General features: G+C 28.4%; 1 protein-coding gene and 1 long non-coding RNA gene across 2 annotated transcripts; both read right to left on the reverse strand.

The window, feature by feature from the left end:
- Positions 1–7,814: 7,814 nt before the first annotated feature.
- On the reverse strand, positions 7,815–8,172 carry LOC136086654 (uncharacterized). The gene is made up of 2 exons (XR_010641499.1): positions 8,018–8,172; positions 7,815–7,871 (listed from the first exon to the last, which is right to left on the reverse strand). It is a non-coding gene; the product is annotated as an uncharacterized LOC136086654 (long non-coding RNA).
- Positions 8,173–14,927: 6,755 nt separating this feature from the next.
- On the reverse strand, positions 14,928–57,416 carry LOC100203673 (general transcriptional corepressor trfA). The gene is made up of 7 exons (XM_065808311.1): positions 57,108–57,416; positions 34,932–35,094; positions 31,971–33,963; positions 27,464–27,563; positions 25,834–25,930; positions 25,596–25,750; positions 14,928–15,366 (listed from the first exon to the last, which is right to left on the reverse strand). The coding sequence occupies exons 1-7, from the start codon at positions 57,113–57,115 to the stop codon at positions 15,228–15,230; spliced, it is 2,655 nt and encodes an 884-aa protein (XP_065664383.1). The 5' UTR covers positions 57,116–57,416; the 3' UTR covers positions 14,928–15,227.
- Positions 57,417–63,465: the final 6,049 nt, after the last annotated feature.

Below are 63,465 nucleotides of genomic sequence, written 5' to 3' on the forward strand. Positions count from 1 at the left end.
CGGCAATGAAGTTTCAGATTGAATTTCTCTTTGATCAACGACCAATCTCAAAGCAAATTTTTGCGTATTTTGGCAAACAGAATTTCGCTGCATGTTTTAATGAAAATCTAATATGCACATGCGCTAATGTCTTAATAGAAAATCATGGTTTTAATTATCATCATGCATGTTTTAATTGAACGTCATGGTTGCCAACATAGTAAGTGTATAAAGAAAATGAACCGTGTTTTGCATCTATTTAAAACAAGCATGACATCCATAAAAAATTTAAAATAAATTCCATGAAATTAAAATAAATTAATATAGTATTAATAAAAAATAAATTTAAATAAATAAATATATAAATAAAACCATTGAATAACATAGAATGTTGAGATTGCGCATGCGTTAAATCTTTTAGATGAAAATCAGGATTGTTTTAATTGAAAATCGCGATTGTTTTAATTGATTCGCACGATGTTTTAAATAAATGTCATGGTTGTTTTATATGGATGCCATGTTGTTTTAAATGAATGCAAAAACCGGTAAATCTTTATGGATACCTCCTAATGCGTCAAATGTTTATTTTTTTGGTGATCGAGATATATTTTCACATGTTTAAACACGAAAAATGATCACTTTGTTACGGTTTTTGGTTATAACAATTACCATTCCTGTAGCGTTCGCTTTTGTACATAACCCAAAAACATACTATTAATACAAATTGAGACTCGTTTACAAGATAACATTCTTTTAAGTACCACAAAGTAGAATTATGGTCTGGAATTGAAAACTTTGAAAAATTAAGTTATCTATGTGTCTATCCATATCTAATTTGCGAATAGACAACATTTATTTATACTACTCTTCATAACCTCACCTCTTTATGAAAATTAGAAGACTTATCGGCTTTTTTTTATTATTAAAAAATTAAAATAGGGTGTGCTTGAACCTCCTGCCAACCCAATTGCTACTGTCTTTGACACTTAAACTTGTATTTTTTATTTTCAATTAGTTTTTTATTAACTAAAATATTTAAGAACTTAAAATAAAGGAATGGAAAGGCTTAAAGAATGCAAAATTTATTAAAAGTAAAATGCTTGATTAGAAATAAAAAAAATGTCAAGGCTGTGTACCTGAGGGTTTTACTCAAGTATCTTTACTTAAAAAGGCACCAAGAAAATTTGAGGACATCTTTTACAAACTTATACATTATAAAATTTTTGTTAAAAGGAAAAACATGATTATAATAACTATAATATTCATTATTATAATTTACAAATTATTTAATTAAATAATTTAAAATTTAATTTAACCAGTTTTAAAATTCATGATATCTGTTCAGTTTTTCAAATTGGATTTTTAAATTCTAAATATTGGAAATTTGGAAATGTTGGAATATTTAAAATGTTTTCATATTTTATCATATTTTAAATCTGTTTAATTTTTAAATTGAATTTTAAAATTTTAAATGTTAGAAATAAGAAATTTTTAAATTTTAAATGTTACTTGTTGAACAAGTTGATTGAACAAGTTGTTTGAACAAGTTGTTGAACAAGTTGTTTGAACAACTTGTTCTTAAAAATATTTTATGAACAAGAAACACAAATTGTTCAACAACTTGTTCAGCAACTTGTTTAAACAAGTTGTTCGACAAGTTGTTTGAACAAGTTGTTGAACAAGTTGTTTGAACAACTTGTTCCTAAAAATATTTTATGAACAAGTAACACAAATAAACAATTTTTTAACAAAATAATTTATAATTTGTTTAAGATATAAACAAAGTTTATTATGTATTTTATAACACACTACAGTATATACAGTTATAAACCAGACAGTATGAGCATATCCGTTCAGTATTGTTCTCATTTTCAATATCAGTTATACCTTCACATTTAATATGGAACCAACCTTCACAAAGATTACACTGTATACCTTTTAAATACAATTCCTTGTTTGTGTCAATTTCACACTTTTCTAGAAAAACATTATCACACTTATATCAAAATTTTAATGGTTTAAAAGAGCTGGACAAACATTCATAAAATATATCAAGATTTGTAGAAACTTTATTCCAATAAACTTTATTGAATTTAACTTTTTGAACAAAAGTTTCCTTGGTACAATATACAACAAAAAAACATTCTTTAATTTCTGTTATTGCCATTTGTGAATCAACTTATGTGTAATATATACAATTTTCTTTTAAAGTAATTACACCATTGTTAACTGTTAAGAAATCACATTCATTGACTGATTCTGATATTTTTTATCACGAAGACTATATGGACACTTGATTTCTAAAATACTTTTACCATAACTAGTTAGTTTAAAATTTTTTTTTATTTTGCTGTAGTGTGTTATAAATATTTACAAAATATATTGCTGTCAAGTGACGCAGCTAAATAGCATTTAAATTTTGAAAGAAAAATTCCACATTTTTCTGCTCTAAAATCCTGATGTTTTGATATTTCTTGAGCATAAAAACTTTTAAACGCATGTTGGGTACCCCATTTCATGCAATACTAGATTGACTATCATTGAAAATTACTTTAGAAACAAGAGGTGTAGTTTTAGGTTGTATTGTCCCTTGTGCTTTTAAATAGTTTTTTTAGTATAAATATCATGTTTAGAGGCTGTTAACCTTCCACTCCTTATTTCAAACCACAATAAAATATCAGATTGTCCTCTAGTCGCTTTTTCAATATTTTAAATGGTCTTTAAAGACATATTTAGTTTTTCTATAAATATTTGAACTAATTCTGTTTCAGATGCTTGAAAATAATCTTTTATAATATTAAATGCAATGTTTTTCACAATAGCATACTTATAATGTTTTTCACTTGTTGTGCTAAGTGATTCAAATTTTTCATTCTATTTTCTTTGCAATCAATACCTAAAGATGATTTAGTTACAAGTTTTTTACAAATAACTAAATCTGAAATTCTTTTAGGTTCCAATTCTTTCTGGCTTCCATGGTTCCATTGACATGCTGTTTCAGTACATGCAGGATTGCACCAGCCTTTTGTTTGCATATTTAAATTTATATAAACATGCAATTACATGATTACAGGTTTCATATGATCCTGCCATACATGAATACCACCCAGTTAAAATATCACTTCCTTTTTCATCACCTTGTTTTATAACTATCCATAAAGTTTCAGATTCACGTAAACTTTTAGAGAGCTTGTGATGCTGTCACTGTTCTTGGGGGTACAAGTTGAACTTAAAACTGGAAAGTTTTAAGTTCAACTTGTACCCCCAAGAATATTTTTCCAAGATGGCTACGCTACCTCCGAAATCGTCTATGGAACTTATACTCTAATGCAAATAATTATATGCACCACACTTCTAAAAAAAAGATTAAAAAAAAAAAGGGTAAAAAATACTTTTGGCCTACCGTTAAGTATTTTAGTAGGCTGGTTTAAAAATAAAGAAATTGGGGCATAAAGAAAAAAAGTGCGTTTTGTATACATCCTGGATTCTGGTTTTAACAGAAACTGAACCCATAAAACTACATTGGTTATTAGTAACAATCCATTATGTCGTTTTAGTATGAATATAAGTTTGAAATTAAATATTTTAAACATTAAAAGAGATTTTTTCTTCAATTTTTTTATTGAAATAAATCAAATGATCACAATATAAATTTATTATAAAATAATAAAAAAGAAACTAAAAACCAAAATATTGAAATAAAAACAAGTGATCATATGTATCAACAAAGATTTTTGCAAACATAAACAACCACAACAACAAAGTTAAGAAAACCATTACTAAAAAAAATTTACAAAACATAAAAAAAAAGAAAGAAATATTTTGTTTACAATCCTTCAGCTTTAATCCATTCAGTGATCTGTTTTAGCATGGAATTCAATAAATTCTTAACAATATCTTTTGAAACTATTTAGGGATTTTGTTACTTCTTCTTTTAGAAGAACAAAATCAGAACAAGATTATTCTCATGTTTTTTCGGAAAATGTCAATAAAAAGGCATTAAATAATTATCCAATATGTCTAAATATCTTTGAAAATCACGCCTTCCATCAATTAGTTTGAAGCAACCGACACCTTCATAATTTATGCAGGTCAAGATGCCTTTTCAGTCACTACCTTGTTTTGTTCTATGCATAAAACAATCTGCGTCTATTTTGTCATGTGAATTTTCTTTTCATCATCACTTGGTTTTTTTTTACCAAACCAACCTCAACGTTTACTTCATCGTTGAAAAGTAAGTTGTGCTCCATGCTCATAGACTAAGTTTTATGAACTAAACACCAATTTTTTGTACTTTCTGATGTTTTTTTTGATAAACTAAGTTTTGCGCAAGCAGCTCACCACCTGTAATTGTGTTTTTGGGGTGCTCTTCTAATTGTTCGAGCACTTGTAACAACACCAGAGTCTTTTTTCCATTTTTGACTGAGATTATTAGATGACAACTTTTTTTTTAACTGTGCAAATAATTGAGCGTTCATTTCCTTCATTTGAAATGCTGGGCTTCCAGGATGTGAAAGATTTTTAATTATATCGTATTGGTGATATCGGTAGAAACTCTGCTAACAGTTAAACTTGTTGTGTTTAAATGTTTCGCAAATTCTCCCATCGAAATGATTTGTTCATTCATTGCTTTGCTTTTACATTTTGTCATATCAATAGTTTTTCCCGGTATTTTGATTGTTTTATTGTAAAAACCTGTAGTTAATTAGAAATAACTTTTATACTTCCTTTAACACAAACTTTTCTAATATTTACAACAATTTAAATATAATTTTTTAAATAATTATTAAGAATTTGCAAACAAGTTTAAAGTTTTACTCAAGGAAATTTGAAATAATAGAGTGGATTTTTAATTTTGGCTCAAATTTGGCAAACCTAATTATTCTAAACAAAAAGTCAATGAAAACGCTGACTTGGACTTATTAAATTGGATAGGAAGGCAGCGAAAAGTAAAGCTTTCCCAATATCCTTTTTTTTTAAACAATTTTTGTGAAAAACGCCACATAAAAAATGCTTTAGTAATTTTGATTTTAATAATTTATTAATAATTTAATAAAAAGAGTTATTTAAAAAGAATCTATGTATTGAAAAAAGCAAAAAATAAATATCACTTTGTTAAATCACATTAATAAACCAATCTGTTAACCAATTCAACTTGTTTCTCTGCGCAGCGACTTTGTCCGTCAAGGTTTGTGTTTTGGAGTTATAGAGTTGAGAGAGGGTTATAACCAGAATTAAGTAGCCTCCTCATCTGTAGTGGCCTTCTCGGCCTTGGGGATCTGAATTAACAAACAAAACAAAAGAACAAAAAACTTCGAAAAGATTATCAAATTTAAAACTTAAAAGTAATGTTATTGTAGCTCATACTTTTTCAAGTTCGTTTAAGTTTTTGGTTATTTTAATTTAAAGATTTAACTTAAATTAAGTTAACTTAAATCGAAGAATCAAAGAAAAATGATGTGGATTACATTCTCGTGATTCCATAGAAATATTTATTAAGTAAACAGTTTTCAAAACTGCAGCCATTTTTACTACTGAGTAAAAATAATTTGTTACAGTTACCTAGAAAATAAAGGATAAGCTTTCAAGGTAAAAGTTGGGGCTAGGATGAGGGTGAGGGGTTGGACTTGCAATAAGCTTTAGCAATATAATGATAACTAATTTTTTTGTCTTATTTTTTCTTTTGTATTTTTGATTAACTGCATTATATTAACATAAATAACTGCATCATATTAACAAAATTTTGACTAGAAGTGCCAACGTTATAATGGATTGAAGTGACAACATTGGAATGGATCGAAGAGCAAACATTGGATTGGATTGAAGTGCCAACGTTGGAATGGATTGAAGTGCCAACGTTGGAATGAACTAAATTGCCAACGTCGGGTTGGATTGTGTAATGGTTCCCATGAAAAGTCTGTTATAAATTCAAAAAGACTTAACGTAGAGGACTCCGTAAGAGCGTTGTCATAGTGTATAGGATTGGGTAAGAGTGTTGTCATTTGTTGTCATGTTATCAATGTGTGGCCGTGGCGCAGTGGTTAGAACGCATGGATTTTAAGCAGGAGATCCAGGCTCGAAACGAGCTTAGGACATATTTTCGCGTCACGGTAAGGAAGGAGGCGTGAACTTCCGGGTTGAATGGACTTCCGTGGTGCTCTGTGACAAGACCGTCAGGTCTTCTTGGGACACCTAAACTAAAAAAAAAATAAAGATTTATCAATATTAGAATATCGGCAACATTGCAGCAATTGTTTGCAGTAAAAATAACTGAGTTTTATTGTAGTCAAAATTCAACAGCTAATGTGAGCCTAAATCTATTACAGGATAAAGATTAGATTTATGATCGGCTGATTTTTCTATGAAAAGAGACTTTAGGGGTAAACAGATTCTATCTGTTGACTAGCCTCACACCCCTTCTTCATCTATCAGGCTAGCTTAGATGTATTTATAATACATTGTTTCCAGCTTAGGATGTTGAATGCTGGATCTTCTTGACTCATTGCATGGTTTGTGCTTGTGTCTGTTTTTACGACTAGGTAACTCATTCTATTATCTCCCAATTAGGATGCAACTTTAAAACTCAGTTTTATGGTTCTGATGCCGGTATTGCGAAACAAATTTTCCCCCCATATTTTTTTCCCCCCTAATTGTTCTAAATGTGAATAGTTTGCATCGCTTTATTTTTTCCACGTTTACGTAAGACTGTTATCGGAAAAGGTTTGATGATTGATGTTTCCAAACAGCTAATGAGATGTGAACGCATCATTTTGTTTTTAAACGTCTGCGTCGTACCATCTTTTCCATAAATGACCAACTGAAATGCAAAGACAGCTGCATAAACACCACAGTCTGATGCATTCGGTTGTAGTGCGCATGGTACCACAGTTACTGGAAGAAAACCCTTGGTATTAACAAAATTAAAATACAGTTGTCTCATTTGAGTTTTAACATAGTTTGAAACAGAACCAGGAAGGCTATCTAAATGCAAAACCTCTCTGTCAATACATGCAGTTGTCACCCAATGGTTGACGTCGTGAAGAATGATGATGGACTCACAGGTAACTGCTTTGAACCCAGATCGTGTCTGAACTAGAAGAGTTAATTGAATGTTTTTGTTACCAAGATGTGTTGAAACCATTTTATTGACTGCATCAATAATTTTGTCGTTCAACCATGCGTTTGAAAATAGGATCTGTTTATCTCCAATGGTCAGATTGTACTTTGAAATCCAGTATTCAGATTTTGAAACCATTTGTTGATTATCGATTGTTTCTGTTGCTATAACTTCATCATTATTCTGATCGGAGGCATCAGACTGATTTGACATAGCTGTATCCCGTTGTTCACTCCATCTTTTTAAGTTGATACCGTTAACAGTTTGTTTCAATATTCTTATTTTATCTTGCAACCGATAAACTCCTTTGTCCAAAACCTCTATTATCGTGTAAGGGCCGTGAAATCTCTGGGCCAACTTATCGTCCATTCGTGTGTCTTTACGTCTGTTGCATTTCAAAACTTTGTCACCAACTGCAAATTTTTGACTTGAATGTTTAATGTCGTAACGTTTCTTCTGAATATTTTGTGCCATTGCGATGTTCTCTTTAGCTGCGTTTCTTTTCGCATCAATTTTTTCAGCGAAATCTTTCATTCGTAATCCTTGTTTGGCTTCATCGATTTTGGTATCCCATTGAAAAACTTCTCTTGTCTGGTTTTCTAAATCAATTGGAATCTGAGCTTTAACTCCATACATAATCTCAAAGGGAGAGTATTTCGTAGAAGCTTGTTTATTTATTCAATATGCAAAAGCCACCGGGTCCAGTAGTTCATCCCAGTCGTTTGCTTCGTTGTTTACGAGCTTCATTAAATGGGTAATCAATGTTTGGTTAAACCTATTGTGCAGATTAAATAAATAAATTATAGTTAGTAACTGTTGTATTTAAAGCAAATAATTAATGCTCCTTTTTTAAACAAAAAACTAATTTTAAATTTACTATTAAAACTGTACAAAGATAAAAAAAGTATAACCATTTATCACCTTTCTGTCAGTCCATTAGTCTGAGGATGATATGCTGATGTTTTGGCGGATTCCATATTTAATATCAATAAAAGATCTTCCACGAGCTTGTTACAAAACTCGCGTCCTTGGTCATGAAGTAGAATGTAGCAAGCTCCAAATCTGAATACCAGACGGAGAATAAAACGATGAACAGATTCCGCGTCTTTTGCTGCTATGGAATCAACTTCAGCCTATCTAGTAAGGTATTCTGTTGCTACTACAATATATTTCTTTCCGCTCTTAGTTTCTTTCAACGGACCAATTAGATCTATTCCCCAACGGTGAAAAAGGTCATGTACTGGGATTGGATGAAGCGTCGCATGTGATGGTTTGTTGTTAGGATTCGCACGTTGACATTCAGGGCAGGATGCTACAAATTTTCGTATGTCTTTTGAAATCGACTTCCACCAATACCTATCAGTTGCTTTTTTGATAGTGGCGTTTTGCCCAAAGTGACATCATCCAACTATGTTGCTGTGGAGAGTTTGTATTATATGGTTTCGTTCATTTTCTCCAGTTACCACACGTTGTAGTTTTTTTTCATTTCCGATATGAAATAAATCTCCATGTACCAACCGGAAGGATTCTGCTTTCTTTCGAAGTTTTCTTTTATCGTCTTTCGTATAATTAGAAGAATATTCATTTTTCCCGAGATACATTTGCAGAGCTTTACTTTCTTCATTTTCCATATTCTTGTTTAAAATAACTAAATCATTATATCGAATAAAAACAACTTATTTTTGCAAGTAATTTGTAATTTTATTTAACTAGTTGAATTATAAACGTTAGCAAGTATTCGTATTCGTTACAGAAAGCAAATAACTATAATAAATATGAAATGAAAGTTATATCATAAAAATTATTTGCAATTTATAGTATTATTTTACTAAACATAACAAAAAAACTTATATAGATTTGAATAACATAATCATAAATATACAAACAAAAATTCCAAACAACCTTTTCAAAACATTTAAAAACGTTCTAAACTTGCACGAAGTTATTTTTTTAACAATAAAACGTATAATTTGTTAGCAACTTATTAGAGATTTGCATGAAAAAACTTTATATAACAAAAAAAATTATGAAAGATGCGTTCGATTCAAGCGAAACTTTGTTTTTTTATGTAGATTTTGTTAATTTAGCATTTGAACCAAAAGTAGCATTTAGCATTTAGATCTATCTATATGCGCATTTAATTGCGCAAGTTATGTCAATTTGTATATTATTAAGTATTAAGGGGGAACTAATATCACGGAGGAAACTTTATTTCGCAGATAGGGGAACAGATATTACAAAGGGGGAAATTTTATTTCGAAATAAATTTTCCCCCCGGAAAGAATATTTCGGCCGGGGGGAAATTCTGTAATTGGGAACATTTATTTCGTGACACCGGCTGGTGTAAGGCATCCGAACTCTGAGCTCTCAGAGAGGCTGATTCCATCAACAGCTATAAAATATCAGATCAATAATAGTGCCATGTTGCGTGATGATGGCGTGAACGGCGTCCATGTTTGTACTTTTGATTTGAGTTGTCGAGGCCACGTATGGAGTCCTTTGTTACGGTTTATTAATAGTATTGAGGCAATTTCTTGGACTATTAGTTTATATACTGAGTACTATCTGTGTTATAAGTTAAGTTCTTTAACCATTTTAAAAAATGACTAAAGTACCAAAAATTATATAAATCAAAAAACCATCACCATCACCAAGTTCTCTAAATCAATCATTCACTAACATCTGTGGCCTTCGAAGTAACTTTTCTTCTATTGAGTCTAATCTTTTTCATAGTTTACCAAACCTACTTACTCTTTTTGGGACTAATTTGAATTCAGCTTTCTCATCCTGTAATCTTAGTGGTAATGGTTATCTTCCTTTACTTCGTAAAGACTCTAATAGTCACAGTCTTTTATTGAGCATTGACATTTAAAAGAATTCACCCATTTGTCGGGAAACTAGGCTTGAATCCACAGACTGTTTTTTTATGTGCTTTACTGTATCACTTATCTCTTTGATCTAAATCGCTCTTCTTTATCTTAAGACTGCACTACTTTAGATGTTATTTTTCATCAAATTGATCGAGCCTTTCTCTTTATGCTTCAGTCAACATCACTGTTGTAGGTGACTTTAATGCTCATCACACTGAATGACTTAGTTCTAGTATCAGTAACTCTGTAAGTGTTAAGGCTCACAACTTTAGCTTTTCTCAATCTCCAACACAAATAGCCAACTCTCTGACCCACTTTCCAGACAAATTGAATCATTTATCTTCTCTACTCGACTTATGTCTTGCTTCTGACCCTTGTCAGTGCTCAATTTCTCCACATTTACCCTTAGGTGCTTCTAACCACGGTTTGGTCTCTCTAAAACTACTAATTTATTCTTCTTTATCATCAGAATCCCCCTATTTTTGCATGTCTTACAACTACTATAAAGCTGACTGGAACTCTTTCCGTAATTTTCTTCGTGATAGCTCTTGGGAAGAAATCTTTCTTCTTCTTCCCGACAAATTTGTTTGTTATAAAGCTTCTTGGATTCACACTGGTATTTTTTTATTCCCTTTCAACATTTCCAAGTTAAGCCTCACTCTTTTCAATGGTTTTCTTTTTATTGTGCTGCTGCGATTTCTAATCGTAACAGTTACTTTCATATGTATTGCCAGAACAATTCTCCAAAAAGTAGACGTCTGTTTACTATTGCTAGATCTTTGTATAAAGAATTTGTCTAACGTCAAAGTCCGCTATTCTGATGTCACAAAATCTAACATTTTAGCTCAAAAAATAAGGTCCAAAGTCTTCTGGAGAATCTTTAACAGTGTCAATAATAAGGGTAAATCTGTTATTCTTCTTCTCTTGTATAGTTCAGATTTTGTTACCTTAAATAAAAACAAAGCTGAATTGTTTACTAAGAACTTCTCATCAATCTTGTCTTTTGATTCCACTAATCATATCCTACTTCATTTAGTCAAAAAATAGATTGTTTTATTGCTTGACATTTGAATCACTCCAGCTTCTGTATCTAAAGTGGTTTCTTTCATAGACTTTTCCACAGCTTGTGATCTGGACAACATACCTTGCAGAAGTGTTCTCCGGAGCTGTCGTTTATACCTTCAAAACTATTTAACAAGTGTTTCTCAGAATCTTGTTTTCCATCCTGCTGAAAAGCGGCATCTGTTATCCCTATTTTCAAGTATTCTGGAAAGCAACCTGACTCGTCTAACTATCTTCCCATTAGTCCTCTTCATTTCATGAGCAATTTGTTTGAGTAGAACAACTTGAAAACAAGAACACTTAATCTGTCACCTTGAATATGATAATTTACTTTCTGATTATCAATATAGATTTCGATCTCCTTGTTCTACTGCTGATTTGTTAAAAGTAACAACCAATAGATTTTATCGTGTATTAGATGGATACGGTGAGGTAAAGGCAATAGCTCTCAAAATTTCTAAAGCCTTTGATAAGGTTAGGCATGCTCGTCTTCTCCATAAGTTCTTTTCTTATGGTGTATCTGGTAACATCTTTAAGGTTATTGAATCTTTCCTTACCAATCATAGTATAAATGTTGTCCTCGATGGACGGTACTCTTCTTCATATCCTGTAACATCAGGGGCCCCTCAAGGTTCTATCATTGGCCCTATACTATTTTAATTTTACATTAACAATCTTCCAGAATTCCTTACATCTAAGGTTGCATTGTTTGTTGATGATACTACCATTTATTCATGTCTTAAAAAGAAGCCAACACTCTCTGATTGCTTGGAGAAAGAATTTGAGCTTGAAAAGGATCTCACTTCTGCTAGAGTATGGGGCTCTAAGTAGCTGGTGAACTTTAAGTCAGATAAGACTCAATTTTTGTAGCTACTTGTTATTGCAATAATCTAGATCTTTCTATATTTATAAATGGTAATGTACTTGATGATTCATTTACCCTTCGTCTTCTAGGATTAACTCTTACTTTTGATCTTTCTTGGAAATCATTAATCAAATTGATTTCAAAACTAGCATTTGCTAAAGATGTATCTCTTTATCGTGCTTGCCGCTTTCTTACTCTGGATTCAATTCTTAATAACTACAAACCTCAAATTTGTATAAAATATTGTTGCCATATCTGGAGCGGATCTTTGAATGATGTCTTTTAGACAAGGTGCAAAAACGCATTATAATTTTAGTTAGATCTTCTCTTGCATCTATTGCATCCGATCTTGCATCCAACCATTGTCACATCTTTATTTATATCTATAAATGCTATAATCGGCGTTGTTCTAAAGACCTTGCGTCTCTTGTGCCATCTACTAAACTTCATTTTCGTGTTACTTGTTATTAAGTCTTATTCTTTTACTATGACTGTTCCTAAGCGCTTCAAAAATTCTTACTTGTTTAGTTTTTTCCCTCGAGCATCAGTTTTTGGAGTTCGCTTCCTTCGTCCTTTCAAGTTGTCTGTTAATAGTTTTCTTTCTTTATAAACTTTGTCTATTTTCTTGCAGTAACTTTAAACTCTAATAGTAGCTGACTGGAACCTTGTTGGAAGTGAAGATACTTAAAAACAAAAAAGCATTTAATTAACTATGAATTTTTGTCAAGACAGGAGGCTATAGTTTTGTCATTAGCAAATTGAGTCACTTAGATGTAAGATTGTCAGGAAGATCATTTATATTGACGAAAAACAATGCAGGAAATAAGAATACAATAGAACCTAGCAGTCATTACTGACAACTTTATTACTGCAGACTAAAACAGAATGATTTAGTTTAATAACTTTAGAAGTTTTCAAGATACACAATTTAAAATAAGCTAATGGAAAAAACCAATATGTCAAATTTTATTCAATGCCTTTGATATGTCAAAAGCGACAGTTTTTCTCTCGAGCCTACAGCTAATGCACAGTGAAATTTTCCTGTTATAACAGTTAACATGTCACCAGTAAAACGAGAGGATCGGAATTCGCATTGATTGCCGCATTGTAAGTAATTAATTTAAAAAGAAGAAATTTGTTGATTAAAGACTTAACCCTTAAAGACCTTGCTAATAATAAAATCGAAGTTTTTTACATATTTTTTATCTTTGCGAACAAAATAGCGCTTGTACGAAAACTGATATAAATAGTTTTTAGCACTATCGTGTTGAAACTGAATTTTAATTCTGATAGCATAACTTTTATGCAGCTAGAACAAAAGCCTAATAAAAATCAAAAGAGTAAAACAAACTCTTTTTTCTGATAAAACCGCACACTCGATCAATTACTTAGTTTAGTTTTTCACAAGTGACTAAGCGCCTATCTTTATCTAATTACTTAGTATTAATTCCGGTTTAATTAAAAATGAACTATAATGATATTTGTTAATATAACCATCTCTTACTTATTAAAAACCAATTGTTTTATTTCTCAATATAATCATCACTCACTCAATTCAATTTAACTCATTCACTTTAACAAGTCAACTAAAAAAACAAAAGCATACAAGGAAGACGATATACTAGCCGCATTAACTGATATGAAAAAAATAAAACATCACTGAAAAATGCTGCATTCAAACATGGCGTTCCAGTCTCAACGCTCAAAGATCGCAAAAATAACAACAACAAAGGCTTTCACGACTCAGATACAACAACGGTACTCTCAAATTAAACAGAAAATTGATGGTGCTTAAAAATTCATTATACTATAAACAATTGCCGCAACGCTGATGGGCATTTTGCACCACTATTTGTGATATACAAAGCCAATGTAGTATTGCTGGGCAAAAAACACAATATAACCTTGATTTGACTACCAGAGCATTCTTCACGTATTCTACAACCATTGAATAGAGGTGACTATTATAATGTCAAACAAGCATGGAAAGAAACTCTTACAAAGTATTATAAAGACTCAAAATGTAAGAATTTAGATAAAAAAAATTTTGCTGTACGAGAGCGGTAAATGTTTTACACGCTTGCACGCAATGACTGGCTTATTTTCACTTAATAAAAACAACATAAATCATAAGGCATTAGCAATCACACAAACGTTTAATCCACCTTTCATAAACTTTAGCAGCCTGCGCAGCACCTACACCATCTTGCTCAGACACAGTTTTATCATCTTCAACAGCGGCCGCAGCACATACTCCAACTACACACCGATTACCACCTTTCTCAATTACGCCAGCTTTGAGTTTTGATAGGCATCAAGCATGTGTTAAGCGTTGCAAAAAAAAGTATCGAGATTGAGTTGAAGCAGTTTTTTAAAACCAAGAATCAATCGCATGTTAAGAAATCGAAGCAGTGCAACATGTCAAAACTTGGCGGAAAATGTATTACTAAAAAAAATGTAATCGAGTTCCTCAAACAAAAAGATGAAGAAATAACAACAAAAAAACCTGTGAAAGTTGCTAAACTTAACGCAAAGCGAAGACTCTCTTTGCCGAGCACTCAAATGCCTGAACATAGCAATGCTGAGCAACCTCAGCAAAACAATAATGAAGAACAAGTACCAGCAGCCAAACGATTAAAAGTTGCAAATGTAAAAAGTGTAGTGTAAAAAGTTACAAACAGAAATGTTATAATGCGAGAATTCAATGTGTCGGGAAGGGTTGCAAAGAAATATGTAGTTGAAACTAAATTTTTTTGTTGCAAAAAATGTAAAAACTTTAATATAGTTTCTTAAATATAAGTTGCGTTTAAAAAAAAAAAATAACAAAAACGTTAAAATTTAAAAAATTCATTGTTTTATAAAGTGTGCGGTTTTATCAGAATGTCGCCTAAAACCGCACAAATTTTTTTATTTCATTTTTATTGATAAGTGTGCAGTTTGACCCGGTGTTACTCTATAACTTTTTTAAAGAGTAATGGTCTCGGCTTAATTTATATTATAAGTAAGTAGAGTTAAAATACAAAAATAAGATGCATTAAAAACTCAGAGAGCTATATTTATAAAAACATTTGTAATATTTACTACAAGTGCAAACATATTTAAATTTGCATTTGTAAAAATTTACGATAAATTTTGACAATGGATTAATAGTTAAAAATACGATAAACATAAAAAAAAAAAAACGGAAGCGGAAAAGAAAATCTTTGCGCACATCCGGACTTACAGCCGATATAATAAATAAAAGCAAATAATTATTTTAACTAATGCTTCAAACCCCTTATAACTTTTTATTAATATTTGTTTTGAGCCAATGATGTTGTATCGAACTTTTTTATTATACACCGCTTTGTACTGGTTGCTTGTCGTAGTGAAGAACTTTATAGACTGTGTGCAGATATGTGATCATTGAAAGTTTGTCAATGTTACCTTTTGACATATCATCAGCATCGATAAGTGCGGGTACACCTGCATTCCTAAATTAACAATCTAACTTGTGAAAACATTACCTTATGAAAAACAAACCATAAATTTTCTTAAAAGACTCTAGATAAAAAATAAAAAATACAGTTTTAAAAAACACTGATTCAATGTAATGATTAGCTAATAAATAAATAAATTTAATTGTGATAAAGTAATGCTATATTAGTGAGTAATGTTCTATTAAAGGACTACACGACCAGAAACTATAATTACACGGCCGGATTTTGCTTTCAGAGCAAAAATTAAAAGGGTAACTTCCGTTCTCAAAAGCCTACTAAGTAAATAAAGTTTATTATGTTTAAAACTTGCTTACTGTAAAACTGAGTTTAAAAAGCGAGAAAAGCAAATTGAGTATAAAAAGCGAGAGAACTTTTAAAGCGAGTACGCGAAATAAATGTGAAAGTAGAAAAACAAATTAAAAAAAGTACTCCTCAATTTTTATTTCGAACCAAGTAATAACTTTAATACAATAATATAAGAAGAACGAACATTAAAAAAAAATTAATTATTTCTGTGGGAATCTAATAAAATTTCGAGCTTTTGCTTTAGTGGTCCCCGTAAGCTTGCGCACAGAATAAGAATCAAAACTATTTGATGCTTTTTTAAATAATATTTTAATATCTTTAATGTTTCTGCAAAGTTTTTTTTTCATTTTTCTTTTAATAATAGCCCAGTACTTTTCATTAACTCTTAATTATGGGCAGTTAGGAGGATTTTCTGTTTTAGGCACAAATTTCACATTATTCTTTTTATACCATTCTATAGCTAGTTTACAATAATGAATTGAAGCTAAATCAGGCCAGAACACAGGTCTGTTATTGTGTGATTTAATGAGAGGTAAAAGGCGTTTTTGTAAACATTCTTTAACATATATTTGACCAGAAAGTGTGGACTGAGAAATATAAGGTGCTGATTTTTTGCCACAACTGCAAATAGCTTGCCAAATCAAAGCTTTTTTGCGAACTTGTCATGTTTTGTGTATTTAAATTTCGTATCTGCATTTCCTCTATATTTGGCAATATAATAAACAACACCAGGAATTTGTTGATGATCGTACTTAATATAAGTTTCATCGTCTTCAAAAATACAGAAATTTTTAGAAATAAAATTGTCATACAACTCTCTGCCGCGAGTTCTTGCACTTTTTTGAAGAGTTTCAGAACGGTTGGGCACTATTTGTGCTTTGAAAGAATGAAAACCATGATTGTTTCTAACTTTTGCAACAAAACTATGAGAAAATCCATATTTTTACGCGTTCCCTTAGTGAAAGGCTTGGGTTATTCTTAAAACTGTTAACCAGTTTTCTAACTAGTTTTATATCTTTAAAACCTTTCTTTCTTACACCACCAGATTTGCGTTTGATCGATTTTGTTTGAGAAAAACGTTAAATAACACGACTAACGGTGTATGGATGTATTTGCAACGATTTTACTACCGAATTGTAGCTATTATTAGGATTTTGTAAATATTTGTGCATAATTTTTTCTCTTAAGTCTCCTTCTCTTGTCATTTTTAAAACTAATTTCAAGTTAAATCCAAAAACTAACATTTTTTGAAACCACAACATGTTGTAAACAAAATACAAAACAATTAAAAAGATTTTAATACAACCACAGAAAAAAAAAGACGTGCTTTCACATTTGTTTCGTGTACACGCTTCAGTGCTGAAAAAAGCAACTACTTTTTGGGTTTCCAAAAATAATTCTAACTTATTCAAGTAAAAAGAGGTATTTATCAAAAGTCATGGAAACCAGTGAAAATTCGATTATTTGTGGAAACCCAGTAAAAATTCGATTATTTATGCTCAAATTTTAAAAAAAAAATGTTTAAAAATTTTAAATATTTAAAAATTGGTAAGAGAATAATAATAAATTGGTAAAAGAATAACTAAGTTAAAAAAGATTTGAAAACCTCTTTTTTTTAAAAAGCCACCGATTTTTTGTTCGTTATACATTAAACAATCAGAATGAATACATTATATTTATAGAAAAAGATGAAACTCATTGTTTAAGTGATTGATATTTATTTATTGGAAAAGAACAGAAGGACCCGAAGGCCACTAATACTGGAGTATACATTAACAAATTTTTTACTGAAATGTTATATTGTATCAAGTTTGAGCAAAATTGTGTCAAGTTGAACAAATCAGTACAGCGAGATGATTCTTAAACATCGAGACAGACGATGCAGAAACCACATTCTCCAATAAACTATTCGATACATTAACAATTCGATTAGAAAAGAAACACTTGGTGCTGTTTAAATTACATTGATATTTGTACAGTTTAAAAATATGAAAACGATTACCCAAGTAAGAATTGAGAATAAAAACATTTGATAGGTTTTTAGATAGGTATTTGATAGGTCCAGCTTATCATTAAGAATTATGTAGCATAAAACTAAATTTTTAAACACTCGTTGATATTCTAACGTATTGAGCTTTAGTATGGCTGGACGCTTGTCATAGAAAACTGATCACAGATCAGCAACTCTTTTAAAAAAGAAATGCTGCACTTTCTCAATTTTATTAATCAGGCATATAGTGTAAGGTGACCATACTAAAGAGCAATAGTCAAGCATAGGTCATACATAAGTACAGAAGGCTTTAAACATCAGCGATCTATCTAGTGAATAAAAAGATCTTAGAATAAGAAAGGCTCTTGATATAGCTTGATGTACAATAAGATTGATATGTTGATTAAATTTAAAATTCCTATCAATGGTAACTCCAAGATCTCTTATACAGTTAACATGAGCAAGCCCATGGTTATTTATGGTATAAACACGATGGGTTATGTTTTGACTCAGGTTAGCAATTGTACAGATAAAGGATTTTTCAGTTGCTATTAGGAGTTGCCAAGTACAACTCCATTCGTACAAAATATTAAGAGCTGTGTTAAGATCTGACTGAGGGCCACGTACATCATAGACAGAATACAATTTAATATCATCAGCAAAAAATTTAGATTTGACATCAAGGTCGTTATTAATGTGACTCACATCATTGATAAACAATAAGAATAGAGTAGGTCCTAGAACGCTCCCCTGTGGAACACTGCTTGTTACAGATATAGCGTGGGAAGTAACATTGTTTAAATTTACCACCTGTGATCTCATGAGCAGAAAATTAGTTAGTTAATTAAGAAGATTGCCAACTATTCAGTTAGCGGGTAATTTCATTAGTAACTTTGGATGTGAAACTGAATCTAAAGTTTTTTAAAATCAAAAAAAGTAATATGTGTAGGAATACAGCGCTGAAGATTTAAAGTCCAGTCATGAAGACTTCCTAGAATATTAGTAAAGGTACTACGTTTACAAATAAAACCATGCTGCTCTTTTGTGATTCAGTTATTGAGTAAGAAATAATTTATCAGTTTGCTATTAATGATTCTTACCGATACACAATAACAAGTAGATGTCAAGGAAATGGGTCTATAACTACTTGGGTCAACTGTTGGTTCCTTTTTGTGAATTGGTACAACGCTTGCTACTTTCCAGTCTAACGGTAAAGCATCATCTTTAAATGAGGTATCAAATAAATGGTTTAAGGGAATCGATAAACTATTGGCATAAGTCTTTAGGAAAACATTGGGAATGTTTAAACATGTTTGAAAGATAATAATCAAATCTACCAATTTCAGATATTTATTGAAAGCTGCATTTTTCCAACAGTAGAACTGTTGGAAAAATGCAGATTACCACTTGTACCAATAGGTGATTCAATACAGAGATCATAATAAATGAAGAGGACAAACTCAAAATAAGATCTAAGATGCTATTTTTGCAAGTTGGTTGATCAACATGTTGAGTGAGACTATATCTGTTTTTAAAATGTAACAAAGAGTTATGTATAACACTATCTGGACCATGATAGTAGTGCCAATCTAAATCAGGTAAGAGAAAATCTCCTAGTATGACCACATTTTTTTCGATGGAACACAATATACAGAAACATTTTCGACTACTTTCCATATAGTCAATAGCTTCTTTACTCAAACCCCCACTGTGATAATAACCAATAATTCTGAACGACTGACCATTAAGGTTTAAATCAGCGCAGACAATTCTAACTCATGAAACTCTGGTGGTATATCAACTTTTGTAAATTGTATAAAACTATGAAAAAATATTGCTGCTCCATCATCTTTACTACTTCTGTCACAGTGAAGAACAGTGTAAAACCTTGAACATAATGGATTTTCAGGTAAATTTTTATTTAATCAAGTTTCGATAACACAACAAATATTATGATTGTTTAAATGGACAAAGTGTTGGAAATCAGCAATTTTATTACTTAGACTGCAAATGTTGGTAAGTGCCCATTTCTCACAGTAATTGGTTTTTGGATGGTCTTGGTTATTTAAATTTATTAGTTGCCTGTCATTACTCTTTTCAATCAACTTGTTCAAATTTTTAAAGAGTAAATTTTTTGGAAATATCAGCTGATCTGGTTGACTTGATATGAATTGCTATCTTTTTATGAGTTTTACATTGCATTCATTTCTAATTCCGTAATAGTATTGTGAGTCCTTATTAGCTTTATTCAATTTAGCACATTCTTCTTTTAAAGCTTTTATTGTAAGTCTTTCAGCCTTTGTAATGTCTGCATTAATAAATATGTTATTAGTTTCTGGTGAATTTCTTTCTTCTTTGTTGGTTAAAACAATAATTAGTGGTGGTGGCTTGTCTGATTTTGTATTTAGTTTGGAAATACGTTGTATAATTTCTTTAGCATTAATTTGATTAAATACAGTAGGCAAAAAAATAAATGGAACAAGCATCTTTTTTAAGTTTTTTTTTAACTTATCCGTTTTCTCATGTTTTTTTAAAACTGTAAAAAATGTAAAAGTACATCAAAGAGTACTACTATTATGAAGATTTTTGTATGTATTTGTGCATGATTTTACCAAAGGATTATTGTTTTTAAAAACATTAAAAGCACACAGGTGTTATATTGGAAGCAAAAAAATAAATGGCACAAAAACTTTATCTAGTACTTTTTTGAATTTTTGTTATGAAAAAAAAAAAAATTTTGGTAAGTTCAAGTCTAAAATTATATTTACATATGTAACACATAAGATGCGTTCATATGTAACATAAAATATATTTGTAACACACAAGTTATGATTAATTGAATAAAATTGATTAATTTATAGCAACATGCGCATTATAAAACGACATTGGACGATTTCTCAAAGAAACTTAATTGTGAACTTGAGACCTACAGAGAAGTTGATAAATAGACTGGAATCCCTTTTGCAACTGTCGGTAACATTATAAAAAGGCATAATCTGAATGGGACTACAACTGATATATCAGGAAGACGCCATAAAAAAAAAACATCTGCTGCTATTAATAGAAACATTATTTTACAAGTGAAGAAAAACAGATTTGAAGCTGCTCAAAAGATTGCAGGCAAACTTAAAATGACCACAAAATCACGATTTCAGCTCAAACTATCTGAAATAGAATTAGAGAGCAAGGATTTCATGGTAGAGTATGTCGCAAAAAACCTTATTTGACTCGAAGACATATGAAACAAAGATTATTATTGGCAAAAAAGTATGCAGACAAGACTATCGAGTACTGGAAGAAAGTAATTTGGAGTGATGTATCCAAATTTAATCTGATCTCTTTGGATGGACAGCAAAAAGTCTGGCGAAAAAAAGGTGAGGCATACAAATTGAGTTGCATGAGAGGAACAGTAAAACACGGTGGTAGAAATGTCCTGGTGTGGGGATCAATGGCTAGGCGAGGAGCAGGCAAATTGACTTTCATTGAATCAACTATGAACGCTAGTTTGTATATAGACATTTTAAAGCAAAATTTGAAACCCATTGCTCATAAATTTAGATTTGGAAACAACTTCGTCTTTCAACAGGACAATAACCCAAAACATACTGCCATAGAAACAAAGGAATTTTTTCGAAAAAATAATATTAATGTGATGGAATGGCCTGCACAGTCCCCCGACCTTAATCCAATTGAGCATTTGTGGTACATTCTAGAACGGAAAATTGGAGATCGAGCTTACAGAAGACAAAATTATCTAAAGGTATCACTCCAGAAGAAACCAAATCTCTTGTAGAATCTATGCCTCGACGTCTGCAAGCAGTTATTCTGGCAAAGGTGGCCCTACTAAATATTGATATACTAAATTTTTTGTCTAAATACTAACTTTTTTGTCTAGTTTTGGAATTTTTCTTATTTGTGGCATAATTTTTTTTGTGAGAAAATATGACGTATAAAATAAATATAAGTTCATATGACGTATAAAAATCAACTGTACAACAAGTACAGTTGATTTTTATACGTCATATGAACTTATATTTAACAATTTTTGAATAGGATGCTTTAATATAATGCTATTTTCAAATAATTCAGTTTTTTTCAGTTTCCCTTAAAATCAAAAATCAACAATTTTTTTTTAATCATTTTAAAATTTTTTCAAAAAAAGTTTGTGCTATTTATTTTTTTGCTTACTGTATATATTGTATCCCTAATGTATCTTCTTCTCTGGCTACATTATCATTTTTGTTTTTAGAGGTATTGAATCAAAAGACTATTAAGTTCTTTTGTCTTACGTCTCTTCTTTGAGATTCTTTAACAACAACATTGACTAAATTCAGTTGAGTTGTTTTGTTACTCTTTTTACCTTTTACTACAACGGACCATGCACAATCATTTGAATTTAGTATGTTGCTTGGTTGGTTCTTTAGATCATTCACAAATACTTTGAGTTGACTAATTTCTTTATCCTTTGTTAAAAGTTCTGCTTCCAATTTTAATACTCTGCTCACTTTTCAAAGTCTTCAACTACTGTCAAGCCATGTTTCAAAGCCTTCTACTACTGTTAGCTTTGAGTACTCACTACTATTAGCTTTGAGCTTTAAAGTCTTCTTTTCTTACAATTTTTTAACACTACTTTTAGTTAATTGAATATTTATTTTCACTTTGGACAAAAAGTTAAAGTTATAATATTTTTCACAAAACTTAGGCTGTCATCTTTAACGGCAAAAATTTATAATCATACAACGATAAATATAAATTTTTAGAAATTAATCAACATTAGGAGTTTTAGAAGTTACAGAAACAATTTGAGCTGATGAATTTATGTATGTTACATGAATTCGCTCATTTAAGTTGCATTCTCTAAATCATCTTTTGTTCGACTTCGTAATTATTGTATATATTAAGTATTGAAAAAACTGTGTATTAGGAGAAAAAAATTTATTGGAGATTTAACGTATATAAAAAGTTTTATAAAAGAAGAAGCTTTGTCGAACAACTTAATTACTGAACTTTATGAAATAGAGTACATTAAACCAGTTGATCAGCCGGTATTTTTAGAGTCTTATATGGTCAGCACAAGCACATAGATCATCAGATGCACATATATCAGAACAATTCTTTTGAAAAAGCTGAAAAGTATAGTTGAAAAACAATAGTAAAATTTTTAAAAATAATTTTAGTCTTGTTATAAAAGCTGTACCAGCAGTAAAGATTTATCGTTAATGGCTTGATGATAGTTTTTCATGTGTTGTACAATTTTTGATAATCATTTAAATATTATTCATTTAATTTATAAATAAAATAAGAAAAACAACTTCATGGTCAAATAACATCAGTCAAGTTTGAATAAAAGTTTTCAAACTACTTAACATGTCTTCTTCAGAAGATAAAAAATAAACTGTACCACCTGCTTTTGCAATATTTGATTCATCTATTTCTGCAGCTATTATTATTAAAGTTATTTTTCAGAGAGCTTGATGTTAAACTTTCTAAAATTAATAAATCTATAAAAATAAAAAACAGTAAACAAAAAACCTTTATTTTTTAAGACTAGAATGTTCTTAAACAATAAAACTTCACTATTATCCAACATTATTAGATCAGCATTTAGAATAATTTAAAGAATATAAACTACAACCTGTTATAAACATTTGTTACTTAAATTTATAACTACTTCTTATATTCTGGTCATTTAAAAAACTAATGGATTCTTCAATAAATAAAAAAAACATCAGATAACTATTACAAGGTCGTAGACAACTTTTTTTGATGTTTGAGCTAAGCAACTTTGAAACATGAAGAAAACTCCATATTTAAGTATGTTCATATATATGAGGAATGATGATGCTATGCAAAAAATTGCAGTGATTGGAGACTGGGAGCAACAAAAACCCTAAAACGTTAGCCCCCCCAGCCCCAAATAGGAGGCTTTCATGACCTTATAAAGTTTACACCCCCTCAATTTAAGGGGGGTGTAACCCTAACTCTAACCCTCAATTTGAGGGGGTTGTAAACTTCATAAGGTCATAAAAGCCGAACAACAAAAGATTATTGAATCAAATTTGAAATTTATTGATGAATATAAATAAAGTTTAAAATTATATAAAAAAAAAATAACAAATTTGTCTCATTGCCCTCCTATTTAGGGCTTTGCTAACATTTTGAGGGTTTTTGTTGTTCCCAGTCTCCAATCACCGCAATTTTTTGCATAGCATCAACATTCCTCATATATATGAACATACTTAAATATGGAGTTTTCTTCATGTTTCAAAGTTGCTTAGCTCAAACATCAAAAAAAGTTGTCTACAGCCTTGTATTATCATGGTTTTAGTCAAGTTTTTTTGTTATTATACATTATTTTTGCATATCCACTGTAATAATCAAAATACTAAACTAAATATATAACAACCAATAAAAAAATATTCCTATTTGATACATTTCTAATGGATGCCCAAACTAATCTCCTTAAACTCCAAACTGATCTCCTTAAACTCCAGTTTACTATATTGTTTTCAAATAAATAAATTGCAATAGCTTGCATATTTCTTTGAGTTCTAAGAATTATCTGGTAAGTTTTTTAGTTGATTTGTTTTACAAATTTCATAGTTCTTTAAAAAACTATTTTGTTACAAAAACATCAGCAAAAATGTGAATAAATGCAAGTGGAAGTTGCAAAAAATATTAGCCCTCAAACACATTCTATTTATCTACAATAAAAAAAAACAGAAACACTTTAATGTTACTCATTAAAACTATTCTTAATATTTGAAAAGTATGTATGCACAAATATATTGAAACCATACCTATCTAATACTAAAACAAGCAGTTTTAGCATTAAATAATTAAGTTGGGGTGATAGTTTCACCACTAAATATATTGAGAACACAAGTGTATATAAATTCTGTAATGTCATTAATGTATATACTTATAAGATGGCATACAATATATATCCTGTAATAAAAAAATTAAAAAAAAAATTAAAAAAGACTTACTATTAAAAAGTCAAAATATAAAAAAATCTTTTTCTTAATAAAAAAAGAATACACATTTAAATTAAATAAAATTCTTTTTAAACCATTCTTTGTTCAAATTTTTATTAAAAAAATCTCTTTTAATTAGAGGTTATGCCATGTTATCTAAATGATATGCCATGCTAGCCATTATACTACGTTAGACACTATGCCATGCTAGCAAGTCAATTGGACAACAACAACAGTAGTGAAAATATGAGTTTTTTTCTTTTTTAACAAGACTAATGTCAATGTTTCTGCACTTATGTGGTTTGGACAGGTTCCCATAATACTATTTTCTAATTTAATATAAGTTTACGAAGAGTTAAAAGATTTTTTTTGGAACCAGAAGTTTTACTGCCACAAGAAAGCTTTGTTTTACTATCACTAGGAAGCCTTATTCTACTACCACTTATAGAATTGCCTTAAAAGGTTCACAAACCCTTTCCTACAACTGTTTGGGGGCTTTATATGAAAGTTTTTATCATCATGGCAAAGAAGTTTGCTGGTCTCAATATAAGATTAGTTCAACACTATGATTAGGACAAAAAAGAATTGTATTTTATACATAGTCCTAACATTCAAATGTGCTAATGTTTAATTGCTATGTATAATTTACACACCTTTTTTATCTTGATCATGCAATCCTCATGTTTGATAATCTTGAAAATTGAGATAAATAAATTTCTATCTAATTTAAAATATTACATATTTTTTCAAAATCTAAGACACTTGCACTTGAAAAAATTGAAAAAAAATTTTTTAAAGCAAATTTTTTTTTCTTTCGACTTTAATAAAATTTTAACTCCAAATAATTTGAGACAGTACCTACATTTTTGTACCTGCTTTTTTTTTTTTTTAAACTAATAATTATGGCACAACAGAACAACTATAATAACAAACTAAAATATGCAACTTACTTTGCTGCTTTTATTGCCATGTCAAAATTATGTCTGCGGTCAGTGGGGCTGACATCAAGTGGATTAACAGCTTCATCACCAAGTAAATAATTCATAAGTGCACATAGAGCTATTCCATCTTCCCAACTTGAAGTATAGTTGGTCACATTCACTGCCTTTTAATGTGAAAAATAATTTTTATATGAAACCAACAAATATTAAAACAACAAATTTTGACATACTGGATATTTTAACATACCGGATATTGGTTGACTCTTCTTGTTATCCATTGTAAGAGTTTATCGATATTACTACTTGCTCTGTTCAATGCTTTATTTCCTTCTGGTTTTTTCGCACTATAAAAAAGAGTTTCATCAATTTTACTACTTGTTCTGTTTAATGCTTAATTTCCTGATAATTTTTTCACATAAGAAAAAATAGTTTTATCAGGTCAGTTTTAATAAGTTTGATGTTCTGTATGTATAGTACCATGTGCTTCACTAAACATTTACTAAACTCTAAAAATATTATTTATGCTCAATAACTTTTCCACCATTCCAGTAATTTTAAAGTCAAAAAGTTTTTTAAATAACCTCAAACTCAAGCCTTTAATTTTTGTTACTTTTGATTTTTTGTTTTACGTTTTTGTCTTTAATTTTTGTTACTTTTGTTAACATTTTAAATAGATAAAGGTCTGCTGATGCTACACCATATATCAAAAAATTTTATTAGATCTTACTGTTAGTTTAGATTAAAATTTTTTTATAGAAAACTTATTCTTAGTAGAAAGTTAGTTGTACAAGACTTCAATTTTTGACCTCTCCTTATAATTAAAAATTTGCTTAAAAAATTATTTTCTATGTTTTGTTTAAATGAATTTATCTCCAACAAGTTAGAAAATTACCAGAAAGTGAAGAAAAAATTTTTGAGCAATAAAAAAGTTATTGAGCATGAAAGAAATTGATAACAACTTAAAAACTATAAATTGAGTAAGGAAAACAAGAAAATAGGAGAGAACTCTTAAGGATTGTAAATACTTTTTAGAACAAAAGAACAAGTTATGAATGACAAGTCATGGAAAATAGTGTCTTGGATGGTAGAAACAAAAGCTTGTTTGAGAAGCAACCATAGTGCTATTTGTAGAAAATTAAAAAAATATGGATACTTATAGCAATTTTTTATAAAAGAGGCTCAACCTAGGCAGCTAGGGGAGGTCATATGTTTCCTTTTTAGAACTTGTCTTATAGAGGAAGAGTATCATTTAAAAACCAGCCTAAATTTGACAGCAGTATTTCATAAAGGATAAGAGATTTATAGAGGTTGAGAATGGAATCAGATGGAGTCGTGAAAATGGCATGCTCAATAAAAAGAAACAACCTCAGCAGAACTGAAAAATAATTCAGAAAGACTGAATGTCTTTTTTAACAACAGAGAGGAAAAACAATGTAGAGGAATCATTGTTTACATTCATCAAAACAAAAACACTGCAATAACCAATAATAATACAAAATGCATAATTAACAATTTTAGAAATGCTTTAGAAGTCAACCTTTTACTCTCATCATTCTACAAATGCTATTATAACCTAGCTAACTATCACGATCTTGGTCTAACTCTCTTGGTCTAATAAGCTTCCCTTTTTTAATTCTAGTATTATAAAAACATAGATGAAGACAGGTGAATATGTGATCTTCAATTTAAAGTCAAATAATATACAATTAACAAAAATAACACAACAGCAAAATAAATAACATAATAAAAAAATTGCAAGATGTAATTAAAATTCAAATAAAAATTGATACAAAAATGAAACCCAATATCAATTGATTAACAATTAGTCAATTAATTATTTAAACACTAATTTATTATTATATTAACAACTATAATACTTGTCTTGTGATTTAAAAAAGTTAGTCTTGCTATGCTTTGTATTTGTGTTATTGTTTTTAGCATCACCCTGTTTTTGTTGAAGAAGCATTGAGCGAAAGTCTGAAAATAAACAAAAGAAATAACATAACAAGCAGACATTTACCACTAAAATAAAATGGCTGAATGAAGTTAAATTAAATAAATTCCATAAAATATATTAACAATACAATTTCAAAAATTTTTCCGAATTAAACATAAAAAATTTAACCGTCAAAAGTAGAATTATCAACATTAATATAGAGAAATATACATAATATACATAATATAGAGAAATATTTATAAAATTATGGTTAAATGAAGAAATTTGAATAAATCACAAAAACAAAAGTACTTTTAAAATAAATAACCCCCTCTTACCTCCTTATTCCTTACCCGTCTCACCACACAAAAAAGTGTCACAACCAAACAAAAGATTATTATATATTATATTAATGTTATATGTTTATACTATTGCTTATTATATGGTATATATTAATGTTTTGAAAAATAAATAACAAAAAAATTGGAAAATTTTTCAAAGACTAAATTTTTGTGGAAATTCATTTTAGATTGGTTTGAAAACAAATTTAATTACAATGTGTTACTTTAAAATTTACCAATGATACAATTCATCTTTTAACAATATTGAAACTGAGTTAGTTTATAACATAGTATTAAGCTTTTCTGTTACACAGCAAAAAATTTATGTTATGATGCAAACCTAATCTTCTACTTTTCCATACAAAAAATATTGAGAATTTTTATGGCTGAGGACTGAAGGTATCACCCAACATTAACCACTTGTGTAGGTCAAGTTTGGAGTCATAGGTTTTGCATGATTTTTTTTTTTTTAATTATTTTTGTTACTATATATAATTTATAATAATATATAATTAATAAGTTATGCAAGATTTTTTTTTTATTTTAATGAAGCTTAAGTTTAGTTGAAAAATAATGCAGAGAAAAAATATTTTTAAATATATCTAGATTAATAAATCAAAGAAAATGTAAAGTAGTAATCAAAACTTCTAAAAAACTTTTTCTATATCGATTTTTGCTCTTGCAATCTGAACAGTTCTCTAAATATTTAAAATTTCAAGTGTAAACAAAATATTATATCTGATGCTCATAATATATGCACATGCAGCACACAAAAAAAGCCACTCAAATTCTATGCACAGTTAACCCATATATTTATAGTCTATGTACACCTAGCCCATATATTTATATTCTATGTACACCAAGTCCTATATAGCTATTGTAGCGTTTATAAATATATATATGATGGCTTTTTAGAAAAAATAAAGAAAAAAATTAAGTATAATGAAAAAAAAGATTGCAGCCTCAACCCAAACCCTTAGTAGATGTAGCTGCACTCTTTGAATATGATCCCTATTCAATCCTTTTTAACTGATTTTTTTTTTTTAACCTTTTAATTTTTAATTTACTGCTACAGGATCACACTAATAGTAAATTTTAACTAAAGTGTATAAGTTTATGATATATTTCCTGTATATATATATATATATATATATATATATATATATATATATATTTTATATTAACAATAATATATTTATATTATGATAATAGTATTAATAATTTACTAAAAAAATATTAAAATTTTCTAAAAAAAAAATTTAATGCCTAACTTATATATATATATAAATATAGTTTGATAACAAGCACACTTTTTTTCTTTCCAATTGTAAGAATCTTTTTGCCATTTACTTAATTTTAATTAACTAACCTACTTAAAATATCATTTTAAATATAGCCTAACATTATTTTGATGTATATGCACTAGAGTTATAACTTTTAGGTAATTGGTTGGTTTTATAGGTTAACCCGATCAAACATGACTTTTGTTGTGAAAATAATTAAAAAGTCATTAGTTTTATTTATTTTTTTAATTAGGTCACTCGACATAGGGCCAACTTATAATACCAAAATTGAAAAAAGTGATAGTTCTAATGTACACTCACTGCATCTATTCCTAAATAATTAGTATATATACACACACTTACTTTGGAGATATTAAACCCAGACAGTTTTTTCAGAAAACTGTCTGAATTTTAACTCCATTTTAACTCCAAGTAAGTCTCTCAAAATAAAAAGAACTCTAAAAGTAAAGCAAGTCTATCAAAATAAAAAGAACTCTAAAACTAGAGTTTGTTTAAAACATAACAATGCATTTGAGCTTAATGATCAACAATTGATGTCAACATCTTTCAAACAAAAGCTTGAATCTAAGATGCATGTTGTACCAAAATTAGAGCTTGCTTTGTTTTCTTTACCAGAAGTTATTTTTTGGATTTTTTTATGAGCATCTATATCGAAATCTTGTCTAGTTTAATTCATCTTCCTCGCCATCATCATCATCATCATCATCATCATCATCATCATCATCATCATCATCATCATCATCATCATCATCATCATCATCATCATCATCATCATCATCATCATCATCATCATCATCATCATCATCATCATCATCATCATCATCATCATCATCATCATCATCATCATCATCATCATCATCATCATCATCATCATCATCATCATCATCATCATCGTTTTATTTTATCTAATTAATTCCAATCTTTTCATGTTACCCATTTTACCTTTATTAGGCTTTTCCGCATCTGCTCCTACACTTTTTTCCAGAAAATTCTTAAATGTTAATTTATGCTTGAAATAGAGTCATAAACTCTATTTCAAGCATAAATAAACATTTAAGAACTCTTCAATCGTTTCACAAATATTCTACTTCTTTTACTTTTTTCAATTATTTTGATTTTATTTTAAAAAAATTCTTTGTAATCAGTTCTGTTAAATTAAAAAAAAAAACAACCCAATTGTAAATCCAATCAACCTATGAATAATAACTCTAAAAACATTGCCTGCAATAACTCTGCAAACACTTCTTTTTGTAAGACAAGGTCATCATTGTATTTATAACTTAAAACAAAAAGTTATTTAGTTTCAAGTTTAAAAATTCAGACCCAACTTTTAATAGATTCATTGTCATTAAATAATAAGTTTCAGTTTCATGAAAACTCATCTTAAAACTCTGATAAAATGTTTGAGCTACTTTGCTGGTGCTGTTGAAATTTAACTTTAACAAATAACATGAAATTTCATTAGAGATATGTTCTATCATCTTACCCTTAACCATTATCAAATAGAACTTTTCAGCCTCATGTTGAAAGCACACCACAGTTTTTTTTTTTAAACAAAAAATTTTTTCCCTTAACTTCTAAGAGATATATCCATTTAAACAATCATTTTTACTTTTTTGGTAAATGATAAACTGATACTTAATTCTCATTATTTTTTGTCACAGTTGACAACCCTGACAACAAATGGACAATAATGAAGGGAACACTTTTGGGGTATTGTGTAGTTATAATAAATGAGAAAGGTAGAGATAAAGATGAGCAGAAATGTACCACACTTGTTTTCTACATTAAAAAAAAATAAAACAAATTTGTTGTTAAATATTAATTTGGTATAAAAATGAAAAAATTTGCGAATAAAATTTTAAAAACATTTGTCAAATCTTGTTGACCTTCTTTTTAACTATAGAACTTAATGTCTTTAGTTTTAGTGTTCATTTGTGTTTTTTAGTGTTCCTTCATGTTTTTTTGAGATTTCTCAATACAACTAAAAAATGATAGCTTAGTTAATTTTGAAAATATCACCAGTGTTCCTTCTTTTGAGAATTCTCACTAAGAGAAGAAAATGGTGAATTGATGATAGCTATAACAATAGCTGAATAAAATTTGAATCAGCGATAGTAGCAAAATACCTGCTGGTAATATCCAACAATTACTATCAAGCTAACAAAAGAACAGAGACCATCCCTGATAGAATTATAGAAGGTTTTTTAACAATAAAAGCAGCAACAAATCATCTACAGGGATCAATGATTATAAAAAGAATATATTTCATTTCTTGTAAAAGTGCACATGCTTGAAAGTAAGAGTTAACCACATAAAAAATCTTTTAAATACAATGGAAAATTACTAAAATGTTTAAGTTAAATTCAAGCTGCAGAGCTGATCTAGAAAACAACATTCAAACTCATATAAAATATAAAATCAATCGGACAATTTTATTAGTTAAAACTTTTTAAAATATTAGAAAAAAGGTTAAAATATTAGTTAAAATATTAAAAAAAAGGTTACAAAACTTTAAAAATGAAAAAACAAAAAACAAATGTTATAAAACGTAAACAAACTAAAAACAAATAAAAAATGTTATTGGATGTTTACTCAATAACTTGTGTTAATCAAAAAAATGTTTTTTTATAGTTTTTATGTCTTTTCTATACTTTTTATGTTTTTTCTATACTTTTTATGTCTTACCTATACTTTTTAATGATGTAATGGAGGGCTCTTAATGGAAATAAAAGCTTGTTTTCTGTAAAATATAAACAATATTATTTAAAAAGTAAAATATAATATAGAAAAATATACTAACCTTTCATTGCATTAGGTGCAAGAACAGCTGCTTGATCATTGCTGTTAGCTGTCAGAGAAATTGTGGAACCAGTTGACGTTTTTAAACAAATGCTTACATCATTTGTAAGCGAAAAAGAACTTTTACTTTCTGCTGAGGTTTTGCTTTTATTGTCCATGTTATTAGTGTTTGTGTGATTGTTGCTGCTCTTTGATTGAAAAGCATCTGATGGATTTTTTTTGTCTTGATTAACATTTGATGAATTCCTTGTAAGATCTCCAAAAGCTTTGTTATTCACATTGCTTTGTAATTTGTTTTGCTGAAGATCCCCTATTTTGTTACCTGTTAATTTTTTTTCCACCTTCTCTTTTTCATGAGAGATTTTTGACTTTAAACAGTCAAATTTGTTGGGCTCTTTCTTCTCTAACTCTATTTTATTTTTAGAACCAGTTTCTTCACCCTTTTTAAAAATGTTTGCTTTCGAGATTGTTTTAAGTACTACTCCAGGTATTTTCTTGTCGTCTTTAAGTTTTTCATTTTTTTCTTTTAAATATTTTGATTCTTCATTTTTTCCATTATTTTTAGAATTTAAATTGGAATTGTTGTATGTAATAATATTATTGTTACTATCTGGTTCATCTAAACTTTGCTCATCTGTGCTATTGGAAGTTATTGCATCAATATTTGGTTCAATTGTTTTAGTAACAGAAAAATCAATATGCTTTGTTATATTTTCAACTTCTTGACCAGCAGCGTTACGGGATTTAATGACTTCAACAGATTCAGTGACTTCATAAGACTCAGTGACTTCTTGAGATTTTGTGAGATCAGTGGAACTAGACATTTCTATGGTTTTAGTGACTTCTTGAGATTTAGTGACTTCAATAGATTTAGTAATTTCAAGAGAATTAGTAATCTCAACAGATTTTGTGATCTCATGCGATTTCATGACTTCATGTGATTTAGATATTTCGCAGGGTTTAACGTCTTCAACAGTACTATTTGCTTTATTTGCTATTGTCAAATTTTTATTAATATTTAAACTTTGTGACTTTTGCACTGTGTGCTTAGTACTGAAATCAAGCTTGCTATTTTCAAGTTTGTTGAAAAACTTCCCAGGTTGAGGATTTTCAAATTTTGCTACTTGATTTAATTTTCCATCAGCAAAAGGTTGTGATTTTTTAATATCTGCTGACCATCTATTTTTTGAATCACTAAGTGGCTTACGTTCAATGTTATTTTGCACAACAGAGATCGGTCTTTTTGGTTCTACTCGTCCAAAATCATTTTTTATTAGTTCACTTTTTGGTCGTGCCCAGGATTCTATACCAGATTCTTTTTTGGTTTGAAAGACATTTTTATTTTTTAATGTTTCACTTACCTTTTTCTCAATTGTTACCTTATGGTCACTAACTACTGTTTCTTTACAATCACTACTTAAGATTTCTTTAACATCTTCAGATACCTTTATTTTATTTGCATGTTTATGATCTTTACAATCTTTATTTGATTCAACAACAAAATTCTCTTCTTTAATTATGTTATTTACTTCCTCAATTTTACTAATTTTAGCTTCATTGCTATTTATTACATCACCTTTTATTACGTCGTCTTTTATTACAATTCCTTCCTTGTTTTCACATAATTCTTCCGCTTGTTTCTCTCCTCTTATTTTCCCTTTGTTTGCTCTTTCTTTAATATTTAATTCTTTTTCATTTTCTCTTGGTTTCCTTCCTTTCTCATTTTCATTAAGCTTTATGATTTGCTCATTATTTTGTTTGGTTTTTAAAAAAATATCTTCATTATTGTTTGAACTATTTAAAGAATTTTCTAATTGTTTATCTTTAAAAAGAGTTTCATTAATGTTTTTTGAATTTCTATTTGATTTGGTTTTTAAAATTTGAGGTTCTGACTCCTTTGAATCTATAGATAAACTTTTACCTTCTATATTTTCATCATTTTTTGGGTTTTGTGCATTTTGTGTTTTGTTGTCATAATTTCTGTCATTAACACTCTAAAAGTGAATATATTCAAATAAAAATATGTTTTTGTTTTTTTATTTAAAACATGTAAAATATATAATAAAACATACAATATTTAGAGAATCATTTTTATCCAAATCTAATAACCTTAAAAATGTTATTTAATAACTTTATTGAAAAGCACACTGCTTTAATCTAATTGAATTAGATAATTAAAAAATCATCAAATTGTTTGTTTAAATTCTCAAAGATCAAAAAGTTATTTTAGATTTTAAAAAATATGTGAATAAAAAGCAAGTTAATCCAAGCAAAAAGGTAAACAAATTAAGTTACGCTTAACTCTTGAGCTTTTTGATAAAGATAAACAAGCATTAATTCTAAATTCGTTAAAGTTAAACTTGTTATGACAATAAAATATAATTTAGTTTAATAAAAAACTATCAAACAATTTTTATAGTTCTATGGTAAATATAAGGGAATTTTTGAACTACATTTTTATTAAGCTTCTTTTTGAGGGTTTAGATGCAATGATCAATGAGTATTCAGTTTTGAAAAATGTGCTTAAGACACGGCTTTTGATAAAATCAAGTCATTAATGCTACTGTTGCAATTTAACTAAACTCAGAAAAAATTTTATAATAGAAATTCAGAAGAAAAAAAAAGGAAACCCTGTTATTACCATAAAATTTTATTTTAGTCATTTAGTTGAACTTATTTTGTTCTCATAAAATTGTTTTTTGCTTATCAAACCTAATAACCAGTAAAGATCCATTAAAATTGGGATTACATGTGGCACCAAGAAAACAATTTCTTATCAAAATAACATAGAAACTCTCTAAATTACTCATCAATATTCCTCAAAATTACTCTGAAGACAAGAGTAACTGTAGAAAATATTTTTAAAATCCTTAATAAATAGTAGCAAATGCAACATAAAGAGAGTTTCAGAAGTCAAACAAAGAGTTAAGGTAAAAAAATATATAACATTTCAGCAGTTTACCTTGTCATTGTGATAATCTTTTTCAGAATTACCAATATCATTAGTATTGTTTGATGCTAGACTCTTTCTTTCTTTTTGTGTATCTATTATTTCAAGTTCTACAGTTTTTGCTTTTAATGCCAGACGCTCACGGAGAGTAAGTCTTACTGGTTGATAATCTTGGCTAAAAAGATATATATTATTATAAGTACAAAATGTAAGAAAGAAATAACTCCCTCTCCCTTGTCAATCTTTCAGAGACCCCCTTCCTTTCTCCTCCTATATAAGTAATATTTAACAACACCCTCTTCCCCCAAATAGCATTAAAATGGAAAAAAATCCATTTCTATTGTTTAAGTAATTAAATTTATTTAAAATTTAACATTGTTGATATCAACATTTTTTGACCTCAAACCTCCCCCTTGTCAACAATTGTAAAAATTTGTCAGGCCACCCCCCTCACCACAATTTTCTCAACAATTAATAAACCATCCCTTAATTTAAATTAAAGCCTAAATTTATATAACATCATTTTGAGGAAAATGTAAACTTTCTATTGTTATATCTTCTAAAAGCCAAATAATTTTTTGAAAAAGTTTCAAATATATTTTGAAATTTTAATTTAAGGAAATTTCTTTTTTTGCAAAACTTAATTTAAAAAAAATATTAATTTTTAATTATGACACAACTCCACATGAAATTGGTTATAATTTTAATTCACTTCACTGGAAATTGGTTTTTCTGAAGAATAAAAATGTCTCAAATTCTAAGCACCACAACTTTAGGCAAAGTATCACAATTTGACATTAGTATGAACATTTAAAAGTTAAGAACTTGCTATATACCTGGAAGTTACTTTATTGAATTTCAAAAAAATCCTGGATCATGATCCATGAGTTTTAAAATTCAACTTTTTGTCAATAGTATATATATATATATATATATATATATATATATATATATATATATATATATATATATATATATATATATATATACATATATATATATACATATATATATAATATATGTATATATATATATATATATATAATATATATATAAATATATATATGATGTACATGATATATATATGACATACATAACATATATATGTATATATATATATATATATATATAATGACGTACATAATATATATAATGTATAATAATGTAAAAAGTCAGAAAACAGAGGCACTAATACACTTTCGCACCACCTCTAAATTTATAGATTTTAATTGCAGATTCTGATAGATCGCCATTTTAAACGAAAGAAAATGGTATTAAATAACAAATTTCATCAAAGTAAAGGACTCTAACTCTATCTCGAAGTTTTGAAAAAATACACAAAAAACGTTAATATTCCCCATCTTTTTTTCGATAAAATTCACTGTCATAAGTCTTTGTTGTTTTTAAAATTTTAGTCTAGATTTTGGGTTCATGGATTCTTAATATGGACTACGCTCAGCAATAAACAGCCTGTGAACTAATAATGGTATGATCATGATATTTTCACAGCTTTTTAATATCAGATGATTACACTCACCCTGCCAAAATCAAATAATTTAACAAAATATTTAAGCTTTTGTAAGAAAACCAGTTTATGACCTAAAAAATAGCTCTGAAAAGGCTTAGAACCTAGGCCTTATTTTTGGAACCAGTTAACTAACATGAATAAATTTGGTAAGGTGTATGTACATATATATATATATATATATATATATATATATATATATATATATATATATATATATTATATATATATATATATATATATATATATATAAATTATACAATTCCTGAAAATTTCAACACAAACAGACAATCCAATCACAAGATATTTATTGCAGCGTGCCAGAAACTTATATTTTGAGATAAAAAATAGTTTAGATTTTTAATGAAAAAAATTAAAAAAATACATATATAAAGGTCAGAAAATTATTGCAAAACAATACGTCTTTAGCATTATTGAAAATACAGAAAAAAAAGAAAAGTGTGAAAACTTTAATATTTGAAAAACATTTAATTAATTTAGGATTATTTAATTAATCATAAAAAGTTTAACTTTAAAATACAATATACAATAACTATGTTACAAAATACAATAACTGCGTTAACATAAACTTAATTAAAAAATAACAAAAAACTAAAATCTAAAGCACTCCTGCTTCATATGATCTTCACTTTTATTTACTATATCAGTAAAACCATATTGCACGAAACTGTTTTCTTCTTTGTTTTATGAAGTGGAGCGACTTCTTTTTCATTAACTTTATTCATTCTTGGTATGTCTTGGTACAGTACTGAGTAGCAAATATACCTGGTGTAACATTTAAACATTCAAATATGTCTAATATAGCAGAAACACTATAATTATTTGAAATTACTGCTGATGCAACACTTATTTCTAAATTGGTACCACCAACAAATACTTCTTTAGCACAACACTTCATATTTTTATAAACATTTCCTTGAGTCACTTGTATAAAAATGACAACACAATTAAGTAAGGAATGATCTTTTTTTTGCCAAGTTCACAGGAAACAACAACACCATTACTGCATTAATATCAAAATCATTTTGTTGATGTTAAAATATCAAAATTTATTTTCTACATTTTTTATTTTCACATCTGCTACTTTTTTATATATGATATAAAATTTATCTTGAATACCATTAAATGTTTTTATGTTTATTGTAGGAGGTGAGTTTATTAGACCACAAAACTTTTCTAAACCAAATGACTTCTTATCTCTCTATTGGCAACGACAGATCTATGACTAACTTCAACAGGCGACATTCCAGGACCTTGCTAAAAAGACAACTTTCAATTGAACGAAGATTTTTTTAAAAGAAAATTTTTAAAAACACAGCCAATTTTTCTTTTTTAATAAATCAATTAAGATTTTAATTGAATTATCATGACATCGTCAACAATGTCCAATCAAAGTAACAACTGATTTTAAAATGTCTGTGCCAATAAAAATATATCATGAAGCCAAAAAAAATATATCATGCCAATAAAAATATATCATATCATAAAAATATATCATTCCTTCGAATTATCAACTTTTACTATTACTATTATTACAGCTGTGTGATAACTTTTTTGAAGAAGTTGATGTCAGCATTTTTAATTGAGTTAAATTAGTGATTTTCGATTAAGAATTCAAACCATTTGGTTTTCAGACTGTTGATGCTGCGAATAATTAATTTCCTCAAAAATTCTTAAAATTAAATCATATTTTTTTTAAGCAATATATTTAAACATAATAACTGTTTTTTATTTTAAGTAATATATTTAAACATAATAACAGTTCTTAAAAACATGGCTAATTCAGGAAAATAAACATGAAAAGTTACTGGCAGCAGTGTCAAAAACTAAATCCAAATTAAGAATATATGGCGCAACAATTTAAAACACCTATTTTCTAATATAAACAACCTGTTGCTATGGGCGTTGCTAAGGAAAATTTTTGACTTTATTACAAAACTTGCTATTTTAAAGCATTTTTAAAATCATTTGCTGTAATAATCTATATATATATTTAAAATGAAGAATGTTATGGTTTCAAGAATATGTAACTTTTGAAAAATCAATTTTTTTAATTTTATTGAGTATAGGATCACCTTAACAATGATAGATAGAAAAGTTGCTCAGGTATTAAGGGATACGCGTCTACATGTACAATATGTTGAGCTACTCCTACGACAAATGAACGATTTGACAAAAGTGTCTGCTAGGACTGAAAATGAAAGTTCGTATCGATACGGACTGTCGATATTAAATGTCTGGGTTCGGTGTACGGAAATGATACTACATATTTCCTACAACCTGTCTTTCCAAAGATGGTCAGCTGAAAGTGAAGAAAAAAAATGGCAAAAGAAAGAGAAGAAGACCTCGACATAGAAACGTTTTCGTGAGCAACTAGATTTAATCGTCGACAAACCGAAACAAGTAAGTGGTAGTACCAATGATGGTACTACCATGGTGATCTCAGTATTAGAAAACCGTACAGCAAAAAGGTTCACGAACTTGATGAAGATTCTTTGCAGCTTTTGAAAGTCGACTTATAATTTATTCCCTAAAAACTCACTGCATAAAAATTGTTATTAGTAAACCGTTCTGAATATTTCTATAATAAGCATTTTGATAGTTATGTGCAACAATTAATAAATCAAATTAATAAAGCCATTAAGCCTAAGAAAAGAAAAACGTTTGTTAAAAAGTTTAAAAAGTATGTGTTTGTTTTTTAGCTAGAGTTTGGCCGAAAGCTCGTATAATTATATTTTATGTAAGAATAAATTTAATATGAATATGTCTTTCCAATTAAATAAACATTTAATGTATTTTTTGCTGTTTAGAAAACTTTTAAAGTTTTTTCCTATAATTAAAAAGAACATGTTTAGTTAAAAATAAAATAAAAAATGACAATTGTGAATTTTTTTATTTTTTATTTACAAGTTTTGTATTAAAAAAATTTTTTATAAAAAACATTTCCTTACAAACGTAATATACTCCTTTACATTTGTGCGAAATTTCAACACTTAATCTTTAGTAACAAAAAAGTTTTTGATTTTTGATCCAAAACAGACCTTTATTTTCAACAGTACAATGACCAGCTCTTAGAACTCTTCACTTACGACCAGCTCTTAGAACTCTCCACTTATGAGCAGCTCTTAAAACTCTTCACTTATGATCAGCTTTTAGAACTCTTTACTAATGACCAGCTCTTAGAACTCTTCACCCTTCACCAGTCTTCTTCTTCACTTAAAGGATTAGACGGCTTAAAAAAATTTTTTTTGAAAAAAAAACCTGCATTTTAACCGCCTCATCAGATAAAAGAAATGTTTCCAGACATAGGTAACAATAACTTAAAACAAAGCTTCTGATATTGAAGAAATACTCATAAGAACTGCCGTTGAAAGAGAAAAAAAGTATATTTTTTAAATCCTTTTGTTTTTATTAAGATTGCAAAGAAGCTTGAAAAAAAAGAGCAAATTGAAAGACAAAAGAAAGGGAAAAAAAGGAGGACAGAATTCAGAAAAAAATGTACTCTTTTACAGAAAAAGCTGAGGTCATTTAGAAGGTGAAGATATTGAAGTTTTTAGTTTATGAATATTATTTAGATGATTGTGAAATATATTTCTCAAAGATGAAATATGTTTCTTGGAGTTAAAATGTATTTCTTGGAGATAATACATGTTTCTTGGAAAATAAATATGTTTCTTGGAGATAAAAACAAGCAGATACTCATAGAGATTATTACTGAAAAACTTAATGAAACATTATCTGCTTGTGTTACAAGCTACAGTATAAGTCGTAGAGGTCTTTTAGTATATTAATTAGAATTCTCCATGATGCTAATGATAATAGTGAAAATGATTATATCTCTCTATTAATTCTTTATAGACACCAATATGTAAACATTAAGAAATAAGAGTGATTTTATTAGAAATGAAATCAAAAAAAAGTTAAAAGGCAAAAGATTAATGTTGCAAGTAGACACTAAACTGATAAACAGAAAAGCATTCTTACAAATGATAGGCTGCCATCAGGCTAGAATTAAATGTATCCAGATGCTCCAGATTTTAAAGACATTTCTTTAGATGTTCGTATACTTGAAGACTCAAAGAGAGAAGTTCAGGCAAGAGAGATTTTTAACATTCTTCAATACTGTTATTATGTAGATAAGGTTTGAAGTTAATTGAGATATAACAAGTAGCCTGGTAAATACTACAGAGTAATAGCAACTCTAACTAATATTTTTTACTCCAATATACTTCATATTATGTGTAGGCATCATGTATATAAAATCTACATTTCACTTTTTTTTTAAAGTTTTGTTCGGAGGTACTCTTAGGTGCTTAAAAAATCAGAAAAAGTATCGGTCGTAAATAAGAACAAAAACTTTTAGTGAAATTAGGCTATAAAAACCAGCGATCTTTAAAAATCTTGTTATTTGTCAAAATTTAGGGTTAGGGTTAGGTTGAAACAGGTTCAAATTGAATATAGTTTGGTTTTGAAAATGTTTTGCCTCGGAATGATCTTTTACTGCATGTAAATTTTAAAACGTTATGGCAACACGAGCATTCTTTAAGCTTAGTTGTAGCACAAATATTCTTGCCACATGTACATTCTTTCTTACATTTATAGAGTGTTGTTGCTTAGATTTTCTTTCTTTACTAGCTTGCACCTTTTTGGTTTTGCCTTTCTTGATTGATGAAATCAAGGAGATATTAATGGATGGACGTTTAACTCATTGTTTAAAAGCCAAGATATGCGCGCCTGCAATTGTTATAAATAACATTAGCCAAACAATAGGAAACATTTGCATCACGTGGAAATATTTTTATATGATTATACATCAAAAACAGCAACTTCTCTTCTACCCAAATAAATAAAAAAATTTCATTATGTAAAGTATTGAGATTAATATATTTTACTATTTTGTTAAAAACTATTTTATCAATTACCCTGGTATAACTTCTGTATAACTATATAAAAAAAAGTTTTTAAATTATACGACGGTTCTAGAGCTCCTCTAGTAAAAAAAAAGTTCAAAGAATGAAAAATATATCAAAATAAAGTTGTTAGACAAAAACGATTTGATCAATCATCAAAAATGAGAAGTTAAAATCTTTATGAAAATAGTAAAGTCAAAGTATCGGTTTATATTTAGTAAAAAGTATAGTAATGATAGCTAACAATCTTTAGTTCAATCTAAAAATGATCTATGATACAACCAACAACACGTAGAAAATTATTTTTACTTTACAATATTCATATTAGTATATCGTCGGCTTACTATTAAAACCGATTAAGTCTATTAAGTCCGATTTTTCATCATTGAGGTTTTGACTTAAATTGGTTAGTTTTCTTAAAGCACAGCTCTATGCAAAACCACATAAATCAATTGCTTCGAAATATATATTAAACTGCTATCTATTGCTTATGGTCAAAACCTTTTAACCCACAGACACATAATTATTTTACTCATAACCTCCTATGTCTAAAATATATGTCAAAATCATAGGTTAGAAATTTAGCTCATTCAAATTTATTGTATTTTGAGTGTGTTGGCTATGATTTGAAAGTGAAATGGATAACTCTACCAAAATGGAGGTAAGTAATGTATTTTTCATGAATTTTTAAACTAGTTATAGTTATTAATTGCAATATTATTCTTAATATAACTTAAACGAGACATAGAAGTTTTTGAGTATTAATATGTTTATTTTAAAAGAGACAGAAGTTTTGATCAGAATTATTTTTTGAATTACTTGAAGAACTAAATTAGTTTGATAATTCATTTTCTATTAAAAAATTGCTTACACATTCCATTTTTATTTTCAGTTTATCTATCCCAACTCCAGATCTCGTCGTATTTTGTGGATGATCGATATTAATTGCAACAATATCGTAACTGATAGACTGAATAATGAGACTGACTGTATAGAAAACCTTAATAACGTAATAGAATTAGCTGTTATTACTTTGGCAAGTTCAGATATAAATGACGATGATAATTATTTCCGTTCCGCAACAATACACTGTGCACAAAATATTTTTCGAACACTGAAGATTTTAGTGTAAATGAATCTCTATCACAGTACTTTCAAGACAAGGAAAATTTGGATAAGGACAGTAGTTCCTTTGTACCACTGAAATTTGTTTAAGTAAAACAAATATTGTAGGTAAAGAAAATTTTGTTGATTACGGTTATTATGGACCAGATAATGAAAATGACTTGCCCAGTAGTTGTGTAATTCCTAGTGATACTAACAAGGAGTGTACTGAAGTAAAAGAAGAAGGACAATTTGAGAAAGAAAGACTAAATAACGCAAGGAAAAGAAAACGAAGGGTAGATAAGAAGGATTGAGAAAGAGAAAAAAAATAAAAGTAAAAGAGAAAAGGGACAGAAATATTATGGACTAAAAAAAACGCAGAAGGAAATCGGGTAATTGATCAGAAAAGAGAAGCTAGAAAGTTAAAACCCTTTTGCAACTGTAAGCTAAGTGCAAAAACTACAAAAATGCAGTGTAGAAAATTTACAGAAGACGATAGATTAAAAATTTTCAACCATATCTGAAAAGAATTTAACTGGTCTCAGAGAAGTACTTACGTAGCTAATTTAGTCGATAGTTTTGCCCCAAAAAACAAAAAGAATCAAGTTAATAAAACAAATACGTTCTTTCGTTTCCTTAAAAGAGACGACGTTCGAGTTCGAGTGTGTACAAAAATGTTTATAAATACGCTATGTATAGGTAAATGGACTTTACATAACTGGGCTATGAATAAAGCAAACGTAAGACCAACAAAACCAGGCAAAAGTATTAATAAGAAAGATGCAATATAAAAAAAAGGTTCACAACAATTTTATTCCCTTCTTCCAAAAAAGGAGTCCCACTATTGTCGAGCATCTTCAAGTATACTATATGTCACTATATGTCGAGCATCTTCAAGTAAATTATATCTAGAGCCTATCTGGCAATCTATATTGGCATTATACAAAGAATATGCCAAGCATTGCAAAGACAGTGACCTACAAATTTCATCTTTCAAAGTGTTTTATGAAGAATTAGGTAACAATAATTTGAGTCTTTTTCACCCTAAGAAAGATCAGTGTGATTTGTGTATACGATATAAGTGTAGCAATACTTCTGAGGAAGCGTATACTTCACACATTCAAAGCAAAATAAGAGCACGAGAAGAAAAACAGGTTAACAAGGATCACGCTGAACATGTATATACCCTAGTTCTGGAAGCGATATTGCTTAGTCCAATACTGAAAGCATCGACCCTTTATTATAAGAACAAGCTAATAGTTCACAATTACACTATCTTCAATTTAAAAACCACGATGCACTATGGAGATGGAGAAGGTGGAGTTACATCCAATAAATTTGCTTCTATTTTGTATTGTTTCCTTGAAACCAAAGCAAACGTGTTTCCTGGTGAAGAAGCATTTTATATAGTAATGGGTGAACTATCAAAATCGCAATTCACTGATTACAAATTCTCTATTACATCTATCCCAGATAAAAACATTACTATCGCCGAAAAATTTGGGGGGGGGGGGGGGGTTGGTGCGGCGCGGGGCCCCCTGCGATAGCCGCAGCAGGGGGTGCGCCAGTGCTGCGCCTGGACTGGGGGGGGGGTCGGGTGATCCTCTTTTAGGGGAGAAGAAACACACACAAATGGAATGCGACAGCATGCATTCGGCTATTGAAAAAAGCATTCGAAATAGGGATATGTACACACCTGCTTGTTATTTGTCTGCATTTAAAAGAGTGAGAACAAAACCAAAACCTTATGAAGTTGAGTATCTGGGACATATTTTCTTTAAAGACTTTTCAAATTTACGATATTACACATCAATTCGTCCAGGCTATAAAGTTGGTGATCCAGCTGTAACGGATTTACCTGCCATTGAGTATAGACCAGATGGCCAAATCTATTATAAATTAGATTTTGATAATGACTGGAAGTGTTTAGAAAAGCGCAGTACAAGAAACAAAACTGTCGTAAATGCTACAATAACGCCTTTATATAAGTTACCTAGGCCCATTAAAAAAAGCAAATATGACCATGCAGGAAATAAAAAGTTTAATTCCTGTAGATTATCATACTTTTAATAATAACTTACGATTTGAAGATTAATACATTTTTACATAAAATAAAAAGTGCAATTTAGTCTAAATTTTAACTAAATATTTACTTAAGTACAACGCTATTACTTATTTTAATTGAACATTTTAGTTGCATTTATGTATTTTTTGTGTATTGGTAACTTAATCTTGTAAAAGTTAATTTATTATGTTGAAATTTTGTAAATTAATAAAATATTATAAAACCTACTATGTCTTAATAATTGCACAAAAAATCTGTGTAAGATCTTCTAAGTCTTTTTTTAGGCTATTTAATCCATTAAATTGCAAGAAAAATTGGTATATGTGTATTAATTATTAGTAGTTACACTTATAAATGAAACTCAATTTACAAAAATCATTTTGGTGGGTCTATTGTATTTATTATTAGTTTTTTGTGTCTCCTGTAAAATTTGTAAAAAAGGACATTGAAGGTATTGATTGTAAGCCGACGATATATTAGTATATCATACATTGCATTTTTACAACAGCTTTTGACGTCAAAGTTGTTTTACAAATAAGTTATTATTTAACAGAGCCGATGACACCTGGGAGGAGGAGAAGGAAGGACCTTTTTTTTTTTATAAATAAAAGTTTAGATATGGAGAACTTTTTTTACAAATTGATGATAATTTCCCCCCACCCCACCTCCCCCCACTTTGAAACCCGTATCGTCAGCCCTGTTTACAAAGCTTGCATATTAATTAAAATATTTTCAAATACATGAGACATTTTTAATAACATAAAATGCATTTATATTTCGCAAAATTTTGGATTTTATGTGTAATAAAACATTTACTGAAAGGAGTTAGCAAACCAAAAATGTTGGTTAAATGTCGGTTTAATTTGCAAATTTATTTCACGCTAAGAATAACAACCCGCATAGATATTCATTGGCGGCGCCTTTAATACAAAACAATGCGTTAAACGTCTATCTATTTATACGTCCTTGATAAAACCGTTTATAATATTTTTTCCACCTCCATTGAGCCGTGAACCGGGTAAACTAACATTTTTCTTGTTCACTTTAGGTAATACTTTGGTTACAGACAACAAATTAGGTATTTCTTCAAGTGATATTGATTTATCAGATATTGTTTGATAAGCTTTTATGGCACTTCCATACACTCAAACAACAAGCTTTTTTATATCGTTTTTTTCAAAATAGTGATCGAACATTTTATATGCACTAACAACTGTACTATGATCTTGACTCCATTATCATTTGTGGAGATTAGAAGATTTAAAATTCGTTTAATTGCTTCTTTTGGATCCATGTTGGCACTAATCCTTTTTTTCTTAGCACATTGGTATATTTTTTTCCAGAGGAAACCAAATGATGTATAGTTACGCATTCCCTTTTTTCTTTTTTTATCTTTTGACAACTTTCTTATCCCCCCTTATAAACTGAATCATTTGGAGTACCATCAACTCCATAATCTACAAACTGACTTCCATCATGATTGTAAAGTCTAGTGGTATCAATATCCATACCATACACCTGCTTTTAATTGATTTGCATCAATGAAAATATTGCTTTTTTTAAGTTCTTCAGCTAACCTGTTTAGGTGATTATATATCATGTCTTTTATGCAGTTAAGGGTACAATTTATAGATACAGTTCCTTGTCACTTTTTTGTAATGCATTTTGATACTTTGCATCCCAACGCTTCCAAAAAGACTTACTAGGTTTCTTTATTTAGAGTGCTCGTTGAGCATTTGGTGAAAGCTAAATAATCTAGCGTCCACGGAGGTTTCTGCATGCTGGCTTTCTTACTCCCAAAACATTCAAAATTGACTTTTTTAACTCTGATTCGTTAAAACCTTGGAGGCATCTAAATAAATTAGTAAAATTACAATACCAAAAAACTAAACACTACATGTTTAATTATTTTAATGCAGTAATCATAAAAAATAAAGATTTTATTTCTTTTAACTTTAACAGTTTATAAGAAAATAATTTTATTTCTCAATCATGTGAATTATTTATTCTTGCTTTTTATAACAGACTAGCGACTCTTCCTCGTCTTTAGTAAAAATTGAGCAATATTCTTTCTTTCTCCAAATTTAAATGATACCATCAAGTCTTTAGTTAATTGTTCTTAGATTTTTAACGAATGGAAATTTTTCTGATTTGTTCGCGGCCCATCCACGTTTACTGCAGATTTGACACCACTCAACTGCTTCTTTTGACTACTTAATTTTCATCTTTATGACATCTTTTAGAAAATTTTGATTTTTTAGTTGACTTTATGATTAAAAGAGTATTTTTCCCATTTCTTATTTTTATTTCTTGATTATTCGCAACTCAAAAGAAATATCTAAACACGCTTTCATACTCGCACTTTAGTAAACATACTTTATTTTTTAAAGGAAATAAAGTGTGTTTTAAAGGAAGCTTGGGGGTAGAGCTATACAAAAGTATACTACAGGCAAAATTTTCATTTAGTAACGTCGTGAAGAAATCAAGTTAAAATTTTTTTTTTTAATTAAGTTTCATTCATCTAGCATTTTAAGGTTCCAAAACCTAGCATTTTGTAGTGAAATAAAAAAAAGTAAAAAATGGTAAGTGAACCAAACATTTAAAAATATATTCAGCAGGGAAAACAATGCTTTTATGCAGAAACTTATGATATTCTGACTAAATGGTACACCCAAAAAAATTAATTTGGTACTACCAAAAAATTTTAACACAATACTCCCAAAAAATTTAAATTTTTTGGGATTTTAACAGGAGTATTTTGTCAACTCTTTAAATAATAATTTAAATAATAACTAAATGGCTTCCCTTATCCAGGATCTTAACACCTAGCATTCTGAGGTCCTTTTACCTGCAGTATAAAACTTACGTAAGCATATTATATTCTATTCAAACTATAATGAAACAGCAGGTAAAAAATGCGTATTTTAAATTTTAACCCAGCTATCTATTAAGACCCCAGTTCCCCTAGTCCCCCATCCTGTTTATTAGGTTTGAAACTAATCCCCCTCCCCTATCATTTTATTTTCATTCCCTTCTTTGTTTTAAGCACCCAAGAGTACTATAAGTCTACAAAAATCACTTTATGATAAATTTAAAAAAATCTGGCCAAAGATATTTAATGAAGTAAGTAAATTTAAAAACTGTCAATCTTTAATTGGAGCACTCTAACTTCTGGTTCAATATTAATGTAAGAGCTAAAGAAACCCTAACATACCTGACTTATGCAATTAATAAAAAAATATTTGCTAGAGGTGATTACCGCAATTTAATCAAGTTGAGTATATTCTTCCTTAGGGGTGTTATTATAAACTTTTGATTCTCAAAGTCTAGACCAATGTATGAGGCAAGATGGCTGACGCACTATTAAATTTTGACAAAGCAGATGACTAAAGTTACACACAAGATACTTGCAGTGGATAGGGAGACAATGTTTATTAATACTAGCTTCTTCATGAGTGTTATGTATGTTACATGGTTCTTAAAGAGTAGAATAGCAAACTCTGCTCCAAAATGCGACTTAAAGTCTTATCGATTTTAGAAAATGCGATTTTGAGTCGACTCTTATGATCTGAAAATAATTTTTTGCTCTAAAAAATATAAAGATCATGAAAGAACTTTAATAAAAAGCTTAAATTGTCACTAAGGTCTTAGTAAAAGGATGGTTAGGACTTTTTCCCATATCTACTTTAACTTTTATTTATCGAAAACCTTTTATTTATCGTATACAAAACCTCGTAAAAACCTTTTATTTATCGTATTCAAAACCTCGTAAAAAACTTTTGTTTATCGTGTACAAAACCTCGTGAATCCAAATTAATATTTTTTACAGAACACGAATAAAAAATTTTTAGTATGACTTTTGGTCAAATGCGCATTTATAGTAGCTGATTTATCATAATTTTAATAGGATTTAATATGCTTACATTAGTTTTTTGCTAGTTGAGGATTTTTTAGACAAATCGAAATGTATGTTTTTTAAACTTTAAAGCTGGTTTACACTGATTTATTTTTAAGTTTTGAGACATTTTTATGTTGATAAACGGGGAGAGGTAGGGGTCACTATAAATCTTAAAATGCCTTGGGCGGATAAGGAAAATTTCCGGAAATTAACAAACGTCCCCTCCCGTGTATTAAGCACGTCGGAGTACCAGACATTAATCTGTTTAACAACGCAAAGGTAGAAATGAATTATCTTTTCTAGAGTTTGCTCATCAATGTTTAGACAAAGATGATCAGACAAGGTCCATTCAATAAATTTTTTGATTTGGATAGTAACATGACTTTTACTAGCTTGATGGCCTGGAAAGCTAGATCTTTTTTGACATTGTTGGAGTTTCTAAAGACGGTGATAATATATGAATTAAAGGAAATTCTGGCTACTGGAATGATTTTGAGAGCTAAAAAAAGCTTGTTCAGTTTGGGAAAACATGCAAATAATGACTACGCCTAAAGAAATGTTCTCTTCATTCAAGATTACGAGCAAATTTTGAAATATCAAATCTTTTAAATCTTTGCACATTAGGTAAAATATGATGCTTGAAGCAAGAGATCAGTAAAATTACAAAATGAAAATTTTTCAGATTGGTATTGCGTGTCTCTAAAAAATGATTTTTAATTGATAGCCTGACTTTAATTAACTTTTTATCAAATAAAAAATTTCTGATACCATCAAGTTTTTAATAACTTTTCGCCGTCAGAATAACATCAATTATTAATAAACTTTTGCTATCAATGTAGGCTTTTTGTAATAAGGATTTCCATATAAAGCAAAAATTGAAAAAATCAATCTTGACTTAACTCGGAAACTTAATATATGATCATTTTTATGTAAGTGATTTCTAAATATAGTATTTGTGGATTTTGGCTTTATTGCAATATGACATGATTTTATTACAATATGACATCGATAGCGTAGTGTATATTTATGTGAAGCCGTATTTGCGTTTTGGTTTAAAATACCGAAAAAGTTTCAAGTTTACAAATGAACTAGAAAAAGATTACCCATTGATAAAAAAACGTTGTGGAGGACAACAAAGTGATGTATCAGCAATTTTTCAGAGTTTTCTGTTGCTCATGGTGGACATATCATCAAAAACCATTCAAGTTTATCAAACACTAAGTTAAAGAGTCTCTGCTGCCGAATTTTTAAAATATGAAAGTTTTTTTTCTAATGACACATTAAATAGAAAAGAAGTAAAACTATCTGCAGTTGTTGGTTTTACCACTGGGAAGTATCCATGTAAAATTTTACCACTGGAAAGTATCCATGTAAAACACAAGTTTTGCTTTTTGATATAATTATAATATTGACACTGTTTAAGTTGTTAAAAAAATGTGTGTACACCTAAAGTGCACAATGGTTGCACAATGTGAACGAAATAACATTGAACAGGAAAAAACAATGTTGATAACAGGCTAAAACGAATGTTTTGTGTTTATATTTTTGGCATTGAAATTGAAATTTTTTATGAAAATGTATAAGTATTTTTATATCTACACATTTTGAATAACTGAGTCAAAAACTAAATTAAAGTAATTCCGCAAGTTTGTAAAAAACAGGAAAATAATCCAGCATGGAAGTACTAGATTTTTTTCTCTCCAGATGAAAAAATTATGATTATATTTAAAGCATTGAAATTTTCAAGACACTGAAGTTATATCCTCAAAAAAACTATCTACGTGCCTTGCAAATATTTTTTGAAAGTGAAACACGTTATATTTCTTGTTTTCACATAGACAGCTGAATAATTTTATAAAAACGAAATTAGTTATAGAAAAAAGTCAAGCAATTGCAACAACTGAAAAATTAAAATCTAATGTTTAGGAAAGGTCGAATAGTAGTTTTGTTCCACAAGAAGAAAAGTTGTCCAGAAAACATAGTAGCCACAGTAGATTAACAAATTTATGTGGTAAAATCCTTTTATATATATTGTATTTTTATATTGAGCTGTGGGATATTAATTTTGGTGATGCTGAAAGAATCGCATGAGTTGGACTTGATCACGTAGTAAAAAGGGAGGATATTGAACGATTTGCTAAAGCTAAAGAAAAAAACAATGGTTCAGATAATCAACAGATTATTAATATTGACAGTCTTTTTGATGTCAAGTGCAAAAACGTTTTTCGCATCATAAAAAGAAAAGTGGAATTCATTGAAAATCCAAATAGTTTATATTGACCAATGGGTCGGAGTATTTGAGTCTTTTTAAGAAAAAGACATTGATGTACCCAAAATCAGGAAAAGGTTGTTTTATACATTATTCGTCGGCCAGGAGATTCTGCATCTGTAGAATATATTTTTTCTATCATTAAAAACATTTGTTGAGATGACGAAGGTATTTTGGAGAAGTCAATAATACGGCATTAATATACTGCAAATTAAACTTTTTTATTAAGTGCTCACACTTTTTATGAGAAAATTTAAAAAATTATATAACTTGCTTGAAAATATAGATTTTATAGAGAAGTATAACTGGAATAAAAACAGGTAATAAATTTTTTTTTTGTCAAACTTGCCAAATAAAAAAAAATAATTTTGGTTTTGTTTCTTTTCCCTGGATAAGTTTTCCCTAAATTATTTTCCCATGCATAGGGAAAGCATAAAAAAAATATATTTAGCTGATTTTTATAAATATAATTTCAAAAGCTGCGATTATAGTCATTAACAAATTTTGACTTGTCGTTATATTGCCGTTATTATGTGTAGCTATCGACAGGTTATAAAAATATTGTTGCATTATGCAACAGAATTTCAATTTTTAAAACTTTTGCGAAAAGTTCAAATAACAACTCACAAGTCAACGATAGAAAAACGTGCTTAGATTGTAATTTTATGTAAACAAGAACTGACGATGACTGTTATTGCTGCATGTTTTAATATAATACATAGCTGTAGCTATGTATCACATAGCGTGACCAATGTTTTACAAATAACTGTAGCTATGTATAAAAGCCACACTTACTAAACTAAAACTTACTAAACGCTCATTTAAAATATGAACTAAAAACTTTCGCCTAATTTTTAAATATTATTATCGCAAACCAAAGTATTATCCTAAACCAAACGCAAATACTAGCCCGGTTTTTTGTAATGGTATGTCCCTTTGCAAATAGTGATGGTAATCCACAAAACAGTTAAATATAATTCATTGTCGAAGCGTTTTATAAGGTTCAATATACATAAACTTAATAAAGCCAGTTCTCAGGTTATCATCTCAAAACCTGAGATGGTTCGTCCATAAATACGCAATTCTAAGTTCAAAACAAAAAAGATTTTTTCTTCACAGAATCTTCAACTAAATCAAAAATTAAAATAACACTTTAACCACAACCACCGCAACACTATAACTTCAATAACAACCACCGCAACACTATAACTTCAATAACAACCACCGCAACACTATAACCTCAATAACAACCACCGCAACACTATAACTTCATTAACAACCACTGCACAAAATAGTAAATAATCTCCTACATCTTTATTTATAAAAAGTTTTGCGTTACGTAAATTTTGGACGATCTCTTAGGGAAAAAAAATATATATCTCGTTTTTTCCTAGTTTTAATGTTATATTCAAAATTAATTCTAAAAATGTCAAAACATACTTTGTAAACTTTAAAACTTTCTTTTTTTCTTTTTTTTTCTTTTTCTTTTAATTGATCTTAATTTTTGGGATCGTTCTTAAATTACGCAATGCTAAATTTATTTAATTAATTTAATAATAATTTATTTTAATATAATTATATGAAACTTTTTTTACAATATTTTTACAAAAATATTGTAAAAAAAATGATGGGTACTTTCTTTAGAGACCCAGGTTGAACAATTTTTTTTTGACAATATTAGAGATTTTACCCCAAATGTTAAAGATTTGAACCAAAATATTTTACAATTTGACGTGATGGTGAAAAATGATTTGCATATTTGAAATCAAAATGAGAAATGCTATAAGAAAAACGAATTTTTTGCTTTAAAAAAATTCTTTTTTATGACCTGTGATATTTATAATGAAAAAAGCTGTTAAAATTCACGATAAAACGGTTATCCTTGCAAAATGTAATAACCCTAATTTGTTTTTAGTACCGGTTGTCAACCAAGTTAACTAAATATATTTAGAAAGGTTAAAGAAAAAAAGCATGAAAATAAACATTTTTTTAATGTAAAATATTTCTGCAAAAATTATTGAAGGCGTTGTATTACGTGCTATCTGCCTATAACTTAATTTTAAAGTATTAAATTTTTTGCATTTTTTTAATTGTTACATAGCAACTTTTTTATTGTTACTTAGCAACATTTTGATTGTTTTTTAAAGCTTTAAATAACTTTAAAAGCAATCTTTAAGTTATAAATAATGTCTTTAAGACAAAAAAAAAAAAATTAAGCAACAGCTGGAAATGTTGTCAGCATGGGTTAATTAACTATGCAGCACTTAAATTCAAATTTAAACTCGTAAAAATTTGATGATTTTTTACAAACTTCTCATTTCATAATCTTTTTATGAAAAACAATGAGTTTAAAATGTGATAAAATAAATTGTCAATTCGGCGTTGGGATAGGATAGATTAATATTGCATAAAATAATCAGATACTTATAAAAACAAAAAATAACGTTAAATATAACTTTACGTAAGCAATAACTTTGCATATGGTATAAGTGAGTATATTTTGATAATCTGCAATCAACAGCGAACGGTATCCGATAATCTAATTTTTGAACAATTAAATTTTTTTTTGAATATAAGGGCTTTATGCTTTTGGTATTAAATTTAACACCGACAGCAGTATCTAATATATACAATATTGAACCATTCTTGAGCAATTAGATTTATCTAATATATATTACTAAAAGTGGTAGTATCCTTCATTAAAAAACTCAGGCAATTTCAAAAAGTTTATAAAAGTAGAAAAGTTTCAGATGGTTTTTGAAACATTGCATGCTGCATTTTTAAATAATTGCATACTGCATTTTTAAAAGATTGCATGTTGCATTTTTAAAAGATTGCATGTTGCATTTTTAAAAGATTGCATGTTGCATTTTTAAAAATTGCATGCTGATATTCAAGATATTCAAAACAAAAAGAAAAATACGAATAAAAAAAAGAAAAAATTATGGGAAGAAAATACATTAAAAAAATGTCGAAGGCTTTACTTTGAGATTTAGACTTAAATGAGTAGTTATTTAATTTTATGTTTTTTTTTCCGGGGGGAGGGGGTCCAATTGTTATGAAATTTTCTTTAAAGCAGCACGTACAATTTTATTGCCAATTTTTTTTTTTTTTTTTTTACTAAATCTTTCAGGGTTAGTATTAGGGTTTACCACATTTTTATTTATAGAAAATCCAGAAGTTTTTTCAAATCAATAATGAAATCCAACAAACACAGTAAATACTGCTTCTAACGATAATACATAATCAAAACAAGCTACTACATAATTATAAGCAAAAGATAGTAAATGAGGTTTTGAGCTTTTAAAACGACACAGATCAGAAATACAGAAATCACACTAATTTAGAGAGCACATGGGAACGCCAAGATCCGTCACTAAGTGCTGGGAACACGGGAAACGCTGGCTAATTTAGAGAGAAAATACAAAGGAGCGCTGCTACATCGACTGAGGTTTTGAGTTGAGGTAGATATAAATGTTTGTTTTGAGTTGAGTAGATATAAATGTGTGTTTTGAGTTGAGGTAGATATACATGTTTGCAGTTGCCAGTAAAATACCTGGTCTGCGTTTTTTTGGAAAAATTTAAAACCTCATTTTAAGCCATACTATTTTCTGCTTACTCTACATTAGATATATCGTGTAAAAAAATGATATAAGTAAGATTTAATTTTTTTAAAATTTCAAAATGAAAACAAGAAATATGAAGAAAATATGATATTCAATTGTTGTTCAAACTATAACTATTTTGCAGATATCTAATTATTCTTTATCTACAAATCTTTCACAGAATAAAAATTAGAGCTGAGTTACTTTTGGAAAAATTTCGTGATAAAGCTGCAGTAATGAAAAATTATAGGTAAAATTTTTTTCTGTAGATGATCTGTGCTGTGCTACAATTACCGTATTTTTTCTGAAACCTGATAAAAATCTGGTTTCAGAAAATTAAAATATTGAGTTGATTATTGTTATAATTTTTGAGTGTTGGCTCTCCAGGTTTAAAAAAAGGGCAAATTATCGTAACTTCTTGGTAACAACATTTAGCTATAATTGAAGTTTGTATGAGATTATCAAACTTAAAACACTTGTTTGCTGAGTGCGTCAAATATTTGAACTAATTAGCTAATTAAAATAAAATTTTATAAGCCAAAAAAATATTTATATGAAAATATTTCTTAACCAATGACGCATTTTTAAGCATAATTAAAAAAAAAGCATAATTACGCATAAAAAAATAATAGTCTGGATTTAAGCATAACTTTGTATTGTGATTTTAATGTTCTAAATTCATTCTCTAGTGTAAAGGCTTTTTATAAATTACAATTTAATACAATTTAAAATATTTGAGTTTTTGCTTTTTATGGTTTAGTTTATAATATCGATGTTTTCCATCGACATTATAAATCAAACCATAAAGAAGATTTTATTCCTTTTTTTTTGCATTTATTAGTAGTTTTTTGTATTTAAATAAATTTTCTAAAAAAAGTCTAAATTTTTCTAAAAAAAAAAAGGTCCTTTTTATTTTTTTAGAAAAAAACTTTAAAAAGTTTATTACAGATTTTTCTTAAAACTAAACTTACTAAAAGAAGGTGGCAAATTTAAGCTTATAACACCATTAACTACTGTGGGTTATTTGCGGAAAGTTTTAGCTTATAACTTTAGTTAGTAGATAAATTTAGTGTTGCATGACAAATTATTGCTTTAAACACGTCAGCTCTAAACTACAAAAGAGTTTTAAGTATTTTGATAAATTTGGTTACACTCAAATATAGTATATATATGAAACAGTAATTTAGTATATTTAATATTTAATTATATAAAAATTTGAAATTACGTTATAGATAATTAAAGCTATAAAAGATTAGTGTGATGTCGTTTAAGACATAGACATATTAGATATAATTCATAGATATAATAGACTTAAAATAATAGATGTAATAGATACCATACTTAACTTATTCATTTTACTTCCGTTTATTTATAAAATTCAAATTTTTATTTATTCATAGAAATTTGTAAACAAATTCAAACAAAATTGTAACATCAATCACTTAGCCAAGTTTATCAAAATAAACTTCGTTTAAATGGTCAAAATAAAGAAAAAGTAATTGATCGGGGTGAAAGCAAAAAAGAAAAGCAAAAAAGAAAAGCAAATAGATGTATGGGAAGTTTAAAACTAGTCGTCTTGATGAATTGAAATAAAATCATTAAATGGATTAAAGTTCATTTATCAACTTATATTCGTTTTTTTCAAAAATTATTTTTGAAATGTCACAATGGAATGGTTGTATAAAAAACAATGGAAACGGAAGAATTTCGTGGAATGGATCGCATTAGTCAAAACAACGTTCTAGTGCGTTTAACTTTAATTCTGGCATTTCTAATTTTTCAAACAGTTTCAAAACTAAAATAATGGCAATCAATTACTATTGACACTTTTCAATTATTAACTAGCTAACTTCTTGTTATTTAAATAATGATGATACTAAAAGTGCTTTAATACAATATAAATTTTAGATATTTTGACATTTTATAGTGCAATTTATAAGTCTAATACCATAATGTTTTTGTGCTTTGTATTAATTTTTAGAAGGCGTAGATGGTAATTAAAATAGTAATCGTTGTGGATCAAAGACGCATCATGCATGCATTATTGACATGCTTTACATTTAGGGTTAGGGTTCAGAATTACAAGAATGAGTTAAATTTATTTGTGCCAATAACTGGAACTATGGTGTATACAACGGCAATTAGAACTTAATTACTAGATACGACTGCAATTAGAACTTAATTACTAGATACGACGGCAATTAGAACTTAATTATAGATACGATGGCAATTAGAGCTATGCTTGTAAAGTTGCAAACTTTTATTTTTAGCAACTTGATTAAACACTCACGAAAGCGCTGACAAAACCATAAATACATCGCAATAATAAAATAATTAACAAAAAACAGCATACAAATGTTCATTAAAATAAGAATATAATCCTAACATTGCATTATTTTTAATACGGCAAAAAGTAATCAAATACTTTTGTTGACAAACATTTAGATACGTAATGGAGTTTTAAATCGGCGTCAATTTTAGTTGACATAAAACTTATTGTTTTTATTTGATCTTTTGTGTTTACTTTTTTGGTATATTTATTTTGCACGCAGCATATATATATATATATATATATGCTTTTAGTTTAAACTGCTGCCTTTTAAAATAAATTTGTGTTTGAACATTTACATATTAAGTTCAAATAATAACATGCAAAGTATTCCAAAGCTTTTTGAAGTGATAAAGATAACAAAAACAATGATCTATACACTTCCTTTGCCATTACCTATATTTAAATATATATATATATATAAAATATAATATGACGATAAACGTGGACTAAAAATTTTACCTTTCCATAAAACATATGGTTGTTATTCCCTTTCTATGAACTATTTTATTAACCAAACATCGTTGTCACCAAACAAAAAAAACCGTTTAGAATAATCGAAAAATGTGATCTGTAATCCGTATAGATAAGTTATATTGACAATTTGTTCTCCTTCTTATTGTAATATAATGATTATATTGTTTATTTTATAATTGTTTATTTCAAGCAGTGTTAATTTGTTTTTTTTTAAATCCTAATACTTAATTTTTTCAAAAACAGTCGACGCATATTTTTATTAAATGTATTTGATAGAGATGCTTTTTTGTTTTTAAAGTTTCAGTTTCAGCGGTTTCAAAAACTAAAAAATAGGGCATCGAAAATAGAGTAAAAAAAGTCATATACTCAAAGGTAATGATGTATCTGATGATGAATACTCAGGGTGCTGTACCACCTTTGTTCAAATTTAGAAGAGATATAGGTTGGATAATGTAATACTTTTTAAAATATTTTCTTTAAGACGGCATATCAAGCGCTCGTAGCAAATTAAAAAGTTAGTGGAAAACAATTAAAACTTTAGAAACTTTTTCCAAAAAAGATTTTAAAAAAACAACTTTTCGGACTATTTTTAATTAGACATTTTATTTAACATTTAATTTTAACACTCACTATTGAGGATCACTATTGTTATGATAAGAAATTTCTGTTATTTGAAATTTAACTATTTTTTAAAAGCCTTTAGCGTTAAGAATTTAAGTTTTTTAAAGAGGTTTTTTTAACGTGTACTAACGTTTATAAAAACTAATTAAATCTGATCTTTTGTTTGTATATATATATATATATATTTTTTATATTGCATATATATATATATATATATATACATATATATATATATATACATATATATATATATGTATATATATATATATATATATATATATATGTATATATATATATACATATATATATATATATATATATATATATATATATATATATATATATATATATATATATATATATATATATATATATATATATATATATATATATATATATATATATATATATATATATATATATATATATATATACATATATATATGTGTATATATTTATGTGCATATATTTATGTGTGTGTGTGTGTGTGTATACAAAGCCAGGGCAAAAAAGGGTTGTGCGGATGGCAAGGGCGGAATCATGTTGTAAAGGGGGGCAATTTAAAATTATTTTTTCGATTTGGGGGATGCAGACGATCTTGTTTTGGGGGGACGGGGGCGATTTTCAGATTTAATGATTTGTATGCAAGCAATCACACAATTTTGAATTTTATTAAAATTGCAATTTTATTTAGACTGCCTAACTATATTATTTCCGTTTTCAAATAACCTGCTATGTTTAATATATAAACTTACAAAAATAAAAAACTTCAAACTTTCTAAGGGGGGCAATTGCCCCCATCGCCCTCCTATGGATCAGCACCTTGGTGGTGGGACTAAATGAACGAAGAAATGAATTTTTTATTTATTTAGTTGGCAGATTTGACCCTTTTAGACAAATCAGTTGGAAAATGTAGAAGTTAGTTAGCATAATTTACTCCAATATACTATACTATTCAATATACTGGACTATTATAGTACTGTAAAATATTTAATCAAACACATGAAGCCCTCATCTCAAAGTAACCCCCGTGTTACCTTAATCTTTATTATGTTAATACTAAGATAAAAATTTCATCTATATATTCGTTATTTGTAATTTTATTATGCTATAAAACTAATATACAATACAATTCAATATACTATATAATATACTTATAAAAGCGTAACAAATCGTCGCGTTGGTTTGACATGGTTCCTACTGAAACTTTTTATATTAGGAGAATTTAGAAAAAAATTTTTTAATTTTTTCTTAAATTTAATTAAAATTATTTATATAGTTTTAAATTTGCTTATATATATATTTTTTTTGATTGATGTATAAAAATACATAAATAAATAAAAATGTTCAAATAAACATTTTTATTTAGACATTAAAAAAATTGGAAAAAGATTTATGTGCTATTTTACGAATATAAAAAAAATCGGTTAGAACCTTGACAAACCAACGAAAGGTGGGCCAAATAATCGGTTACAACCTTGACAAACCAACGAAAGGTGGGCCAGAATTGTCTAGAAATGGCAAAACTATTTATGAGTTAAATATAGACATATGACACATGTTTTTGGGTTTTTAGGGGCCAAGGATTTCATTTTTGAGCTCCATTTTAATTTTTGGAGGGGTCATGATCACACAAGTGGTTATTTAGGAGTTGTCAAGGGTAATCATGGGGTTTCTCGATGGTTTTTAAATTAGGTGGGACATGTTTATGTCTAAGTATAGATAACTGCTGTCAGGGAAATCAAATCTGGGCGTATTCGGTCGTTAGAAGTGGTAATGATTGCTCAAATGGTCACTTTAGTAGTAATTAAGGATGGTCCTGAGATGTTCCGATGTTTTTCAAATAGATTGGACATGTTGGTGTGGCAGAATAGTGTCGCAAAATTTTTATTGTCGCAAATTTGATAGTCAAATATGTGAAAAAGGATTAGTGTCGCAAATTGTCGCATGATTGATTGTCGAATAACAGAATAAGGAATAATGTCGCAAATGAGTTTAGTTAAAAGTGTCGAAAATAGAAAAAAGAATAATGTCGCAAAGGAGTTTAATGAAGAGTATCAAAAACAAAATAACGGAATATTGCCGCAAATGAAATTAATGAATAGTGTCGAAAACAAAAAAATCGGAATAGTGTCGCAAATGAATCTAAGGAATAGTGTCGGAAAAAACAACCGAGTTGTGCCGCCAATGAATCTAAGGAATAGTGTCGAAAACAAAAAAACGGAATAATGTTGCAAATGATTTCAAGGTAATATCTTTAATTTTCAAATAGTTTGACATTTTTTTTGTTTTAAGGTATTAAATAATTATTGAAGATTTTTTAAAGATCTTTTGTTACCCATGGTTATTCTAAACTTTTGTTTGTTTTATAAAAGTTACATTTTGGCAAGTTTTTATCATAAACCTCAAGTAAATGTTCCTCAAATGATAAAACATTTGCATCGTTTGTATCATTTGTATAAAGCGTTTGATAAGGACATGTTTTTTATGTAGTATTGAATCGGTATTGTTATTTGAGGGGTTCAGTAGAAAAGTGGTTTAACCCATATTTAAAAAATTTTCCGCAAAATCACTGCCAACAATGCATTGAGTATGTAGTTTGTTGTGGAAAAAGTACCAAACGCCAAACCCATCCATAGAGTGCTGCTACCTATAATCATATTTACTTTAACAGAAAAGTAAATTTTGAATTGTGGAAAAGTTGCCTACCCCACAGTTAACATGGCAAAAATAAACATTTCAGATTTGGAACACTTTCTAATGAAAAGTAATTGTGATAATTCAGATGCAGATAACAACCCGTCTTTAGCGGATGATGTTAGAAAGGTATGTATATAATTAATGAAGCATCAAGATGTGCTTTTCATTAAGCTTATCATACAATATTATAGTTTCCAATCTCAATACTGTTTAGGCAGGTTTTCTTCTTCTAGTTTTTTTAAAAACTAACATGTACTTTTTTATTATATATATTTTTTTTTTTGCCGCATACATTTAATCATACCGTAAAAATATGTAACTGCAATTAGCAGGGGCAAGAAAAAGAAAAATTGTGTTAATGCCAAGCCCCTTATTATATACCGTAATTCAAAATAATAAAAAATAGTCGTAAAACGCAGCATATAAAACATTTTTATATAAAAAAAACAAACAAAAAAAGATAAAAGTTGTAGGTCCTGAATGTCCGACTTTAACTTGAGTAGTTCCACTTTTTAAAAAAAATAAAAATTTTTATATAATATTACAAATAATGTAAAAGTAATGCAAAGAAATATTTTTGCAACTGCAAAAAAAAAGAAAATATTATAAAAAGACAAAATTTAAATACCATAGTAAAATATTTAGTATAGCAAAGATATATATTTTTAAAAAGCATGCACGCAAATACTCATGACCCTGAAACTTTCTTTTTAAACCAGTATATACCTTGAAATATTTGGAGTACATGGTAAAATTTTCACGAAACATAAACTTTTATAAAAGAAGAAACTGAAGCAATAACAATTGACATTTTTTTTTTAAATTTACAAAGTTGATAATGACCGACGTTGGTTTGGTTTATCAGTACCAACCAGCAAGATTTGTTGCAGATTTGAGTATTGGAAATCAATATGTTGAATAAAACGCAAGACCTATACCTACAGCATATTCTGCTTTTAGCATTTTCGATAATATTCCTATTTTCACAACTTCGGTTTATTTTCTATTTCGATATTATTCTGGAAAGTCCCTTTTCGAGATTATTCTCTTTTAAGCTATTTCGATCTTATTCTATAAACTATGACTGAGAAATGGAGAAAATGTCAACATAAAAAAAGCCATTTTGGGGCTTTGCTTACAGGCCTTTCAAAAGCTTTTGATTGCATTCCGCTTGCTTTGTTTATTGCTAAATTGAAGGTATCAGAATCTCAGCAGAATGCTTTCATTTCTATGGTCTCCGCAGAAACACATTAAAACTTATTTAATCTTATCTTAGTAATAGAAAACGGAGAGTAAAACAAATGGTCGATATAGCTCTTACTTTAATTTTTTGTATGGCATTCCACAAAGCTCAATTTTAGATCCATTACTATTTAATATATTCATAAGTGATCTATTTCTATTTTTACCCAATGTTGATATTGCAGGATATGCTGATGATAACACACCTCTAAGTGCAAAAAGTGACTAAAATTCTGTTGTGAGTGACCAGCAAAACACTGCCTATCACTTTTCTCCATCATTTAAAAATAATGATGTGAAAGCTAATCGAGATAAATATCATATTATTATTAGTAAAACAAGCTCTCTTAAAGTTAGCATTTGTGATAGATAAATAGTGTTATCTGATAATGAAAAATTCTTTAGTATAATGTTTAATAATAAACTCCTTTTATAACCATGTTAACAATTTATGAATTTCAGCAAGTCAAAAATTTATGAATTTCAGCAAGTCAAAAATTTATGAATTTCAGCAAGTCAAAAATTTATGAACTTCAGCAAGTCAAAAATTTATGAATTTCGGCAAGTCAAAAAGTTAACGCGCTCTCTAGACTCGCTCCTTTTATGTCTCTGAATCAAAGAAAACTTAAATTAATTATATAAACATTATAATACTTATCTATTCAGTAAAAAAATAGAAATTTAAAAACTGTTTCAAACTATTTAATTGTAAAACAAACTATTTGCAATTAAATAGTTTTAAACTTTGTGTTTTCTAATCTCATTTCAATATATTTGTTGTGTAGGTCGGTTCGGCGCTAAGTCATCCATTTCTCAAAAGCTTTGAAATAAAGTATATCTTCAGTCTGTATTCAATATTACATATATATCTTCTAGTCATGTATATAAAGATTTATATAAAGAAGTTCTGATTTCGCTAATAATTATCTCTACAACAGCCGTTATAAACTACATTTTTAGTAAGATCTTGATTTTTTCGATGCAATAAAAATCTGTAAAATACACTGAATTAGGCTAACCAGGTTGTTCCCAAAAAATAATTAGTTTAAAAAGATTTAGTAGAGTATATAGCAGATAAACTTTATTAAGCTCTTACTGTGCGGTTCGGAAAGTATAAATAGTTCAGTCTCTTCATTGCTAAAAACAACGTGTCTTAATAGCTTCTCACGGCCCCGCCCCCCTCTCCCGCCAAACCCTTTCAGCCGCCTGATCAAAGCTACCGTTTTTTGGAAACAATAAGTATAATAAAAATAAAATAAAAATAAATATATATTCGTATTAAATATTTTCAATAACATATATATATATATATATATATATATATATATATATATATATATATATATATATATATATATATATATATATATATATATATATATATATATATATATATATATCGAATTAGATGTTGACAACATTTTGTCAACATCATGACAAAACATTTATCGTAGCAAAAACGTCGAATGGAACTTTTACACTTTTAAACGTGAAAAATTTTTCAATTGCTTATAAGTCATAGTTCTTATATAAATATCGATCATGATAAAAATTTCTATCCAATCTTATAAAGTTTATAAGATTTTAGAGGTGTCAAAATTTATCCTTTATTGCCCCTAAAATTGCCCCAAAAGGGATATTACTGTATCGCAACTAACTGGGTTTTATTTTACGCCCACCCAAAGACTGTGCACATTCTCTCTGACAAATTTCAGCATTATACTATTTTTGTCTTTTGACCCTATTTTTCGCTAATTCTTTCCGACTACAATTCTTTTTT

Source organism: Hydra vulgaris, chromosome 10 (assembly GCF_038396675.1).
Source record: "Hydra vulgaris chromosome 10, alternate assembly HydraT2T_AEP".
NCBI classification, from domain to species: Eukaryota; Metazoa; Cnidaria; class Hydrozoa; order Anthoathecata; family Hydridae; genus Hydra; species Hydra vulgaris.

Coding starts and splice junctions, on each gene's coding strand:
- LOC100203673 (XM_065808311.1), bottom strand. Junction 25,931..27,463: donor TTTTTTAAATCACAAGACAA/GTATTATAGTTG, acceptor TCTTTTTTATAG/TGCGAAAAAACCAGAAGGAA. Junction 25,751..25,833: donor GAAGAGTCAACCAATATCCG/GTATGTTAAAAT, acceptor TCACATTAAAAG/GCAGTGAATGTGACCAACTA.